The sequence below is a fragment of the Eptesicus fuscus genome, chromosome 5 (genome assembly GCF_027574615.1).
Source record: "Eptesicus fuscus isolate TK198812 chromosome 5, DD_ASM_mEF_20220401, whole genome shotgun sequence".
In the NCBI taxonomy this organism is placed as follows: Eukaryota; Metazoa; Chordata; class Mammalia; order Chiroptera; family Vespertilionidae; genus Eptesicus; species Eptesicus fuscus.
Window position 1 is genome coordinate 74,167,584 of NC_072477.1, and position 66,688 is coordinate 74,234,271.

The 66,688-nt window shown below is 39.6% G+C and overlaps 4 protein-coding genes across 5 annotated transcripts; all 4 read right to left on the reverse strand.

Moving 5' to 3' along the window:
- Positions 1–3,262: 3,262 nt before the first annotated feature.
- LOC103303492 (olfactory receptor 4N4C) lies at positions 3,263–4,189 on the reverse strand. Its single transcript, XM_008160490.3, has one exon. It carries the CDS (start codon positions 4,187–4,189, stop codon positions 3,263–3,265), a length of 927 nt encoding a protein of 308 aa, XP_008158712.2.
- Positions 4,190–17,813: 13,624 nt separating this feature from the next.
- Positions 17,814–18,754, reverse strand: LOC103303493 (olfactory receptor 4M1). The gene is given in 2 exon segments (XM_008160491.2): positions 17,814–17,845; positions 17,848–18,754. Coding segments are annotated over 2 exon segments (939 nt in total).
- Positions 18,755–31,771: 13,017 nt separating this feature from the next.
- Positions 31,772–39,479, reverse strand: LOC103303511 (olfactory receptor 4S2-like). 2 transcript variants are annotated; one of them, XM_054715578.1, is made up of 2 exons: positions 38,584–39,479; positions 31,772–31,793 (listed from the first exon to the last, which is right to left on the reverse strand). In XM_054715578.1, exons 1-2 carry the CDS (start codon positions 39,477–39,479, stop codon positions 31,772–31,774), a joined length of 918 nt encoding a protein of 305 aa, XP_054571553.1. The 2 variants fall into 2 exon arrangements, with proteins under 2 accessions (XP_054571553.1, XP_008158731.2); XM_008160509.2 differs by lacking the exon at positions 31,772–31,793 and having other exon boundaries at positions 38,541–39,479.
- Positions 39,480–57,272: 17,793 nt separating this feature from the next.
- On the reverse strand, positions 57,273–58,259 carry LOC103303512 (olfactory receptor 4Q3; the record flags this gene model as incomplete). Its single annotated transcript, XM_008160510.2, has 1 exon — positions 57,273–58,259. A coding segment is annotated over one exon (987 nt), but the record flags the coding sequence as incomplete, so codon positions are not given.
- Between the last annotated feature and the right edge of the window lie 8,429 nt (positions 58,260–66,688).

The window sequence follows — 66,688 nt, forward strand, 5'->3', positions numbered from 1 at the left end:
GCTTCTGCCTGCCTGTCTGATTGCCCCTAACTGCTTCTGCCTGCTAGCCTGATCACCCCCAAACCACGCCCCTGCCAGCCTGATCGACACCTAACTGCTCCCCTGCCAGCCCTATTTTGCCCCCAATTTCCCTCCCCTGCAGGCCTGGTCCCCTCCAAATGCACTCCCCTGTAGACCTGGTCGCCCCCAACTACCCTCCCCTGCAGGCCTGTTCCCCCCAACTGCCCTCCCCTGCAGGCCTGGACCACCATCCCAACTGCCCTCCCTTGCCAACCTGGTCCCTCCCAACTTCCCTCCCCTGCTGGCTTGATCTCCCACAACTGCTCTGCCCTGCTGGCCATCTTATGGCAACCATCTTATGTCTACATGGGGGCAGCCATCTTTGACCACATGGGGGCAGCCATCTAGTGTGTTGGAGTGATGGTCAATTTGCATATTACTCTTTTGTTAGATAGGATGAGATAGTCTTCCCTGTTTTATTTTCTTTGCATAGCTTCTAATTCTTTTTAATTATATTCTTCACACAATAATTTAGTGGAAGATGAAGAATTATATTTATTTTGCTTAGTTTTTCACATAGTTTAATACCCTTCCTCTGTCCTGAAATTAAAATGCTAATCTAATCATTAGATTTCCTTCAAAGTCTAATTGACCTGAGGCTTGGAATCATCTTAATTATATTGAATTTAGCTCATATTAGTTTTATCTTCAACATATGCCAAGTACTACCAAGGAACTAATATCTTTGATCTTGTCAATATTTGCAGCTGGGAGGGATTTCAGTCACAATTTAGATAATTTTGTTTCCCTTAGGATTCAACTCTGTAGACATCAACATTGAAGCACTACAGTAATGTCTAAGAATGTGCAAATTCCCTCTGGGTTTTATTTCTTCCTATACTACCCCTTTACTGAGAAAATCACTGATAAAGATATCAGGGGTCAGGAATTTATAAGTGAGCTATTTATTCTTGTGTTTGAAAATTTTTAAGATTCTAATCTGGCTAAATTCTATGTGTCATTAAAATTAAGCTTGTTTTTTCTCATTCCTAAAAAATATCTCAGTCTATGGCAGGATCACTTTTCCATCTGCCAATATCCAGACTAGATACTTTGCCACTGATATGGAAGCTGCCATGGATCTCTGTTCCTCTATACAGGCCTTGTCTCTCTATGGAGCTCAAGACAATAAGGCTTCCTTGCTTCATTCACTCTTTGATAGACTTATAGAAAAGTACAATTTTGATTTTGTACTTCTCTTTAAAAAAAAACACTTTTATTAAATTCAGAGAGGAAGGGAGGAGGGAGAGAGAGATAGAAAAATCAATAATGAGAATCATTGACTGGCTGCCTCCTGCACACACCCTACAGGGGATCAAGCCTGCAACCCAGGCATGTGCCCTTCACCGGGATCAAACCTGGGACCCTTCAGTCCACAGGCTGATGCTCTATCCACTGAGCCAAACCAGCTAGGGCAATTTTGTACTTTTCTTATTGTTGCTAATACATGAGCAACATTCTTCTACAGACTTACCAGAATCAGTGATCTTTATTCTCATGGTTGGTTTTTGAGAATAAAATTATTTTTATTTTTATATTTATAAACCTTTTCATTTTTTCTTCATTAATTCATTATTAGTTTTAATTGCCCATATTTCCTTCTGAGCATGTATCTACTTCATATTCACTTATGAAGCATTAAGTGAATTAACTTTTTATCATTTATTTTAATTTCCTTAGTTAATGGGGTTTTTAATTTTAATTTTTATGTATGGATGCCTCCTTGTACCATCCTGTGGTAGGAAAGGAACATTCAATTCCATTTCCATGCAAACCTCTATAATTGTGCAGATATTAATCCACACATCCATATGTGGTGGGCAGAATTTCATCACTTTTTTACCTTTGCTTACACATATGTTTTTTACCATGTCAAATGTAACTTTTTAGTTTTTATTTTCTATTTTTATATTATACTTCACTGAACTTTCTCATCTATAAGATTATAAATCTATCAATGGACACACACACCAGGGGGATGAGGGCATAAGTGGAGGGAGGGGGTGGGCAATGGGGGATAAGGACACAATATGTAATACCTTAATCAATAAAGAAAAACAAAAAAAGATTATAAATCTATAACCCTATATTTACCACTATTTTTTGCCTTGTGTAGTTTTCCAAAGAAGCTGTGAACGTATAAACACATTCTTCTAGAACTTTTGTATCTAGGGTTCATATCAAATGTTTTCATGTAAAGCTTAAATTTAGAAAAAAAATTAATTGGAAAAAGGCAATAACATGAAAGGCATATCATTCTCTTGATCCCAGACCACAGTTAAGCGATATCTTTCTTCAGACAGGAGCTACCAAAGTGGCTTCTTGTTTTCCCAGTCTCCTAACTATTGTAGGTATAGATCGCAGGGCAGCTTAGTTTTATTGGCAGTTATGTGTATTTTTTGGCAATTATGTCTGGATGCCCAGCGTAGAGCGTGATTTTCCACCTCTTAAAACAATTTCTATATACCTAATATCCTGCATTAAACTCCATTGTATTAAAAATAACTGGTTTGATTTATGTAATCTCCAATATAATCTGTAATACTAATTAACTATCACTATCATAAGCAGAGTGAAATTAAGGGCACGTTTTAACAACCAGGGAGTATTTGTAAAAACCCACTAGTAATAATCCTGAAGCTCTAAAAAATTAATGAAATCAATGTCATAATATTTTTCCATAAAATCAATAATCATTGTATCTTATTCCTCTACTAAATTTGAGCAGAGGGGAGGAAAATATATATAGAAAGAAACATATATAGGTCTGAAAATAATATTTTGCTCTTACTAATGTTTTGCAGCTTATTGATCTCTGCCCAGAATCTGATGTTGCTCAATCTAAACCATAGAAAAGACAATTGTGAATGAGTGACTTCCTTGCTTAAAACATTAAGATGAACTCTTACTGCAATTAAAACAGAATAAAACTTCTTATCTTAGCCTAAAAGACCTTTGTGACTTGATCTTTCTAGTCAGATAAAATTTAACTCCTCTATCATCCTTTATACATCTACCACTCTGGTGTTTCTTTTATAGTCTTCAAAGATATCAAGTTTTTTCTCTTGTTACACATAACTCTCCCTCATTGCCTACAATAATAGCTGACAAATGGGAGGGAATCAATGCAAAAAATATATTTATTAAATGAATAAATAATGTACACCCAACTTCCCCTGTTTTGACTTATTATACAATCCATTCAGCAGACCACATACTGACTCAATAACCTCCACATGGCAGATTTCACTTCCTGGTTGCGAAAGGTATAAATTACAGGATTCAACAAAGGAATGATCACTGTATGGAAAAAGGAAACCACCTTATCCACTGGTAAGGCCCTAAAGGGGCGAGTATAGATGAAGATGGCAGGTCCAAACATGATAAGTATAATAATGACATGAGTAGTACAAGTGGACAGGGCTTTGTTCTTCCCCTCAGAGGACGACCGATGTACACGATAGATGATGACTGCATAGGAAGACAAAAGGCCCAGGAAGCACAGGAGGGTGAGCAGGCCACTGTTGAAGACCATCAGGAGCTCCACCACAAAGGTGTCTGTGCAGGCCAGCTTGATGACCTGCGGCACATCACAGAAGAAGTTATCCAGCTGGTTTGGGCCACAGAAGGGCAAGCGGAGGATGAGGGCCACCTGAATGATGGAGTGGACAAAGCCTCCTAGCCACAGAGCCAACAGCAAGGCATAGCAGGCTCTGGGGTTCATGACAGTTGAATAGTGTAAAGGACGGCAGATGGCTATGTAGCGGTCAAAGGCCATCACAACAAGGAGTAACCCTTCCCCTCCTCCAAGGAAGTGCAAGAAAAAGAGCTGAGTGATGCAGTCCCTGTAGGAGATTACCTTCTTCTCAGAGAGGAAGTCCACCAGCATCCTGGGCGCCACAATGAAGGAGTAGGATGCATCCAGGAACGCCAAGTTGCCCAGAAAGAAGTAGAGGGGCGCTGTGAGGCCAGGGTCTGATCTGATGGTGAGAATGATGAGGAAATTTCCAGGGAGGATGATGAGGTAGAAAATTAAAACTAGCACAAAGATCAGTAGCTGAATATTTTGAGACTGGGTCAGACCAAGAAGGATGAATTCTTTCACGACTGTGCTATTTTCTATCTCCATTTCTTCTGCCTACAGAACATCAAGGAATAGAGTTTATTTCCATCTTTTTCATCTAGATCATACTTCTTCTATAACTAACATCAGTGTACGCCACATCTATATGATGTCCTCATTCTCCCACAACCTAAGACATATTTTTCTCTTTATTTTTTTTTTTTTTTACTTTATTTAACTTCAAGAGTATGGTCTTGAAGCCACACTCTTTTTCTGCTTCAGTCCTATGCTTTTGTTTATGTTCCCTTATGTGGGAGTCTGGAATGCCTCTGTCCTGGATTGATTATTTGCATTAGGCAAATGAAAATTTTTCTGATTCAGAAAAACATAACCACAATTATTAAGTTCTTTAGGTTTCTTTTATTTAAATGGTGGTGAAGTGAAGATTGACAGCAAAGAGAAATGACAAATCTTTTTAAGGTGACAGATTTGTTCTATACCTTAATTAAAATGTTACAAGTCTCTATTTGCCAAAATTTATTAAACTATACAGATATTTGAATATTTAGTCAATGTGAATTATACCTTAGAAATATTTACCTAAAATGCTAAAAAACAAACAAACTTGTATTTACCTGAAATATTTCATTTTTCTCTATAGAATATCAGCCTATCAACTTAATCTAAATAAGAAGAATCCTGGACATCTGTAATACTTTCAACAATAAAGAAAAATCTTTTAAAAAATAATCCTGATTATTCTGAAGAAATTAAAATTTGAGGCTGACCTGTACAGTGGTTTTCATATTGAGATTGTGCTGACCCAACAAACATTATGTTATTGGTATGAAAACAATAATAATAAATTTTCTGTACATATATTTTTATATTCCATTATTTAAAGTTTATTTTTAGAAAGTCCTACAGTTTATATAGAAACAATCAATATAATTGAATATAAAATATACAAATAAAATATATATCTTGCTAGTGCACACTCAAAATGGCTTATTATTGAGATAAAAATTTTAAAAGATTGACATCTCAAACTAGAGCAAAATATAAAACAATATTTCACATACTTTCAGTTAGATGGCACACTTGTTTTTAAATAGTGTTGTGGAACATGGAGTGTAGAGAGGAGGGAAAATAAGGATCCACTCACTAATTGCAAGGGGAGACAGAATGAAAGAGAAGAGATGGAAAGAAGGAAAAGAAAATAAAAAAGTCTCAAATAAAAAAATATTTACAATGACACATATTTAAAACAAAAATATCTGCTTTGTGTACATTTAAACACAAATATATTAAAAATAGAGGTTTTCTTATATAGTCAAAATTAGGAATTATGAAAAACATATTTTACATCACAAAGGCACATATATGTGAATACAAATTTGTGTGCACACACATGCATACACATACACACTAGCACACACATTGCTTCCTAAGCAAAACTGAAGCATGAAAATTTACAAATGGAACCATTTAAATTAGCTTTTCTGTTTCCTTCATCCTCCCCCCCACCCCATTTCCTTCCTTCCTTCTTTCCTTCCTTCCTTCTATTCTTAGGCATTTATTGGCTTTGATATTTATCATTCTTTCAATGTATAAAACTTGCTGTTAGATAAGTAAATTAGGAATTCCTCTGCACTTACTCCTAAGTATTGCACATCTTGAAAACTATTATACTGTTGGTTTTTTCACACTCTTGCAAACATTGAGACTGTCTTTATGACATAGAAGAAACCTTTAAGTACCTCTAAGGTTAAAAGTTGCAGGCTCTTCCACTGTGCTTTGTATTTTATTTCCTATCATGTACTTCTGTTCTATTTATTTTTCTACCTTATTTAATGGTCAAACAATTAAATAACTCACTCTTTAACAGGTGGGATTCATTACCATCTAACATCCCTCACTTCTTTCAGTTAATATATGATATATAAACTTAAGACCAAGTATTAACATCCCCAAGACAATCGGTATTTTAATAAGGGTTTTATATATCCCCAATAAAGTCATTGTCACTATTAAAAGGAACTAGAGCTATACTACTAAAAAACAGATAAAAGGTGCTATTGTATTGTTGAATTCCGATTTCATATAATGGTCTACTTCTACTGTCATTCTGGTCATTTCATTTCAAGACAGCAGATGTCCCACCCAAAGAGTTGTAATATGTTTCCAATTAATTTCTTCTCTTTGTTCCTTATAAATATGAAGAATGACAAGAGCATTTACCTCTCTAGCAATGTCACCAGATAGGGACCAAACCCAAAGCAGGTCTGCTTCAGGCCAGCTTGTAGAGTGTGGCTTCTTGACTTTGTGCAGGAAAGAGTTCATAATACGAGTCCGGGTGGTTTTGAGAGTATATTTACTAAAGCTGGGGACAGTAAAACTAAGGAAGGACTTAGGGCAGAAAAAGCAACAGGAGAGAGCCTAGGAAGTGCTCTGCTTTGGCTCCCTAGAAACCTTGTAGGAAAGAAGCCAAGGCTGGGCTGCTTTGGCTCACTGGAAAGTCAGAGAAAAGGGGGGCCTTGGAGAAAGGTTCAAGGGGATAGCCTGGGACAAGCTGTCTCTGGCTGATCCCCTGGTTGCAAGTCTCGTGGGGATCTTTAGAGCTTAGGAGAAGAAAAGTAAAAAGTTCATGCCTGAGAACAGGCATGGGCGTGCTCCAGAGCAAGCCTGTGCAGGTATCCTTTGTCTTGAGGGTTTTTATCTTTCTTCTGCAGGCAAGAATCTTAGGGGAGGGTTTCAGCAGAATATTCATTAGCCTTCCAAGATCGTTTCCAATATGTTGATGCATCCAAAGGAGCATACAGGGGAGTTCGGAATTGTTCTTTGGCGTTACTGTTTTACTTTTATCTTGGGTCTGTCTGGCTCTAATTGGGTGTTTATTATTTGTTCCCCTGACTTCATCTGTCCTTGGGTTTGGCTGGCACAAATGACATTAATTGGGTCTCTGTTATCTTTCTCCCTGACCAGGGTGATTAAAGCTATGTATTCTCTGGTTAGGGAGGACAGGTATAAACTATTTGCTCTCAAGTGTGCTTTGTTAGGGAAGATAAGGTATTGTGATTCACTAGCTGGCTGTAAATTGGTCAAATTGTTTGACCTTGTTTAATTATCTTGTCTCAGTTTCCCTATTCCACTCACCCAGGATTTTTCCTAGCTTCTGACTATTCTGCCTCAACAATCTAACACTACTCTCACACAGCAGACATCACCTTCTAATGGAAGGGACAATTGCTAGTAATTCCTACCTTTGCTCTTAAATATCTTTTTTTTCACAGAGGGGTCTCTTACCATTTGAAATACACAACCAATTTGTGATGCAACGAAGAATGTGCTTTGGGAATTTGAAGACTAACAAAGCTATAGAACACTTTCAATGGGAATTATTGGAATACCAACAAGATATAGTAAAAAAAATTAGACTAGCGATCTGTTAGGAACAAATATACAAATATATATCAGTTAAAAAGACACCATGTCACTTGGGATTCTAAAATCAAAATTCCATCAATGACTGAGATAATGGAATATCAAGCATGTTTATTAGGTCTGAGTGAGTAGACTGCTAAAGGAGGTGATTTATGTTTTACACAGCAATTAAAAAAGAGAAAAAATAGTATAATTGAAAGGAAATCATTGATATGTTAAGAACAAAAATAAAGTGGTAAAGTAGGGAGTAAATATGTTAGATTCAACATATTACTGGTGAAGAGATAGGCAAAAAGAAAATAAATGATGCTCACAAAGACTTCTTTACATAATCCTTCTTAGGAAAAAAGAACTGCGTGTTGTAAGACTGACACTTCCTGTAGGGGAGATGTCCTCCTAAATAGACCCTATTGCGGTCTCAGTATTTGTGTCTTTCATTTTAGGAATAATTGCCTCCTTTGTTCTGCTAAAACAATGATGAGGAACTACTTCTTCTTTAATTAAATCATTTTATTTATTTATTTTTTAATTTATTTATTGATTAAGGTATTACATATGTGTCCTTCTCCATCCATTGCCCTCCCTCCACTCATGCCCTCACCCCCCCATTGTCTGTGTCCATTGGTTAGGCTTATATGCATGCATACAAGTCCTTTGGTTGATCCCGCTTACCCTCACCTTTCCCTACCTTCCCTCTGAGGTTTGATGGTCTGATTGATGTTTCTCTGTCTCTGGATCTATTTTTGTTCATCAGTTTATGTTGTTCATTATATTCCATAAATGAGTGAGATCATGTGATATTTATCTTTCTCTGACTGGCTTATTTTGCTAAGCATAATGGTCTCCAGTTCCATCCATGCTGTGGCAAATGATAAGAATTCCTTCTTTTTTACCACAGCACAGTATTCCATTGTGTAGCTATACCAGTTTAGCTAAGATTTGGAAACAGCCTAAGTGCCCATCAGCAGTTGAATGGATTAATTAAATCATTTTAAATAGAAGAAAATTATTTAAGAATCATGTAGCAGGAGGAAATTTTAACTTAAATATTTTAAATTTTAGTATTTGATTTTGTTTTAAAGAGGTTTTCTAACTATTTAAAAAAGTAAATGTTTGACATAAAATTTTAAAAATACATACAATGCATAATAAAACATATTTCATTCTAATTTATGTCCAGTTCAAAGTGAAATGGGAGTAAAAAATGGAAGAAAGAGAGAAAAATATAAAGATAAATGGGAAATTAAAAAACAGGAATAACAGGCTCTATGAAGAAATTAGAAAATGAACATGAGAAGACAGGCATAGAAATACATATTCTATAAAGCATAAATACAAATAAACTCAACTGATAAAAGAAAGTTTTTTATTAAAAAAATATGGGGAGAAAAATCCAACCTTGAAGTATGTTGCAATCTTTATTGCCACCAAAGATTTTATTGCCACCAAAATGTAGTTTTTGTTCGTAACTATAGACATAATCTGGGACCTTGCTTCCTAAAGTTTGCCACAATACTTAAAATTAAATAAAAGTTTTCTTCAGAATGGAAACTTTTTATTTCTGCTGGAAAAAATGATCATCTTAGACAATCTTATAAGCTAAAAGCAGGCTGTATTGTATGTAGTACTTTCTAATGTGGTAGCCACTAACTATATGTGACTATTGAGCACCTAACATTGGTTATGAACTGAGGAAATAAATTTCATTTTTTATTTTCTTTCTTTTTTAATTGAAAGCAACATTGGTTAATAAAATTATATATGTTTCAGGTATACAATTCTATAATATACCAACTATATATTGTATTGTGTGTTCATGACCCCAAGTTAAGTCTCCTTCCATCTCCATTCATTCTCCCTATACCCTTTTACCTCCCCCCGCCCCCGCCCCCCTTTCCCTCTGGTAATCACCATGCTGTTTTCTGTCTCCATGATATGTTGTTTGTTTGTTTTTAATTCCTTCACATTTTTCACACTGTTAATTAATTAATTTTAAAAGTCACATGTAGCTACTCTATTAGTATATCTCTAGAATAATACTAGAATTCTTATTCACTTAAAATAATAGTTTTTCTAATTTATATGCTTTTTTTTTTTTGGTTAAATTTTTTCTTTTTTCTTTGTTATAGAGAGTCACCCAAACCAGCAACAGGCTTTGCATAATAAAGAAATAAACTTTTCATGTATAAACCCAATGAAATTTTATGGATTGAAAGAATCAGCATATTACCTACCCAAAACAATATACAGGTGTGTGTGTGTGTGTGTGTGTGTGTGTGTGTGTGTGTTTGTGTGTTAAAAATATTTATTGTTGAAAGTGTTACATAGGTTCTCTTTTTTCCCCTATTAATCTCTTTCATCCTGCTCCTGTCCTCCCTCCCTCCTCACCATTCCATTGTCTGTGTCCATGGGTCATGCATATATGCATACAAGTTCATTGCTTGGTCTCTTCCCACCCATCCTCCCTTGGTTTCCCTCTGAGGTTCAACAGTCTGTTCATGCTTCTATGACTCTGGGTCTATTTTTGATGATCAGTTTATTTGGTTCATTAGATTCTGCATATGAATGAGATCATGTAATACTTATCTTTCTCTCACTGGCTTATTTCCCTCAGCATAATACTCTCCAGGTCCATTCATGCTGATGCAAATGATAAGAGTTCTTTCGTTTTTAAGCACTATACAGTTGTTTTTTATAATTTTTTTGGTCTAAAGTTTATATATGTCTCCTTTTTCCCCAGTTGACCCTCCGCCCTGCAGCCATTCCCACCCCGGGAAAGCCACAACTGCCCCAGTGTCTATGTCCATTGGTTATGCTAATATGCATGCATACAAGTTCTTTGGTTGCTCTCTAACCCTCCCCTGCCATTTGTCTCTGCATCTATTCTTGTTCATCAAATTATGTTGATCATTATATCCCACTATGAGTGAGATCATGTGATACTTATCTTTCTCCGACTGGCTTATTTCGTTTAGCATAATGCTCTCCAGTACCATTCATGCTGTTGCAAATGGTAAAAGTTCCTTCTTTTTTATAGCAGCATAGTATTCCATTGTGTAGATGTACCACAGTTTATTTATTTATTTATTTTTAATTTCTTTATTGATTAAGGTGTTACATATGTGTTCTTATTTCCCCATTACCCCCTCTATCCCCCCCACTCATGCCCTCACCCCCCTGTTGTCTGTGTCCATTGGTTAGGCTTATATGCATGCATACAAGTTCTTTGGTTGATCTCTCCCCCTTACCCTCCCCCTCCCCTACCTTCCCTCTGAGGTTTGATGGTCTGATCGATCCTTCTCTGTCTCTGAATCTATTTTGTTCATCAGTTTATGTTTTTCATTATATTCCATAATGAGTGAGATCATGTGATATTTATCTTTCTCTGACTGGCTTATTTCACTTAGCATAATGCTCTCCAGTTCCATCCATGCTGTTGCAAATAGTAATAATTTCTTCTTTTTTACCACAGCATGGTATTCCATTGTATAGATGCACCACAGTTTTTTAATCCATTCATCTGCTGATGGGCACTTAGGCTGTTTCAAAATCTTAGCTATGGTGAATTGTGCCACTATGAACATAGGGGTGCATATATCCTTTCTGATTGGTGTTTCTAGTTTCTTGGGATATATTCCTAGAAGTGGGATCACTGGGTCATGGGAGTTCCATTTTTAGTTTTTTGAGGAAGCTCCATACTGTTCTCCACAGTGGCTACACCAGTCTGCATTCCCACCAGCAGTGCACGAGGGTTCCTTTTTCTCCACATCCTCGCTAGCACTTGTCATTTGTTGATTTGTTGATGATAGCCATTCTGTCAGGTGTGAGATGATATCTCATTGTTGTTTTGATTTGCATCTCTTGGATAATTAGTAACTTTGAGCATGTTTTCATATGTCTTTGGGCCTAGTGTATGTCCTCTTTCGAAAAGTGTCTATTTAGGTCCTTTGCCCATTTTTTTTATTGGATCATTTATCTTCCTCTTGTTACGTTGTATGAGTTCTCTGTAAATTTCGGAGATTACACCCTTATCTGAAATATCTTTGGCAAATATGTTCTCCCATGCAGTGGACTTTCTTGTTTTGTTGATGGTTTCTTTTGCTCTGCAGAAACTTTTATTTTTATGTAGTCCCATTTGTTTATTTTCTCCTTAGTCTCCATTGCCCTAGGAGCTGTGTCTGTAAAGATATTGCTACAACATATGTCTGCTATTTTGCTGTCTATGGAGTCTTGTAGGATTTTTATGGTTTCCCATTTTACATTCAAGTCCTTTAGCCATTTTGAGTTTGTTTTTGTGTATGGTGTAAGCTGGTGACCTCGTTTCATTTTTTTGCATGTATCTGACCAAATTTTCCAGCACCATTTATTAAAGAGACTGTTTTGACTCCATTGTATGCTCCTGCCTCCCTGTCAAATATTAATTGAGCATAATGGCTTGGGTCAATTTCTGGGTTCTCTGTTCTGTTCCATTGGTCTATATGTCTATTCTTGTGCCAGTACCAGGCTGTTTTGAGAGGTGTGGCTTGGTAATATAGCTTGATATCTGGTATTATAATCACTACAACTTTGTTCTTCTTTCTCAGGATTGTTGTGGCTATTTGGGGTCTTTTTTTATTCCAGATGAATTTTTGGAGAGTTTGTTCTAGATCTTTGAAATATGCCATTAGTATTTTAATGGAGATTGCATTGAATCTCTAGATTGCTTTGGATAGTATGGACATTTTAATGATGTTGATTCTACCAATCCATGAATATGGTATGTTCTTCCATTTGTTTATGTCTTCCTCTATCTCTTTTTTCAGTGTCCTGTAGTTTTCTGAGTACAGGTCTTTTACCTCATTAGTTAAGTTTATTCTTATGTATCTTAATTTTTTGGTGCAATGGTAAATTGTATTTTTTGTTTGTTTGTTTCTCTTCTTTGCAGTTCATTATTGGTGTATAAAAAGGCCATGGATTTCTGGGTGTTAATTTTGTATTCTGCTACATTGCCAAATTTATTTATTAGGTCTAGTCATTTCTGTATGGAGTCTTTGGGGTTTTCTATGTATAGTATCAAGCACTATACAGTTTTAATGCAACCCCCTCAAAATTTCAGTGGCATTTTTTAAAGCAAATGATGAAAAAAAAAACACCAAAAAACCAATCCTCAGATTTGTATGAAACCAGAAAATAGCCCAAACAGCCAAAACTATCCCAACAGAAAAGAATGGAGTCTGATATATCACACTCCCTTACTTCAAACTATACCACATAGTGACAATAATAAAAACAGCATGGTATTGACACATAGACCAATAGAACAGAATTGAGAGCCTAGAAAGACAACCATATGTATATGGGCAAATACTTTTCAACAAAGGAACCAAAAATATACAATGGAGAAAAGAAAGCCTCTTCAATAAATGGTGCTGGAAAAATTGGAATGTCACATGCAAACGAATGAAACCAGACTACAATTTGTCCCCATGTACAAAAATTAATTCAAGATGGATCAGAGATCTAAATACAAGATCCGAAACAATAAATTACATAGCAGAAAACATAGGTGCTATTAAACCTTGGTCTTAGAGAATATTTTTGTGAATTTGACTCCACAGGCAAGGGAATTAAAAGCAAAAAATAAATAAATGGGATTATATCAAACTAAAATGCTTCTTCACAGTAAAAGAAGCCAACAACAAAACAAAAAGGCAACTGACCAAATGGGAGAAGACATTTGTAAACAACAGCTCCAACAAGGGGTTAATATCTAAAAAATATAAAGAACTCATACAACTCAACACCAAACAATCCATTTAGAAAAATGGGCAGAATGCCTAAATAGATACTTCTCTCAAGAAAACACACAAATGTCCAGCTCATATATGAAAAAAAGCTTAACTTCACTAGCAATTTGAGATATGTATATTAAAAGTACAACATACTACCTCACACCTGTTAGAATGACTGTTATCAATAAGACAAATAATAGGTGTTAGAGGGGTTGTGGAGAAAAAGGAACTCCCATTCACTGCTGATGGGAATGTAGACTGGTATATACACTATAGAAAACAGTATGACATTTCTTCATAAAATTAAAAATAGAGTTACCATATAACCAAGCAACCCCTCTTTTGGCAATCTACCCAAAAAAATTGAAAACATTAATTTGCAAAGATACATGCACCCCTATGTTTTTTGCAGCATTATTCATGGTGACCAAGACATAGAAACAACTGAAGTTTCCTTCAACTCTGACTAAATAAAGAAGATGTGGTCCTTATACACAATATACTACTAGTCAGTCATAAAAAAAGATGAGATATTGCCATTTCCAACACCATGAATGGAACTTAATAATGTGATGCTAGGAGAAGTAAGTCAGATGGAGAAAGTTAAGAACCATATGACTTCACTCATATGAGGGATATAAAACTGAAAGCAACAAATGAACAAACAATAAAATCAAACAAAAACTCATAGACACAGACAACAGCATGGTGGTTATCATGCCCCTTCCCTCTGTTCATTGATGTTTGACTGTAAGCTCTTATTTCTTCAGAGTTTATCTGTAGAATACTTTGAGTCATGGAATAAAGGATATTTGTGTTTTCTTCTATCAGGAGGCATTATAACATTGGAACCAAAAACTGTGAACAAAATTATTAGCTAGCAGTGAATTAGAGGACTTAATAATATAGGTAAATAATGTGAGTCCACTTAGAGTTCACAATTTTTTTTTCCCTTTTCATCTTTTTGGGTGGTGAGTTTTTAAAAATCTATTTTACCCTGAGAATATGTTTTTTGAGACCTCAGCTTGCTGTGTAATACATCCTTGGGTGAGCTGAGCTTTGTCTCCTATGCATCTCTGTCTCTACCATCAATATTTGTGGCCTTTAAAACAGAGCACAAGTCCTCACAGTGAAAGCTGATTTCTATTCACCATATATTTCCCTGGATTCCCAATTTCATTTGATTTTTAGATTCTCCATATTCCATATCATCTCCTTTGGGAGGAGGCAGCTCATCAAAGTATTTCAAAAAATGTTTATCCAACATGTGAATTTGTTTCTTAGTGAAAGGTTTGGTAAAACTATCTAATGTGACAGCGGAGTGCAACTATATAGTTTCTACGTTGTTGAGGCATGTGACATTTCATACTGGTTAGTCATGCAAATCCTCACATTAGTTTCAGTCTTAGATATAGTTTACAATAATATTCAGTGCCTGCCTTTTGTCCTAGTTTATCAGTCTTCACATGGTTGAAGTTTGTTCTGGTAGTTTCTTCAAAAGGATTCTTGGAAACAACATTCACAGGTTTTTGTTTAATGTTGAAAATTATTTGCAGATCTTTAATTTAAATGCCACTTTTGCTAGAAATAAATTCTATGATTTACACTTACTGATCTGAAGAATTTTGTACCTTTTATATCACTTCACCTCCATTTACTTAAAGGTAGATAATTATATTGCATAGCAATGCAAGATAGGCAAACTGGCCTGCTTCCAATGGAGCTGGTGGGCGAGACTTCACAAACTTTGTTAAAGGGAAACCCTAATCCCTGAGGAGAAAAAATTGCCAGTAACAGTTGTGGGTTTTTTTCATATAGTTCATATATTTTTAATCTGTTATGAACATGTATTATTTTAGTAATTAAAAAATCACAGGAGAACTTTATTTTTGTTCAAATAATAAAGTTTTTTCTTTTTTACCAGATGCAATATAAAGTCCATTTTGTTAATATTGAGATTAGAAAAAAGCTATGAGATGTGTGAAACTTGAGTTCTAAAAATCTCAGGCAGGTCAGTGAGTAATTGAAAGTATAACCATTATCTGGAACTAAAGATACTAACTTACTCAATCCAGATATTGCTGATATTGAAAATAGAAGCTCAACAGTAGTTTTGGAAGGAAGAACTAGAAGAAACTGAAAGACAAAAAAATAAAAGATTAAAAGACATTTAGATGTAACAGGGAAGAAATAAGGAGGGGTTATATAGGGAGAAGGAGTCTACCCACGTAACTGAGGATATGGGGTTTTTCAGAAGCATGAAAAGATTATACATGGTATTAATACCTGTTTTCCCTACAATAGCCTGCCTTATATCCCCGTTCACTGTCTAAGGCAGTATTCAAAATCTTGGCACTATTAACATTTTGGACAGATAATTTCTGGGACATGATTAGCAGTATCTCTGGCTTCTATATACAAGATGCCAATTGTATTCCCCAGTTGTGACTGCCAAACATGTCACCAGACATGGCAAAATGTCCCCTGGAGGTTGAAATTGCCCCAGTTGAGAACTACTGACCTAAGTTTTTATAGCAATTGTATCCTCCATGAATCAAGCTAGGTCTCTGCTCACCAGCATACCAAAATCTCCCACTTCTCTACCAATATTAATTCCAGATAGTTTTCCTAATTAATCAACTCTTCATTACAGTACTATTTTTGATGTCTTTTCTTCTTATTCCTAGCTTTAATAATTTCCACAAATATGCTCTGTAGCAATATAGTAATGTTTGAAGAACATATTAAGTCAGTAGTCTTTTTCTCAAGAACATTAATCTTAGCTAAATGAAAGGTAAGTGACTACATGAATAGAAATCTGGCTTATTCAGATACAGAGAAATAACAATAAGGTAACATAAAATCTAGAAACAACTCATCATTTTTATTATATATATGTGTATTTTTATGTTCTTTTTTTCATATTCTGTTGTAAAATGATAAAGAAGTCTACTGTTTTATACATTTCCAGGCAATGGGAAATCAACTCAAAATTCAGGAATTATAATTTTAATCAATGCCTTTGGGTGCTTTGAAGGAAAGTCACTGTAATATGGAAGATGAACGAGTGTCATAATAGAGAAAAATTCCCAAAGCAAAGAACAAACTTTATACACCATCATTCCATCCTGTGTACCTGAGGTGCACTGGGTCAGGCACAAATTACTTCTTCAATTAATAAATCGAATATAAGTAAAGACTATCCTAGAACTGTTTTCAGCATTCACTTACATATCTTTATTCCTGATGCTGACAGGAATCTACTTTCCTCAAAATATAGTCCATGTTATGTTATCAAATAAAATATAAGACTAAAAGCACACCAAGTGTTCTCACTCTTAGATGGAGAGACCTCTCATTCTGAAACTGAAAAGTTAACTTAAGTAAATAAATGTGTATAAACTAAAATATTCTAATCAGTCTTTTACATTCTGAAACATAGTCAATAGGTGGAATCTGAGTGCCAGGGAGTAGCACACTGATCATTAATAAATAATTCACTGGAGGATTATGAAAACCAATATATCTAGGTTTCTTCCATGTGTACTAAAAATGGTTTCATGAACGATAACTCTGAATTATAGTGCTAATAAAAGCAGAACCATACTTATTTAATTTCAACACAAAAGGCAGAATTAGCAAAATACAGAAAACACAAAAATGGCAAAGGTGATATCAGTCTTTTTAAAATCACATAGCTAGATGTCTATCATTCCCAGTCAACCTAGAATCCCTTTCCTCAAAGTCTGCTTTCATTCTGGAGGATGTAAGTAGAGACTGGCTATAAAAACCACTAATTGGCTAGAGACTTACTATGGAAAGAGAGGGGTCTCTGGTACTATGCTCTGTTCTGAATTAATAAAATTTGTTTCTAGCAAATTTTATGTTCTGACACCAATACTATATGGCTTCCACCTGAAATATCAGGTGAAATAACTTATATAAATGAGTCCTAAATTTTGATCATTAATTCTGCCAAGGGGAAGAGATAAAGGAGAAAATCATCTGTTTTTATAGTCCCAGGAAGATGATTCACCATGCCACTAGGCTAAGATTAAGACATGACAGCAATAGATAATTTGGCCACTTAAAGCTACTTACTTCTTCATATTCATAGTGGGCATGCCTCCCAGGTCTTAAGCATTTTATTATTTCTCAACACACATTCTCCTCGCAGTCAAAGCCTCTCCAGTGTAGTCAATCAGTAAACTATTAGTAAAAATGTGTAGTCGAGAATGATTACATTGTAAATTCTAACAGTGATCTAGCAGAAATTTCAGGGATGGTGTGAGTAAATTTATTTCCATGTTAACTTCCTTGTAGGTTTTTTTTTCTTTACCAAATAGAGAAAAAAGTAGTGCTATTTTAAGAACTCAGACGAAAGGAGTTAGCAAAAGTAGCATTCTTACCACTGCAAATGCTTCCTACTTTAGAACAATGACCTCAGAAGGACTATAAAATATGACATTTATCTTTCACTTCTCTTTCCATAGAATATATCTGTTACCAACTTCCTCATGGCTGTCTTTACTTCCTTGTTTCGTAATGTGTAAATGATGGGGTTAAGTAAAGGGAATATCACAGTATGGAATACAGACACCACTTTATCTAGGGAAAAAGAGTCAAATGGGCGAGCATAAATGTAGATGGAAGGCCCAAACATTAGCACCACAATGGTGATGTGGGAATAGCAGGTGGATATGGCCCGGCTGGTACTCTCACCTGAGCCTGAATGTTTCTTGAGCATGGCCAGGAGGAAGGCATAGGATATCAGTAGAGCAATGAAACACACTACAGAGATCAGACCACTGCTAAAGATCATCACTAACTCCTCTGGGAAGGTGTTGGCACAGGCAATCCGGACAACCTGTGTGATGTCACAGAAGTAGCTGTCTAACTCATTGGGCCCACAGAAGGGAAGTCGAACAATGAGAATCACCTGTATTATAGAATGAACAAAGCCTCCCATCCAGGAGAGAGCAACCAGAATATAGCAGAGACGTCGATTCATGATGGTAGCATAGTGGAGCGGACGGCAGATAGCAGCGTAGCGGTCAAAGGCCATTACTGTGAGCAGGAACATCTCTGAGGCCCCAACAAAATGCAAGAAGAAGAGCTGTGCAATGCAACCTCCAAAGGAAATTATCTTCCTTTCCACAAAGAAATCTATGAGCATTTTAGGGGCTGTAACGGAGGAATACCAAATGTCAAGGAAGGCCAGATTAGCCAACAGGAAATACATGGGTGAGGTCAGATGGGGGTCAAGCCTGATGGTGCAAATAATAAGAATATTTCCTGGAAGAATGAACAAATAGAATAATAGAAATATAGCAAATAGAACTAGTTGTACCTCCCGAGTCTGTGATAGACCAGTGAGAACAAATTCTGTCACCCTGGTATAATTTGCAGGTTCCATTTCTTCACTTTTTTTCATAATATGGCTATAAAAAATAAAGAAATTATAATTATTCCAAATAGTATTAAACTAGAATTATATTACTGCTTTCAAAATCATTTGAGGTTTTCTGTCATTGAGAGATTACACAAGGACACATTTGTTTTATGTCTGATAAGCCAAGATATGCTACTTCTTCAATGAAGGACTAACCAACACATATATTTTCCACATGAACATGACTATGACCTGAAATGCTATAAAATCCATAACAATTTTACCCTGGCCTGAATTTGTGATTTAATGCATGTCAGAACAAAACTTCACATATGAAATTGAAATCTCTACACCAAAATGTATATCTTCTGTGTCACTTCTAAAGTTATTCATTTGTTCATTCAACAAATATTTAAGGAGTATCAATTATGTGCTAACTGCTGAGAATACAACAATGAACAAGGATGACAGTTTCTGCCTCACTGAAGTTACATTTTAGAAATACAGACAGAAAATAAATTATTAAACAAACAAGTAAATGAATGAAATGTAAGTAAGTAAAATAAATAATTACCGCTATTGACAAGAGACAAGAAGGAAATGAAAAGGGAATTATGATAGAGGATAAATGATGGTGGCATGTTGTAGTGATGCATGGTATTGGCATTTTTAGACAAGCTTCTCTGAATTGGTGACATTTCATCTAACTTTAAGGTAGGAGAGAAGCTTCCAAATCTTGGCTATTATAAATAACACTCAAATGAACATAGGAATGCATATATTATTTCAAATTAATGTTTCACATTTCTTTGGATATATTTCCAGAAGTGGAATAGCTGGGTCATGAGGCTATTCTGTTTTTTATTTTATTTTTTATTTACTTTTTTCTAGAACACTTATTTTTAAAATTAAATTTATTGGGGTGGCATTGATTAATAAAATTATATAGGTTTCAAGTATACAATTTTATATCATATCATCTGTATAATGTATTGTGTGTTTACCACCCCAAGTCAAGTCTCCTTCCATCACCATTTATCCCCTCTTTACTCTCATCTGCCTACCCCTAACCTCCTTTCCTAAGGAAACTCCATACTGTTTTCCACAGTAGCTACAGGCATAAATACAGACATAAAGATCAAAGGAACAGAATAGAGATCCCAGAAAAAAAACCACCCCTTTATGGTCAATTAATATTTGACAACGGAGGCAAGAACATACAATGGGATAAAGACAGTCTATTCAATAAATAATGTTGGGAAAATTGGACAGATACATGCAAAACAAATGAAACTAGACCACCTCCTTACAGAATACACAAGAATAAACTCAAAATGGATTAAAGACTTAAATGTAAGAATTGAAAATGTAAGACTCCTAGAAGAAAACAAAGGCAGTAAAATCTTGGACATTCTTCATAGCAATATTTTTCTGATATATCTCCTTGCTCATGGGAAACAGAAGAGAAAAATATACAAATGGGACTAAATCAAACTAAAAAGGTTTTATACAGTAAAGGAAACCATCAACAAAATGAAAAGACAACACACTAAATGGCAGAACATATTTACCAATAATACAATTGCTAAGGGGTTAATACCCAAAACAAATAAAAAAAACTTATGCAATTTAACACACACACACACACACACACACACACACACACACACACACACAATAAAACAACAACAAAACAAAAAAACACCCAGAAAAACAAAAAAAAAACAATCCAATTAAAAAGTGGGCAAATGATCTAAATAGACATTTCTCCAAAAGGACTTACAAATGGTCAATAGACATACTGAGGCAGGAGGTAGAAACATTGCTAGGCAAATAGAATGGGGAAACTGAGACAAAATAGTTTAGAAAGTCCAAACAATTTAACCAATTTATAGCCAGCTAGTGAATTGTAAGACTTTATCTTCCCCAACCAAGAACACTTGAGAACAAATAGCATATCCTTCTCCTCCCTGACCAGAGAATAAACCACACTGATGAGGGAGATAGAGAACAGAGACCAAATAAATGTCATTTATGTCAGCCAAACCAAGGATGGATGAAGTCAGTGGAACAAATAACAAAAACCCAACTAGAGTCAGACCCAAGATAAAAGTAAAACACTGAAGCTGACCAGAGAATAATCCCAAGCTTCCCTATATGCTCCTTTTGATGCATCAGCATATTAAAAATGAACCTGGAAAGCTGTTGGATATTCTGATGAAACCTAAGATTCTTGCCTGCAGAAGAAAGATAAAAGCTCCCAAAACAAAGGATACCAGCATGGGTTCACTCTGGAGCATACCCATGCCTTTTCTCTGGAATGAAATTTTACTTTCTTCTAAACTCTAAGGCTCCCCAAGAAACTTGCAACCACAGAAGCAGCAGGCAGCAACAGCTCACCCTGGGCTTACCTCCTGAACCTGTCTCCAAGGCCCCCCATTTTCTCTGACTTTCCAGTGAACTAAAAGCAGCCCCATTTTCGCTCACTTCTGTCACTGTGACTTTTACTTCCCAGTGAGCCAACAGCAGCCCCACCTTGGCTCACTTCTTTCCTATAACATTTCTAAGGAGCCAAAGCAAGGTACCGCCTAGTCTCTCTCCTGTTACTTCTTCTATCCAAGTCGTTCCTTTGTTTTACTATCCCTAGTTTAATAAACTTAACTCTCAAAATCACCTGGACTTGTGTTGTGAAATCTCTTCTGCACAAAATCAAGAATCCACACACTACAGGCCGGCCTGAGGCAGACCCGCTCCTGGCCTGGCCCTCATCCAGTAAAAATATGAAATGATACTCAGTATCACTAATCATCAGAGTAACGCAAATTGAAAACACAAGGAGATACCACCTCACACCTGTCAGAATGCCTATCATCAATCAACAAACAAGAAGTGTTAGCAATGATGTGGAGAAAAGGAAATCTTGTGAACTTTAGGTGGGAATGCAGACTGGTGTAGCAAAAGTTAGAAGCAGCCCCAAGTGCCCATTAGTAGATGAGTGGATAAAAAAGTTGTGGTACATTAACACAACGGAATACTACTTGGCTGAAGAGAGAGAGAGAGAGAGAGAGAGAGAGAGAGAGAGAGAGAGAGAGAGAAGGAAATCTTACCTTTTGAGATAGCATGGATGGACCTGGAGAGTCAAATAAGCCAGTCAGAGAAAGACAAATATAATATGATTTCACTTATATGTGGAATTGAATGAATGAAATAAATAAACGAAAAACAAATTCATAGATACAGAAAACAGACTGACAGCTATCAGAAGGGAAGGGAGTTGGGATGCTGGGTGAAATACATAAAGGAATTAAGAGAAAAAGAAAAGATGACACAGACAACAGTATAGTGAGTACCAGAGGGGAAGTAGGTAGGGGGAGATAGAAGAAGGTAAAGGGCAAATAAATGGTGATGGAAGGAGACTTGACTTTGGGTGGTGAACACACAATACAATATACAGATAATGTGTTATAGAATTGTATATTTGAAACATATGTAATTTATTAACCAATGCTACCCCAATAATTTCAATAAAAATATATCTATACTAGTAAAAGCCTAGGTGGCCCTCATGCCCTCTCGCGATGCCCTCACGTCATCATTATAAGATGGCCACCCCCACATCATCACAAGATGGCCACCACAAAATGGCTGGCAGGGGAGAGCAGTTGCGGATGATCGGGCTGGCAGGGGAGGGCAGTTGGGGTGATGGGCTGTAGGGGAGCAGTTAGGCATCAGTCAGGTCGTCAGGGGAGCAGTTAGGAGGCGATCAGGCTGGCTGGCAGAAGCATTTAGGGGCAATCAGGCAAGCAGGCAGGCGAGTGGTTAGGAGCCAGCAGTCCCGAATTGTGAGAGGGATGTCCCTGATTGGAGAGGGTGCAGGCTTGGCTGAGGGACACCCCCCCCCAGGGCACAAATTTCATGCACTAGGCCTCTAGTATTAAAAATAATAAAGTAGGAGAGTAGCATTTTGGAAATAGAGAAGAACAAATGCAAAGGCTTCGTGGCAGGGAAGAGTTTCTAGGAACTGAAGAAGACCTGTGACTGATCAAAACACAAGAAAAAAATAAAGAGATACTCAAAGGCCCAGAAATATAGTCTATAGTAAGAAAACTGGATTTTAACAGCTTCCAATATATTTTAGAAAAAAATCTAAAGAATGGCTTAACAAGATTTGCAATTTAGAAATGTCACTCTGGTTGCTACACAAATAAATTAAAGTGGGATTATGGCTGGAGGGGAGATGATATGGTTTAAATTAAAGATATAGCAACAACTATTTAGAGAAGTGAATTGTTTGTATAGAAAATATTTAGGAAATGCAATTGGCAGGATTAAATGTTGGTTGCATGTTTTTATTGTCATACTAGTAAAGTCAGCTGGAATTTGAGGACCATAAGTGCAAACTTTTAAGGAACCTTTCTTTACATATCGTGTCTAAAATGAGGTTCGCCCAGCACATTCCAGATTCTTAATAAAATTTGACTGAATCTTCCATAAATATTTAGGAATACCCTGTCACACTCTAAGAAAAGCTTGGGATTATGCCAATAAAATCCAGAGCAAGGAATTATGTTTTAAGGGATTTCTTGGGGAGATAAGCCATCCATGGAGACTGAGTTAGGGAATTTCTTTTCAAGGCTGCCATTTAGAGAAGGGTAGCTATTCCATACCAGTGTTTATTCTTTTTTTTAAAGCTTAAGTTTTGTTTATAAGATTATATAGGTTTCAAGTGTACATTTATATGATACATGATCTGTATATTGCTTTGTGTGCCCACCACCCAAAGTTAAATAATCTTTCTTTACCATATATTTAACCCCCTTTACTCTTTACTATCAACCCTCCCATCCACTTCCCTCTAGTAACTCTCTGTATCTATGAGTGCTTACTCTTAAAGCATCTGTATCAGTTAGTCAAGAGGGTTTTAGTTCATCCTACATTCACCCATCTACACCTCTTAAGTTTCTGGATGCAAGCCTACTTCTCTCTCTCTCTCTCTCTCTCTCTCTCTCTCTCTCTCTCTCTCTCTCTCTCTTTCTCTCTCTCTCTCTCTCTTTTTTTTGCTGTTTTTTTTTAATTAAAAATTGTATATATTTCAGGTGTATAGCACCCTGATTCGATATACAAATACATTATGCAATGAGTACTACCTAATGAATATAAGTTAATTAATATCTTTTCACATAGTTCCCACTTTTTTCTGTGATGAAAACATCTGAAATCCATTCTCATAGCAAATGTTCAGTACTTAATATGGTATTGTTAACTTAGTCATAATTCTGTACATTAAATCTCATCATACATAACTGCAATTTGTACCTTTGACCAACATACCCTTATTTCCCTTACCTTTCCAGTAAACACCATTCTACTCTTAAATTTATAAAAATATGAGGTAGATGATAAAAATAGATAGATGATAGATAGATGATAGATAGAAGATACTGCCTTTTGAAACAACCTGGTTGAACCTGGTGTTATGCTAAGTGAAATAAGCCAGACATTGAATGATTTTACTTACATGTGGAATCTTAAAAAACCTGTTCCTCCTTTCACAACATCTAGTGAATTCCCATTCTGTACTTAATCTGCAGGGATGTAGTATCTAGAGGATGACTATGGAGATACCTAGGATTGCAGAGGCCATTCCCATAGGTGAATGAACTATGAACTCTCCTCAAGGGAACAAAAGCTTTGGTGGAGAAACAAGAATCTGTGTAGAAATTCTTCCTTACTAACAAGGCGATGTTCATCCATGCATCTAGTCAAGCTCTTGGTAATCACATGGAGAATAGTCACTTGGCTAATTCAAGAAATTTAGGGAGGCTATTATATAGATCTTGAACTAGTAAAAGATTAAGTGACTCAAGAGATACTGGGTTACATTCATGCAAGAAGCTTATTTAAAAAAAAAATAGCTATCATTTGTAACCATTGTCCACTCTTTTTTCTTAGATGATGTGACTGGAGAAGCCCATATCTCCCTGAGAAAAAGGCACTAATCCTAACCCCTCTTGAAAAATCCCAAAATACCTCATAACTGAAAGAAATGCTTTTAGACATTACCTCAATAACTTCAGGTAGGAGGATTAAGCTAAAACTGGAAAAGCAAGAAATGGAAGAAAAGAAAAAGTTTGTATTGATGAAGAGAAAGAATGCTATAAAAGAAAAAGGAAGTTATTAGTCCTGTATTTCTTCTGAAGATGAAAACAGCCCATCTTTATGGGTTACATTGCCATTTTGTTATTTAAATAAAAAAGTAAAAAATCCTACATAATAAAAGGGTGATATGCAAATTAACCATCACTCCTCTACACCCATGATTGGCCAGCAGGAGGCACGGGGGCAGGACTCGGGGTGGCCAATCGTGCTGGTAGGAGGAGGTGGGAGCAGGGACTCTCAAGTGATCCCTGGCAAGCCACACAGGCTTGGGCTAGGGAGTCTCAGGTCGCCAGGACCATGCCCCCAAGCCGAGCCACTTGGGCTGGGGTCTCAGACCTGCAGGGCCTGGAACCCAAACCGCATGATCCCCTGGCCGAGGCGACTGCCTGGGCTGGGGTCTCATGCCTGCAGGGCCGGGCACCCCCACTGCATGATCACCCAGCCAGCAGCAGCAGCCTGAAGCGGCAGGGCGGTGCACCCCCACCAAGCTATTTTCAGGCCAGTGAAGGCAGCCTGGGCTGGAGCCGCACACCCCACTGGGCTATCCACAGCCAGGCTGAGATGGCAGCCTGGGCTGGGGTCTCAGCCTGGCCAGGGCCCCATCCCCTGCCAGCGGTGGCAGCCTGGGGTCTCAACCATTGAGTCACACCAGCCAGGCAGATATGGAGGAATCTTAAATGTTTCTTTTTTTATAATATATATTTTATTGATTTTTTACAGAGAGGAAGGGAAAGAGATAGAGAGCTAGAAACATCTATGAGGGAGGAACATCGATCAGCTGCCTCCTGCACACTCCCCACTGGGTATGTGCCCCCAACCAAGGTACATGCCCTTGACCAGAATCGAACCTGGGACCCTTGATGCTGCAGGCCAATGTTCCATCCATCCACTGAGCCAAAACAGTTAGGACTGTCCAATATGCTAAAGAAAAAACCCTATCTAATAAAGAGGGAATATGCAAGAGAGGGCATTTGGGGGTGACCGGGGTATCAGGGGCTGGCAGGGAAGTGGTTAGGGGGTGATCAGGCTGGCAGGCAGAGCGGTTAGGGGCAATTAGGAAAGCAGGCAGGTGAGTAGTTGGGAGCCAGCAGTCCTAGATTGTGAAAGGGATGTCGGACATCCCCCAAGGGGTCCCAGATTGGAGAGGGTGCAGGTTGGGCTGAGACACACACACACACACAACACACACACACACACACACACACACACACACGCACACGCACACGCACATGCACACGCACACACCCATGCATGAATTTCATGCACCGGGCCTCTAGTAGTTTTATAAAATAAAAAAGGAAACTGTTTATAAATATATTCAAGTGATGATTTATTGAAAACCCTTTCCCAGAGAAAATACTTAGTCTTTCAAAACTGCTGATCATGGGAATATGGTGAAGGCAGTAGAGCTTTAGCTCACCTGAACTATGGCAAGGAGCAAAGGAAACACAGAAATTTGGAGTGAGTCCAGGCAAGGGAGGGAGTGTGAAGGTAAGTACAATAGGAAGGTACTAAATTTTTAGAAAATAAATATATGTGAAGTTTTATTTTTTTAGAGAGTATTCTACTTCCATAAGATCCATGTTAGGGAAAATCATTCAAAAAAAAAAAAAATATATATATATATACATACATATATAAAAGCCTAAGTGACCGTTAGACCAGGTTGTGCACTGGTGGGGTCCCTCAGCCTGGCCTGTGGCCATCGGGCTGAAACTGGTCTGGTGCACAGATTCTTGCACCGGTGAGGTCCCTTGGCTTGGCCTGTGGGGATTAGGCCAAAACCCACAGTCTGACATCCCCCGAGGGGTCCTGGATTGCAAGAGGGCACAGGCCAGGCCAAGGGACCCCACCGGTGCACAAATTCGTGTACTGAGCCTCTAGCATTTTTATAACTAGCTAAGAAATCACATAAACAAAGTTGTTATTTGAAGGCTTTTGTTTTATCTTTACAACTATATAAATGTTGCATATATGCACACACATAATAATATTTAAATTTCTCCAAAATCTTCATATAGAATTTAATTTCAGGAAGTGCAGTATACTTATCTGATTTTTACTCCATATTGAGAAATGGCTATAAAGAGCATTGAGCAAAAATTGAGAGACTGGGATTCTCATCATAGCTCAGCCACCAGTCTGTGTCATGTTGGGAAGATCATTCAACCTTCCTCTATTGCAGTTTTTTCCTAACAACATAAGAGATTTTTTTAGAATAAAAAAATATTCTTTAAAGAATATTCTAGTTACATAGTACTAGGATTCTATGAATAGAAGTCCCAGAAATATAAATTAAAAATAATATGGCCTGGCCGAAACCGGTTTGGCTCAGTGGATAGAGCGTCGGCCTGCAGACTCAAGGGTCCCAGGTTCGATTCCGGTCAAGGGCATGTACCTTGGTTGCGGGCACATCCCCAGTGGGGAGTGTGCAGGAGGCAGCTGGTCGATGTTTCTCTCTCATCGATGTTTCTAACTCTCTATCCCTCTCTCTTCCTCTCTGTGAAAAATGATCATGACTGCTTCTCTGGCTGACCAATCACCATTCTTCCCAGACCATTCTCCCCAGATCACTGTCTACCCCAACCATTTTCCTTAAAAAAAAAAAAAATAAAATAATAATAATAATAATAATATGGCCTGGCTGGAGTAGCTCAGTGGTTGAGCACCAACCTATGAACCAGGAGGTCACAGTTTGATTCCTGGTCAGGGCATATGCCCAGGTTGCAGGCTTGATCCCCAGTACAGGGTGTGCAAGAGGCACTGATCCATGATTCTCTCTCATCATTGATGTTTCTCTCTCTCTCTCTCTCTCTCTCTCTCTCTCTCTCTCTCTCTCTCTCTCTCTCTCTCTCTTCCTCTCTGAAATCAATAAAAATATTTTTAAAAGTAATAAAGTAAAATAAAAAATAATTTTATTATTTGGTGATGATGTGGAGAGACAGTGTTATAATCACCATTGTGGATCTGCCCAGCACATAAAAAATAATTTGAATCAATTTTTTCTATTCTTAACTTTTCAAACTCACCTATCTTATCCTGTAAGATAGTGAAGAGATAGTGTACAAAAATATCTTCACCATATAAATGGGTATATGGAGACCAGAAACCTTGAGTCTCATAAATAAATCAGTAGCAGAAAATACCAAGATGTAGTCATTTTCTTGATTTGCTATATACTTTGCTGCCCACAGTATAGTAGGCAAGAAGAAAGCATTAGGATCACTCAAGGGCTGATCTCAATATTAGAGTTTTGAGGATCATTTACTGGTTGAACATTTCTCTCATAATATACTTAAATATGAAGCATGAGTGCCTTCATTTTAACAGAGCTGACCACTTACTAGCTGTCAGATCTTGAGCAACTCACTTCTCTCTGACTTAATGTGCCCTATCAATCCACAGGATATGATAATAGTACAATAATAGTATTATTGTAAGGATTAATGAACTAATGCATGTAAAGCTAAGTGGTACATAGCTTACACTTTTATTATTGTTGTTGTTAATGTTATGTTCTCTTGGAAAGTAGCAAGTTTAAGAGAGAAACTATCATGCTAATTAATATATGATTTCCAAAATATTACCCTTTAATTTTCTATTCACACTTCTTTATCCTTACTCTATCCTCAAATACTACCCTTAGAGAAGAGGGCAAGAACATCTGACTTCTAAACACTGGCATCTCCTCTCATTTTCTCTAGACAACAGTCCTATGTGAGTGTTGATAAATCATTATTATTAAATCTTCCAGCTATTCTCAAGAGGATTTTTTTCCAAAATGCCTGAAATTTTAAATGAATAACCTTTAGCACCATAAAAATTTGGGCTCCCATAGTAGTACTTTGTTCACATCCCCTATAAAAACTTTACTGATTGCATTGTAATTTTTCAGTTTATATATTGGCCAACATATAACAGAAACGCTAAGCCCCTCAAGGTCATGAAGCATGCCTTACTTGTATGTCCATCTAGTGCCTAGGATAGCTTCTGGCACACTAGGATCCTTAATATGCATTTATTGAATGAATGGGTGAACGAATGAATGAATGAATGAACGAATGAATGAATGAATGAATGATAAAACAGATTTTCAAGTAAAAAATACATTAATTAATGACTTAGTAGAAAAAATTGTCAAATACATTAATTGATGACTTAGTAGAAAAAATTGTCAAATCCTTCCAAATAAAATTATTTTATATCCCTTTGGTGTTTTCTGCTTCATTGTTTCTAATTTTATTTCCTGGAACCTCTTTTTAAAATACCTATTCTATCCATATTAATTTCAAATAAGAGGCTCTTTGCTTTTAAGTTTCTTTTTTTCTAATTTACTTCCAAAGTAATTGCTACTACCAACTCTAATCCCTTCAAAATGAAACATCTCAGTCTCTATATCCCCCACCTTCTTCACAGTGGGAATCTTGAAAAACCATCATAAGTTTGTTTTTTCCTAATTTCATTTCAGGAGTGACAGGATTGAAATTTTTGGAAAGTTATTTTAATTATTTGGCACTGAAGACCCATAAACCAAAACAACCTTCTCTGTTTGAGGTTATTTAAGAAGGTTTATTCTTAATTATGAGATGACCACGGTGTCTTCTCAATGCTCTTTTCAGCCTTGAGTTTAAATAGGTTAGTTGTGGGTATCAAGCAAGAAAAGAAAGTTTGTTAATTAACTCTATGTTTAAGATCTGCTGCTCTACATTTTTCTAACACCTTTCCTTACTGAAGGTTTTCTGACTTCTTAACATTATTACATGAAGATTTTATATAGTTATTCCAATCATTATATTCATCACATTGTCCCCAAAATAGAGTGGTTGATGTAAATATTATTACACCATTTTTCCACCTACCAATTATTGGTGCTAGTCTTGGTGCAGTCAGGAACAATAGAGGAGGTAGAAGATGCCTTTCTCCCCATCCACAGAGAAAGCTTTGTCTTCTATATTGGTATATATCAGTTTCTTCCCTGATGTAACAATGAGTTAACTAGCACCATGGATTGTGACTAGGAAAATCATTTCTCAGGAGGCCAAATCAAAACCCTGAGGGAATAATTTAAAAGTTGACTTGTGCTTCATCCAAGGACCATAGAAACACAACATTTGCATTGCCCAGAACAAGATAAATGGCTCATTTCCTTGGATGAGGAGAGAAAAATATTATGATGTGTGATGTGCCCTCTACAATATGATGTGCATTTCCCATTCTACTGTCCCAAAGGACTGTATTGCTTAAAGATGTTGTATACTTAGGAAAACATAAATCTTTTCAAATCTAATATAAATACTACATAAATCGCTTGAACAGTTTAAACATGGCTGTAATAAAAGCCTTAAGTAATAATTCATTATTTCTTTTATCCAATGTCTTATCCAATGTGCTTACTCATTATCTACTACATGTCAGACACAGCATGAGGCAAGGCATATAATAATGAACAAAAAATAGTCCTTATTTCCCTAAATCAACCTATAATTAATTCTCCCACCTATGAATCTACAAATACTTGTCTGTATCCCTGATCTAGAAATATTCTATGAGAAATAAAATTAGGTTTTATCCCAATTTTCTATCAATATGATCTCCACCTCAAATCTTTCAGAAATTTGTCCCAAAGTATCTCCAAATTATGCTCTCAATGACCATACTTGACATTTATAAAATGAGGATGAGAATTACCTTGTGATTTTAAAAAATTGTATTCTCAGTTATCCACTAAAGTCTATCAGGTATTTTCCCATAAATTCTGATGCCTTGTGAGATGGAAAGAAAGAGTCAGAGAGAGTTTAAATGTAATTTTTTTAATTACTTTATTGATTAAGGTATAACATATTTGTCATCAACCTCCCCCAAATTCCCATCCCAAACCCCCCCACACGCATGCCCCCATCCCCCTGTTGTCCATGATCACTGGTTAGGCTCATATGCAAGCACACAAGTCCTTTTGTTGATCTATCTCCCTTGTCCCCACCTTCCCCTACCTTCCCTCTGAGGTCTGACAGTCTGATCAATGCTGTTCTTATTCTTCAGTCTATGTTGTTCATCATTTTCCCTAGATGAGTGAGCTCATGTGATACTAGGAATACACTTATAGGAACCGAAAATGAGATAAGCAATAATGGTTATGCTGAGAGGCAAATGAATCAGTCTATAGTGAGTTTCTTTCTGGGCCAACAGTTCTTTTGAGTCCCAATTTCTATGTCCAATAGTTGTTCATGTGTACATAACAGCAATGATATTTCAGTTCTGGATGGTGGACAAATGGTGGTAATGTAGGTCCGACCCTCTCTGGTTTGGTCCTGGGCAATCTGTAGTGATGCATATCTGCTGACTGCTAGTATGGCAAGGCATCGTCAGCATCTTCCATCTCTGGACTGTGTCTCTTCTGTCTTCATGGCTGGAGCACTCCTGTCATTTCTCTCTGTTGTAGGAATCCACATGGTCTTGGAGTTGTTTTCTGAAAATATACAAACATATTCTCAACCAAAAGTTAATAAAGGAATATTTTCTATAAATTTGACTTGCGATCCTTTTTCATTTTTTTGCCCAAACGATTTCCCTTTGGCTTGTTTTGACACCATGTATGTTTTACCTGGGTGTCTTGCTGTTAGCATTACAAATGAAAGTTAATTTTCTAAAGTAAAAATTTTCTAGATGTAATCTATTTACAAGATATTTTTCCTTACATGATATTCTTCTACTATCCCCCCTTTTTTGGTTTAAATATTGGGAGGCTTTTGGAAATTTGATGCTGTAATCTTGATAGCTTTTAAATTTTACTTTTTTGCACTAAAATGTGACTGCTTTAGGTTCGTTATATGTTATGCAATTTTACCATGAGATGAACTACCAATAAAAATTTTAGTTAACACTTTAGGAACAGCTTTTTTGTCTAGTACAATTGATTTTTCTAGAGTATTTGCTTATTTTGATTGGCCAATTTAAATTAGTCTGAAAACTTGACTACTATTTTACTGTCAAATTTAATACTCTAACAACCATCTTGTTTTACCCTGTAAATATTAGTGGAGAGGATTATTTGCCTTCTTGAGTAGGACCTGAGCATTCCTGGTACTAGGCTGGATTTAGATATCATAGACCCCAGTTCCCCGGATGATGGGTGAAAGACATCTCCATCAAGTCTTGTTGCAGTGAGAGGGCATCTGCTGTCGGACAAGTCTCTGTTACCTGGGTCCCGATTTGAGTTGGGCATGTGAAGCTGAGCAGCCATGGGGGCAGGAGATCTCCCTTAGCAGGGGTGAGGCTTCAGGCCCCTGCAAACTTGGGGGGAATGTAATTTCTTTTGAATGACCTCAACAGGACAAATCTGAACAAATGTGTATTTTTATTATTTTTTTTAATAAGTCTTTATTGTTCAGATTATTACAGTTGTTCCTCTTTTTTCTCCCCATAGCTCCCCTCCACCTGGTTCTTACCCCACCCCATGCCCTTACAACTCCCCCCCCCCATTGTCCTCGTCCATAGGTGTTCGATTTTTGTCCAGTCTCTTCCCGCGTCCCCCACACCCCTTCCCCCCCGAGAATTGTCAGTCCACTCCCTTTCTATGCCCTTGATTCTATTATATTCACCAGTTTATTCTGTTCCTCAGATTTTTAATTCACTTGATTTTTAGATTCACTTGTTGATAGATATGTATTTGTTGTTCATAATTTTTATCTTTCTTCTTCTTTTTCTTCTTTTTAAAGAATACCTTTCAGCATTTCATATAATACTGGTTTGGTGGTGGTGAACTCCTTTAGCTTTTTCTTATCTGTGAAGCTCTTTATCTGACCTTCCATTCTGAATGATAACTTTGCTGGGTAGAGTAGTCTTGGTTGTAGGTTCCTGCTATTCATCACTTTGAATATTTCTTGCCACTCCCTTTCGGCCTGCATGGTTTCTGTTGAGAAATTAGCTGATAATCGTATGGGAGCTCCCTTGTAGGTAACTAATTGTTTTTCTCTTGCTGCTTTTAATATTCTCTCTTTGTCTTTTGCCCTTGGCATTTTAATTATGATGTGTCTTGGTGTGGTCCTCTTTGGATTCCTTTTGTTTGGGGTTCTGTGTGCTTCCTGGACTTGTAAGTCTATTTCTTTCACCAGGTGGGGGAAGTTTTTGGACATTATTTCTTCAAATAGGTTTTCAATATCTTGCTCTCTCTCTTCTTCTGGCACCCCCATAATTTGTATGTTGGTATGCTTGAAGTTGTCCCAGAGGCTCCTTACACTATTTCATATTTTTGCATTATTTTTTCTTTTTGCTTTTCCAGTTGGGCATTTTTTGCTTTTTCGTATTTCAAATCTTTGACTTGATTCTTGGGATTCTCTAATCTGCTGTTGGATCTCTGTATATTATTCTTTATTTCAGTCAGTGTATGCTTAATTTCTAATTGGTCCTTTTTCATATCCTTGAGGGTTTCACTAAATTTCTCAGAGGTTTCTAGAAGATTATTGAGTAACCTTATAACCATGGTTTTGAACTCTATATCCAGTAGTTTGCTTTCCTCCATGTCTTTCATTTTTGACATGTTTCTTTGTCTCCGCATTTTGGCTACTTCCCTGTGTTGATACAGTGGCTTTGTGTGCTAGGTATCCTATAGGGCCCAGTGGCTCAGCCTCCCCAGTCACCTGAGGTGGACGCTCTTGGTGCACCCCTTTGTGGGCTGTGTGCACAGTCTTGTTGTATTTAAGCCTTGATTGCTGTTGATATCACTGGGCGGAATTGACCTCCAGACCAATTGACTGTGAGGACCAGTTGTGTCTACAATGGGATAACTGCTGTGCAGGAGATACCCTTATGGGGCAGGACTTGCTTCAGTGGGCCTTGGTGCTCACTGAGTCTGCCCCCTGAGTGTGTCTCTTATGGATCTGAAGAGTTGTAATCTGGTGTGGTCTCACTTTGACCACTCGGTGCACTGGCTCTTGGATCTCCAGGGAGGTGCAAAGTCAACCCCTGCCTGAGGCCACCCAGCAGGAGCTACAGAGAGATCTGCAGATTCCTCCTCTTAGTTTGGGGTTTGGAGGTGCCCAGATGAGGTCCAGCTGTGAAGCAAGGCAGGCTGCTGAGGAGCCTTAGGCTTTCTTTTGGAAGCTTTGAGGTTCTTTGACCCAACTGCAGTTTGTTAGGTTAGGTTGCAAAAGGCCATGCCATTCATATGCAAAGGCCTCTGCGCACAGCTTGGGTAGGGTTGTAAATTGGGTGGGACGTGGTCTGCACAGGGTGGTGCAAACAGCAATGGTTGTCCGTTGGCCCTGCCCCAGATAGGTCCCTGAATCTCTGTGTCCCGTGGCCCCGCGCAAGAACAATGAACGCTGTGACCACCTCTGAGAGAAAGCCGCCCTCGTGTCCCGGCCCGATGCCAAACAGTCCAGTTTCTCCTTGTATGAGTCTGGGTCCCCAGAGTCTCGCCCAGTACTGGAATTCAGAGCAGTCGGAAGTTTGCTTCTCCCTCCCAATTTAAAAAGACCACAGCATACCCAGTTGCCAGCCCATGTCCACGCCTACGTACCTTCGCTCTTCTGCACCTCTGCATCTCCTACCAGTTTAGATGTGCTTTTCTATTTCCTTCTTATTATTGAACTTCCACTCAGCCAGCCTTCCCGTGGTTCTGGATGATATCTGTTTTTTCTTTTAGTTGTAGTTTTGATGTGGTTGTGCAAGACAGCAAGTTCAGGTGTTTACCTATGCTGCCATCTTGGTTCTTCCCACAAATGTGTATTTTTAAAGAATTTGGTTAAACAAAATATTTTCAAAAAGTTTAGCTTATATTCAATTTTAAATGATTGAAAACTTTAATTAATTTTCCTTCAACTTTTTTATTAAATGCAAATAAATGTACACAAACAATGAAAGTGTGAGATTACCTACAAATCTACCAGATTATCACAAAAATAATAGAAAATTTTGAGTTTCTTTCCAACTGATTTTTCATTTAGAAGGCTTTCTAACTCAATTTCCTTGGGCAAGTTCCTACCTCTTGGAAAATCATTTTTCTTATTTGTAAACTGAGATGCTAAAAGCATATAAAAGTATGAAATAAAATCAAGAAAACATATGTCAAATACCCAGAACAGATTCTGGCACATATTAATGCCATAAGTTATAATCATGATAATGAAAAAAAATGAAAGTGTTATTAAGACTAATAAATAATGTATTCCAAATTCTAGTGAGAATAAGTGTTAATTAATAAGAAAATAATGGCCGAAACCGGTTTGGCTCAGTGGATAGAGTGTCGGCCTGCGGACTGAAAGGTCCCAGGTTCGATTCCGGTCAAGGGCATGTACCTTGGTTGTGGGCACATCCCCAGTAGGGGTTGTGCAAGAGGCAGCTGATCGATGTTTCTCTATCATCAATGTTTCTAACTCTCTATCCCCCTCTCTTCCTCTCTGTGAAAAATCAATAAAATATATTTTAAAAAAAGAAAAAGAAAATAATGCTGAATTCATTATTTAATCTAACTAGATTTTAACATGTAAACTGCCCTAGAACTACTTCATGAAACAGAGACCAATTGAAGAATGCATGGCAGTTGCTCTAGGTCAGAGAACCTAAGTAATCATCCTGTTGCCCTTCCAAATGTTCTCTGAAAGAGAAACCTTCTGGTGAGGGTTCCAGAGAGAGGCAGCCATTTCATTTGTGATCTCCGAAGGTAGAATGTGAAAGACTTTTCTCTAATATCATTCAATTTCTATACTGCAAATATGTCAACACTCTGTTTGGGAAGCATATGACTGTGTGAGCATCTGGGAGTGATGGGTAGAAAGAGAGAATGGGAGATTGAACCATTAATTTCTCTTACTCTCTCTATTACTAGCCATGAATGCCACCATCTTCCTTCCCCGGAGTCTTGACATCCCAAAGATGCCAGAGATTCTGGTATAGAAATCTGTATTTCTCCTGAGTATTCCTTTTGGTTGCTACTTTACAGTCTTCCCTACTCTGTCAAATCAGTAACCATACTTTTGTCTACTCTTTTCCAAACATTTGTTGGCATCTTTTGCCTGCATCTAACTTCTGTCTTGTTTTCTCTGTTCTTGTGAGTCTAGATTTTTTTCCCCCTTTTATTGTTGTTTGTATTATTATTACTATTATCATTATTTGTTTGGCTCTTAGAAATAAAAACTAAAGAGGTGGGGAGGGGTATTAAAGGATAAAGGTGGTCAAATATAAGGTAACAGAAGATTTGACTTTGGGTGGTGAACATACAATGAAATATATAGATGATGTATCATGAATCACACACTTGCAACCTATAAAATTTTATTAACCAATGTCACCCCAATAAATATAATTTAAAAAACATAAATACAGTGAGATAAGTGAGGGGAATATGGGGGGAAAATTAGATATTTACTTGCCCTGGACAGTTTAGTTCAATGGTTAGAGAGTGGGACTGCTGACTGAAAGGTCGCAGCAATCCGATTGGCAGTCAAGGACACATACCTCAGTTACAGGTTGGATTCCCTGCCCAGGTTGGGGTGTTGGGGGGAGGCAACCAATCTGATGTGTCTCTCTCATGTGGATGTGATGTTGTTTTTCTCTCTCTCTCCCACCTCCTCCCTCCCTTCTACTCTCTCAAAAAATCAATGGGGAAAAATATCCTTGAGTGAAGATTTTTTTAAAAAGATAGGTATTTATAAAGAGGATAGAATGTTCATTTTTTGTAGAGGAAAGGCAATATGAAAAATAACTATAGGGAAATGCAACAAAGTGGTGATCATGTATGGAAGGGCTGAAGGTGCAGAAGTTTTAAAGAGTTTTCAAAAGTCCCACTCACCAGCTACTATTAACATCATATTTTCCACCCCATAGCTGCAAAGGGGATACTGGTAAATGCAATATTTTAGTGGGGTAACCATGAATAATGTTAAGTCTCTGTTACTAGGGGGGAAAAAAGGAACAATGAGTATTGTGTGACAACCAGCAGACTCTGTCACAAGTATCCGCTGTGCATGCCATTCTCGGGGAATAACAAAGAAGATACATTATTTATACCCTCAATATATGGAAGTGAGATTTAAAAAATATTAAAAAATAAACAAGAAACAGAAAAAATAAGCATGTAATACCATTTTACAAAATATATACAGAATGCTTAAGAAGTACAAAAAATAAATGTTAGGTTAAAAAATCAGGCAGGCCGAGGCCGGTTTGGCTCAGTGGATAGAGCGTCGGCCTGCGGACTCAAGGGTCCCAGGTTTGATTCCGGTCAAGGGCATGTACCTTGGTTGCGGGCACATCCCCAGTGGGGGGTGTGCAAGAGACAGCTGGTCGATGTTTCTCTCTCATCGATGTTTCTAACTCTCTATCCCTCTCTCTTCCTCTCTGTAAAAAAAATCAATAAAATATATTTTTTAAAAAATCAGGCAGAATTCTTGAAGGATATGAGCAATGAAATAATATCTAGAAAGTTCCTCAGGACAAAAATGTCTGTTCTGAAGAATTTAGAATATCCAGATGTTTTCCAACTTTACTAAGAACACAAGGAAAAAAATGTGCTTAATCCATTTTGTCTTTTAATTTTAATAATATATGTAATTATTCTATTCTAATATAAATGATTAGTAAATATTTTTAAAGAAAATATTTTAACTAAAATTTTATAATAGAAATATATCTTCTTGACTTAGTAACTTTAATTGTTCAAATGTCAATTCTTTTTAGTTCTCATAGTCTTTTCCATGTATTGAAAAATATAAAATAAGACTACTTTTAATAAAATAACATGATACTGGGATGATATAGAGTATTTGAATTCTCCAATAGGATCTTTTAAAAAATGCTCAAGACCAAAATATGTAAAATGCTCCTTTCTTCACCTTCCACTCATGCAGAAACCATCCATTGTGCAGTTTGTCAGTTAATATTAACCTCTTCCATGCCTGCAGTGTATACTTCTATGTCTGCATGTTCTGCATTTGTTATACTGTGTTATAATTCTCTCTTTATGAATCTATTTCCTCTACTTTATTATAGAATATTTCTGGAGGAAGTCTAGAGAAGAAAGAGTGAGAGAGGATAGACAAGTTGGACTTTTGATTTTAGGAGAAATTATTAGATTCCTCAGAGATATATTTCTCTTATATCCCCATTCTAAATCATTAAATGATAGCTTAAGAGAGCTTGATTTTGAATTGAAGGGACTAAATGAAATACCAAGTAGGTGTGTTTACTCTCCCACTCTAGAAGTAAGAGAGGATAAACCTTGCCAATATGGAAAGATTTAAGGTTAAACCCACCTAAATGCCCACACCCCCCTGGTGTCTGTGCCCATTGGTTAGGCTTATATGCATGCATACGAGTCCTTTGGTTGATCTCTCCCCTTTACCCCCACCCTCCCCTACCTTCCCTCAGGTTTGACGGTCTGATCGATGCTTCTCTGTCTCTTGATCTGTTTTTGTTCATCAGTTTATTAGGGCATGAATGGGGGGGGGGGGAGAGCAATGGGGGGATAAGGACACATATGTAATAACTTAATCAATAATGGGAAAAAAAAACACCTAAATGCAGAGAAATGAAATATTCCCTGTTAAATTAAAAGTATGAGATAATTGAATTTTAGAGACAATTCCTTAAAATTATTAATGTTAGGGATGACTGAATGTATCAGCTAGTTCTCTGATTTTGCAATTCTGACAATCTACCCATGCTGCTTTTCTCTCAAGGAGACCATGCGACTCCATAGCCGTTTCATGGCATTCTTTACATCCTCATTCCTCAGAGTATAGATGAGTGGGTTTAGCATTGGGGTGATGGTTGTATAAAACACAGAGACAGCCTTATCCAGTGGGAAAGTAGTAGATGGACGAAGATAGATAAAGATACAAGGGACAAAGAAGAAAGTTACCACAGTAAAATGAGACCCACAGGTAGAGAGAGCCTTGCGCCGGCTTTCTGCAGACCGCTTCCGAAGACTCAATAGAATGACTATGTAGGAGGCTAGAAGAATGAGGAAACATCCCAGGGAAATGAGACCACTATTGGCAATCACCAACATATTTACCAGGGTTGTATCAGCACAGGCAAGTTTTAGAACTGGGTGGACATCACAAAAGTAGTGGTCAATGACCTGAGCATTGCAGAAGGGCAGCTGAAAGGTCAGGAAGGTCTGAACAAAGGAATGACCCAGGGCTCCCAACCAGGACAGTGATGCAAGCACAATACAAGCATTGGCACTCATAATAGTAGTATAACGGAGAGGTTGGCAGATGGCAGCATAACGATCAAAAGCCATGACAGTCAAAACGAAAATCTCTGCACAACCAAAAAAGTGGAAGGTAAACATCTGAGCTACACAGCCCCAGTAGGGTATAGTCTTTTCGTCAGAAACAAAGTCTGCAATCATCTTGGGTGCCGTGGCTGAGGAATAGGCAATATCCACAAAAGACAGGTTACTGAGGAAAAAATACATAGGTGTGTGGAGCCGGGAAACAGAGAAGACTGTAAGCAAAATGAGTAGATTTCCCACCATGATCACGATGTAGACGAGGAGGAAGAGGGCAAAGAACATCAGCTGCATCCCAGGATCTTGGGAAAGTCCTAGGAATATGAACTCAGTGACATTGTTGGCCACGTCCATGGGGACCCAGGTAAGACTGGTAGAGTGGCTCTGGTTCTCTGCAAAAATAAATGTTTATGAACCATTGTAAGTGTGGTAAAGCCTAAAACGAACAGTCTTGTAAAATATTTAGGTGATGCTAAATATAGTAGAAAAAGTTATTCATATTTCTTGAATTTAGTTAATGGACATTTTTTCTCATTAATTTTCTGACTACATTATTGACATACATTTGATTTTTCAGTTACATTTAGACTGACAGTTTCTTTTTCCCAAACAAGAATCTAGAGAATATGAATTCTTTTCTATTGAATTTAATGGCTTTTTTTTTCCTAATCATCTCTCTCTTTTCTTCCCTCCCTCTTTCTCATAGAAATTCTCATTGAGATGAAAAACTTAAATTAATTATTAAATGGGAAAATTAATTTTTGAAGCTGGAGATAAAAGCAAGAAGTTGGAATCTGAGATATGATTTCTAAAATTCCTAGCTCAATCTTTTTTATATAATATATACAGGTGAACTTTAAAATAATAACATTGTACTTAATCAAGTGAGAAATACTCCATTTCCAGTTTCTAAATTAGGTTGGAATTATCAATACAATTAGAAATTAAGTCATTTTTAGTGACTGAAAATAGCATATACAATGGCCTCCTGCTTATCAACAACCTATGCTTATTAATCAACATTGGAGCAGTTTGAGTCCTAAGATTTGAACTGCATGTAAAAATTCAATTTTGCTTGCCAGGAAGGAATACATGAGGAGTGGTCAAACTATACAGAGAAATACTTTTTCCTATGTTGCTCTAAAGACTTGAAAAGTTTAAAAATTATCGAAGTCCCTATCATCCTCAATCCTTTTGCCTTGAAAAAGCCCCAGATAATTCTCCATCCTTGCAATCTTAGGTAAGAATTTGTATTAGTAATAAAAATTTTTATACAGATGATGTTATAAATGGCATTTACAAAATAAGTGTCTAATGCTGTTTTACAAACTATATACAAAAATACCTAAGGCATACAAAAAAACCTATTGGATAAAAACAATCAGGAAAGAATTCTTAAAAAGATGAATTATGAGACAAGATCTAAAGAAATTCCTTACAGGGGGAAAAGGACATCTGTAATACTTTCAACAATAAATATAAAATTTTAAAAAATAAAAATAAATAAAGAATTGATCAGAATAAAGATAACACTTCTGAATCATGCAAAGTATTAACTATTCTTCATCTTTAGTAGGAACATCTCATTGATGCATGGACAATGGAAAGAGCACTGCCCAGGAGTTGAGTGAATCCAAGTTTGAGCACCCTCACCAACTGGTACCTTTGGCTAAATCCATTTTTGGCTTTTTGGGTTTTTTTTCTGAATCTTGGTTTTCTCATCTATAGAGCTAGTTATTGGCAGAGTTAGCATTTGAACTTAGGCTATGGGACTTCAAATTTTAATTTTTAATGAATATGCATACTCCTGAGTTTGATGGTATTAAAGTCACCTATCTCCTGCTAATTATGAAAGTTGGGTGTCTTTTTTTAACTACATCCTATATTTAGAGACAAAGACTATAGTTGCAACTGGCAAAATCATCACAACATACAGTTTTCCCCATGTTAGCTCAAATTAAGCTTACAATAAGAATGCAGTAACAAGTATGTGAATTAACTGTTAATCTAGACATTATTTTATTTGACCTGTGTTGATTATCAAATAGAGGAGGCTGTGTGTAAACTCACAATCACAGTTACCTGAGAAAAAGGTAAAAAAGCCAGATGAGTCAGGGACACCTTTCCAGAGAAGGTCTTCATTGAGTAGAACTTGAAGAGACTGCAGGGTGTGGGCACAGAATAGTGGACAGGGCAGGAAGGACATTCCAGGACTAGTGAATATGAAGATAAAGAGTACAAATCATCATAGCATTCTCTATGAAGAATGCCAAATTATTTTATATAACTCATCACAGAATCCATGAAGAGATGTGTCAAGAAATGAGGCTAAAAAAGACGAGTGCTCAGATCATAAAGTCTAGTTTAACAAGTTGAGGAGCTGAAATGTATTTTGAATGATTTGAGGGATCATAAAGAAAGATCTCTCACATGGCAGGGGGCAACAGCAATAGAGGTAGTAGAGAGTATTTGCTAAAGAATAAAAAATAAAAAAGAAGAAGCTTGAAACCAAGTTTGCCTAGGTTCAAATTCTCTATTACTTGCTAACATTATGACATCAGGTAAATTACTTAACTTTCTTTGGCCTCAGTTTCTTCAAGTGTAAAATATAGGTAAGAATATCACATACCACATAATTTCTATAGTTTAACAGTGTGCTACATATAAAGCACTTATGCACACAGCACACTGTAGGTAAATATATAATTATCATTACCTATTTTAGTAACTAGGAAACATGCCAACTGCAAGAAGGGAGAGAAGCCTGGATAGGACTCATCTTAAGACACTAAACTCCTTACCACGTTCATCTCCTAATTCCCATTATGTATATTTCTATGCTTGTCAAAATTATAGAAAATTTTAATCTGCTTCTGAAATCCACTCTCTCAAATATATTCCATATCCTTGCATGGCTGTCTTTAACAGGGATACCCAAAAATGCTTATGCAGCTGCTCTATTCTTCCAGAATGGTGATAATCGTGACTTTATCTGGGATATCCTTTAGAGACCCAAAAAATTAATCCAAGTCTAAGACCCAAGAATTTTCTACTTGCTTCACTGAGAAAAAGAGCACAGGATTTAAAGATAGAGTAACTGGGCTTACTCACAGCTCTTCCTCTTACCGACTGTGTGTTCTTAACACAATTTTCCTCACTTCTGTTAACCTCAGAGTCCTCCGCTGTTAGACAATAGTTACAATAACAGACATAAAGCAATAAGTGACCTGCGCATCTAGATCATGATCACTTTAGTGGTGGAATTTCAAAAGCATCAGAATCAGACATCTGAACTCTGTAGACCAGAGTCTCCATGGGACTGATTATCCCAGGTTCTTAGGTCAAATTTGACCTTTCTAGGATGATGCCAAGGAACATATACTAGTTATAATAGTATCTATACTGCTAAAGAAACAAGGTTGCTCTTTTATTTACCACCATGAGCCCATCTAAATTATTTCAATTAGAACAAATAGCAAGACTGCAGCTCCCTGAAATCCTCTGTAAAGAGATTGAGTCACAATTTCTCCTATGAGCAATTTGCAAAGGGCAGAGATCAAATATTCTGGATCTCTTCCCTAACAGCAAGCTTCACAGTAAGCTCTTTGTGCAATAATGTCTGAGCAAGTGAAGTCTTGAGACACCTGCAAATAAGTTAATGCAACACAATATAGACCAATATATACATATTTATACATTTCACACAGCAGCAATATTTATTCATCTTTTCACTTAATAAATATTTATTGCACACATTCTCTGTGTTTGGTACTGTGCTGTAAATATAAAAGGATAAATAAAACCCTATTCCTGACATAAGTCATTCATTTTAGAGTAATACCTTTAAATAACCTCCTCAAGTCATCTTAGATTTATGTAAAGATCAATATTCATATATGTTAAAGGGATCTTAAAGGTCACTTGGCTTTATTCCAATCATTTAGGAGTAGAGAAGAAATTGAATTATCTAGCTTTCACTGTTAGTGTTACAGCAAGGGCTAAATTCCAATTGAAATAATATTATACAAACTTAAAACTACTTTCTGCACTATTTAATAGAATTACTAGAACATATGTTGTAAAGTAGGTAAAATTTTTGAAAATTCCTCTTTATCCTTGAATATGATTTGAATCAATGAAAATTTCACTTGCCTCTTTCACTGGCTAACTTGCCATTCCAGTTGGAAAACTTACTTCAGCTGTCTTCTTGAGCGTGGTCCCACCACTTGGATCTAGACAATCTAAGATATGGGATCAATAAAGTTTTCTGAGATAGAAATGTGATCTGTTTCCAGATATTCATACTAAAAAAAATGAAGTACATCTAGTGATGATTCTTTTACATCTGTGCCACATTTCACAAAAAAGATTATGCCTGCAGCCTAACAAGCGGTCCTGACCCCTCCCCCGCCTTGATTTTATAAGTTTACTAGTATCATCATACCATGGCTTCTGATCTTGGTCTGCAAGAACTGCTTTTTATGTTCCTGATTTCAACAGAGAAAAACCATAAGCAAGCTTTATGCCTCATCACAACCTTGAGGGAATTGTTGGGCCAGTGATTGGGTAACAGCTGGAAAGTATTGTTAAGCAGAGAAAGTGCAAGTGTAATTACCACTAAATGACTCCTAATTAAAGTATATAAAAGGCTACTTGGTAAGTAGTTGATAAATAGTGAGGCTATTTCTACAGTTTGGCACCATACTGAACCACTAACTGAACAACAAAATATTGGTTTATTAGAACTACTAAAATATTTTACTTTATTTTAAAACTAGGGGCCCAGTGCACTAATTCATGCACCTTGAAAGGAACTGTGGGCCGTGAGGCTGCCGTGGGCACAAGGGTAGATCTCGGCCCATCTTCCGTGCTCCCCGCCTGGCCCCTCGGGGTGACCCCTGGTCTCCTGTCTGCCAGCAGCCCCCACCACTGCCTCTGCTCCCACGTGCTGATGGCGCTGAGTGATTGGGGCTGGAGCCAGCAGCGGGTGTGAGCAGTGGCTGCCAGCCCCAATCACTCCTCAGGAGCAGGAAGAGTGGAGAAGCCCTCAGGGGTGATCAGGGTCAGCAGCTGCTGCTCGCACCCACTGATAGCGTTAAGCCATTGGGACCAGCGCCGGACGCCAGCGGTGGGTGAGAGTGGTAGCTCCGGCACCGGCTATAGTTGCGAGTGGGGCCAGTGCTGGCAGTGGGTGCAAACAGCAGGTGTGGCGCACGGGACCGTGGCGCACGGGAGCAAAGAATTTCCTGTAACCATGAGAGGCTAGCCTGGTTGACAGCGACCCCCTCCCCCCTGCCTTGGTCTGGCAGCCCCGCTCACCTGCTCCACCATCCCGCTGCGCTGACACCCTCCCTGTTCTGCACATGCCCTATGGTGGTCAGCGCACATCATAGTGACCGGGTGTTTGGTTGTTTGATTGTTCTGCAGTTCGGTCTATTTGCATATTAAGGTTTTAAATATACAGATTTGCTAAAGCTCAAGTAGGCAAACACTATGTTTAATTTCAAGGCACTGTGAAGATACTGCCTCAGTCCTATTACATGAGTGAGTTTCTAAAGTATGTAGGTCAAGGGAGCTTGTTGGAGATGAGGATTATACTTCTGGAATCAATTATAAAATATATCACTAAATTATAGCATAAACTTTCAATTCAAGCCTAAAATTCCATGTGTTTGAATAGCACAACCATACAATAGAAAATATGTAGTAATACAAATAACATTCACCTAGTTAGGACTTTTTAAGACAAAAAGGATTGTCATGTTGCAGCATAAAGTGCTTTTTTGTTGTTGGCAACAGTTTATTATCCTATGCCTCTGCTTTATAAGTAAAAGGGCTGTTTATACAAGGAAATGGCTAACTGTGGGAGTCCTGGTTTTACTGGGTTCTCTATTCAATTCTTTTTGAGATGAAGGAATTTATCTTGTTCTATGTTTTCCTTCCTTCCTATCTTCCTTTCTTTCTATGTTCCTTCTTTTTTTATTCCCTTCCTTTCTTCACTCAAAAAGAATTTATCAAGACAAAGATGAATAATGTATAATATCACTTATATGTGGAATCTGAAAAAGCCAAATTTGTAGAATCAGAGAGAATGTTGGTTACTAGGGATTAAGGGAAGGAGAATTGGGGCAATACTAAAAGGGTACTAACTTGCAGCTAGAATATGAATAAATTCTGGAGATCTAATGAACAGCATAGTGATAACAATTAACAATACTGTACCATGTATTTCTTTTTTGTTGTTGTCATTTTTGTTTTTTTGTTTTTGTTTTGTTTTGTTTAATCTTTTTTTTTTTAATTTCTTTATTGATTAAGGTGTCACATATTTGTCCTCATCCCCCCCTTCCCATCCCCCCCCCCCCCACGCATGCCCCAACCCCCTGTTGAACTTAACCGTTGGATAGGCTCATATGCATGCACACAAGTCCTTTGGTTTAACTCTCCCCCTCCCCCCCCCCTCCCCTATCCTCCCCCTGAGGCCCGATAGTCCGATCGATGCCTCCTTGCTTCTGGTTCTGTTCTTGTTCTTCAGTCTATGTTGTTCATCATTTCCCCTAGATGAGCGAGATCATATGTCACTAGATATATACTTATGAGAACTGAATGTGAGACGAGCAATAATAGTTATGCTGACAGGCAGATGGATCAGTCTATAGTGAGTTTCTTTCTGGACTAACAGTTCTTTTGAGACCCAATTTCAATGTCCACCAGTTCCTTATGTGTACATGTCAGCACTGACCCCTCAGCTCTGGATGGTGGACAAATGGTGGTAACGGAGGTCCGACTCCCTCTGGTTTGGTCTCGGCGAACCCAGGGGCACGGCTTCACCCGGACTAAGGGGCACGTGGCCTCACCCGGATCTAGGGACACAAGGTCTCACCCGGACCCAGTGACGCTTGGGCTCTCCCTGACACAGGGGCACGTGGCCTCACCCGGGCGTAGGTGCACGAGGCCTCACCCAGATCCAGGGACACATGGTCTCACCCGGACCCAGGGACGCTTGGCCTCTCCCAGACCCAGGGGCACGTGGCCTCACCCGGGCCTAGGTGTACGAGGCCTGACCCGGATCCAGGGACACATGGTCACGCCCGGACCCAGGGGTGCGTGGCCTCTCTCAGACCCAGGGGCACGTGGCCTCACCTGGACCTAGGTTCACGAGGCTTCACCCGGATCCAGGGACACATGGTCTCACCCGGACCCAGGGACGCTTGGCCTCTCCCAGCCCCAGGGGCACGTGTCCTCACCCGGGCCTAGGTGCACGAGGCCTCACCCGGATCCAGGGACACATGGTCTCACCCGGACCCAGGAACACTTGGCCTCCCCCAGACCCAGGGGCACGTGGCCTCACCCGGGCCTAGGTGTACAAGGCCTCACCCGGATCCAGGGACACATGGTCTCGCCCGGACCCAGGGGTGCGTGGCCTCTCTCAGTCCCAGGGGCACGTGGCCTCACCTGGACCTAGGTGCATGAGGCCTCACCCGGATCCAGGGACACATGGTCTCACCCGGACACAGGGACGCTTGGCCTCCCCCAGACCCAGGGGCACGTGTCCTCACCCGGGCCTAGGTGCATGAGGCCTCACCCGGATCCAGGGACATATGGTCTCACCCGGACCCAGGGACGCTTGGCCTCTCCCAGCCCCAGGGGCACTTGGCCTCACCTGGACCTAGGTGCACGAGGCCTCACCCGGATCCAGGGACACATGGTCTCACCCGGACCCAGGTGCGCGTGGCCTCTCTCACTCCCAAGGGTACGTGGCCTCACCTGGACCTAGGTGCACGAGGCCTCACCCGGATCCAGGGACACATGGTCTCACCCGGACCCAGGGATGCTTAGCCTCCCCCAGACCCAGGGGCACGTGGCCTCACCCGGGCATAGGTGCACGAGGCCTCACCCGGATCCAGGGACACATGGTCTCACCCGGACCTAGGGATGCTTGGCCTTTCCCAGCCCCAGGGGCACGTGGCCTCACCCGGGCCTAGGTGCACGAGGCCTCACCCGGATCCAGGGACACATGGTCTCACCTGGACCCAGGGACGCTTGGCCTCCCCCAGGCCCAGGGGCACGTGCCCTCACCCGGGCCTAGGTGCATGAGGCCTCACCCGGATCCAGGGACATATGGTCTCACCCGGACCCAGGGACGCTTGGCCTCTCCCAGCCCCAGGGGCACGTGGCCTCACCCGGGCCTAGGTGCACGAGGCCTCACCCGGATCCAGGGACTAATGGTCTCACCCGGACCCAGGGACGCTTGTCCTCTCCCAGACCCAGGGGCACGTGGCCTCACCCGGGCCTAGGTGCACGAGGCCTCACTCGGATCCAGGGACACATGGTCTCGCCCGGACCCAGGGACGCCTGGCCTCTCCCAGACCCAGGGGCACGTGGCCTCACCCGGGCCTAGGTGCACGAGGCCTCACCCGGATCCAGGGACACATGGTCTGACCCAGACCCAGGGACGCCTGGCCTCCCCCAGACCCAGGGGTACGCGGCCCCACCCGGGCCTAGGTACACGAGGCCCCACCCGGATCCAGGGACACATGGTCTCGCCCGGACCCAGGGGTACGTGGGCTCTCCCAGGCCCAGGGGCACGTGGCCTCACCTGGACCTAGGTGCACGAGGCCTCCCCCGGATCCAGGGACACATGGTCTCACCCGGACCCAGGGGCGCTTGTCCTCTCCCAGACCCAGGGGCACTTGGCCTCACCCGGGCACGGGACCCAGCGTCATCCGGGTCCAGGGGCACTTGGCCTCACCCGGACCCGGAATCCGGCCTCACCTGGACCCAGGGGCACGTGGCCCCACCCAGACCCAGGGACGCGAGGTCCCACCCATACCAGGAGGCGCGCGACCACTCCCGAACCCAGAGGCGCGCAACCCCGCCCGCACCCGTGTCCCAGCGGGGCCCCGTCCTCCCGATACCAATTCCCGCCGGTCAACCCCCCCCCACCAATCCCCCTGGCCATCCTGCCAGAGCTCCAGGACAGCCGCCGCAGAACTCGTCGGGCGGCTGCTCGGCGAAGTTCCGGTGCGCCCGGTGCGTGGCGGCGGGCCGGCCCGGCGTCACTGCGCCGGCTCCTGGGTCCGCAGCTGCGGCCGGTCGCCGAGCATGCGCACCCGACCGCCCCCGGGGCACCGAGATTCCTGAAGGACTCGGAGGCCAGCAAGCGCGGAGTCCCCCACCCCACGTCTCACAGGGGCCCGTCTGTCCGTGCTCGGCAGCAAGTGGAGCCGCCCCCTCAGCCAGAGACCGCCGGGGGGACCGCGCCGAGCACGCTCCAGGTCGCCCCTGCGTCGCCCAAGCCGCAGTTCCCAAAGTGTGGTCCTTGGGTCATCTGCATCAGCATCATCCCGCATACCCCTCTTATTCTAGCTGCAGAGCATCCACTCAGCCAGCCCTATGGTGGTTTTGGGTGGTGTCTGCTCCGCTCTCCCGTCGCAGCCTCAAAGTTGTTGTGGCAGGCAACATCCAGGCCTCCGCCCTATGCCTCCATCCCGGTCCTCCCTTGTATAGTTAAGTCTTGATTGTTGCTGGTGCCACCGGGAGGGCTCTCTTTGTCTATAAAGGAAGAGTTGCTGTGCAGGAGACTCTTCTATGGGCCGGGTCTTGGTGCAGCAAGGCTTTGGCGCTCACTGAATCTGCCTGTTGGATTTGTCCCTTATGTGCGTGGTTGAAGTCTGGTGTCATTTCCCACAGACCACCAGATGCCCTCGTTTCTGGGTCCCCAATGGGGCGTAGATCAGCCACTGCCTTAGGCACTCAGCAGGGATTACAGCAAGAACTGTAGTTTCCTCCTTCTGTCTGAGTGGCCCTGGAGCAGTCCGACTAGAACAGCAGTTTATCTGGTCCGCTGCCAGAGGGCAGGCCACCCACATGCATAAGCCCTTGCTTGGAGCGTAGGTGTGCCTGCAAGACTTGCGGGGCGGGTCTTCAAAATGTGCGGGGCGGGTCCCAGGGCAGGGCGGGTCTCAGGGCGGGACGGGTCCCAGGGTGGGGCGGGGTCTCAGGGCGCCAACAGGCCATGGTGCAGCGAGCCACAATGGCTGCGAATCTGCTCCTTCTGCCTTCCAAGTTTCTAAGTCCCCTCGTTCCACGCTCTAGCGCAGCAAACACTGATTGCTGGGCGCACCTCCGCAAGAGTCCCGCTTCTCCCCGCAGGCATCTGGGTCTCCCGCGGGTCCCCAGAAGCTGGAATTCAGGGTGATGGAGAGCTAATCTCCCCTAGGTTTGGAACAAAAGCCCCTTTCCCCCGCCACCAGCCCGAGCCACGCGCCTCCGCACCTTGTCCCCTCCGATTTCGCTGGTTTCCTCTTCCCTCTTAGCTGTAAATCTCTCCTGTAGTTCTGGGCTGCAGACGCTCCGACCTCCAGTCGCGCCCCTGAAACCGCTGCGCGCGGCCCAGCCGTCCTCTTGATTCTCCTCCATCAAAATGGCTAGAGGACTTGAAAGTAAGATGAGATCTCTTAAGAATCCTCCAAATCGGTGTTGGCGGCGTCCGGGGCCCCGAGGATCTCAGTGCGCAGCTCGGCCAGGTCGGTGGCGCGGGTGAGCCCCTCCTGCAGCAAGATGGTCTCTTTCTTCACCGAGAACCGCTGCGCAGAGTCCGCGGCCGCCGCCACAGCAGCCGCGGCCCCCACGAGCCCATGGCCCCGGCTGCGGTAATGACTGAGGGGAGCAGCTGCCCGGTCTGGGGAGACGCGAGCAGCAGTCGCCACCCTCAGCAGTCCATGTTTCAGTTGTATTTCCGAAACTGCCATGCGAGGCAACAGATCAGCCTTTCACCTCCGCCGCCATCTTTTCGTCCTTTTTTTTCCTGTTTAATCTTTATTGTTGCGAGTATTATAGATGTCCCTCTTTTTTCCCCTTATAAACCCCCTCCACCTGGTTCCTGCCCCACCCCAGGCCTTCACCACCCTGTTGTCTGTGTCCATAGGTAATACATATATGCATATAAGATCTTTGTTTAATCTCTTCCTGGCCCCCACTCCCCTCCCCTCTGAGAATCGTCAGTCTGTTCCATTTCCATGCCTCTGATTCTATTTTATTCACCAGTTTACTCTGTTCATTAGATTTTTTATTCATTTATTTGGATTTTTAGATTCAATTGTTGATAGGTATTTATTTGTTGCCATTTTGTTGTCCATATTTCTATCTTTTTCTTTTTCTTCTTCCTCTTCTTAAAGAATACCCTTTGACATTTCATGGAATACAGGTTTAGTTGTAATGAACTCCTTTAGCTTGTTCTTGTCTGTGAAGCTCTTTATCTGACCTTCAATTCTAAATGGTAGTTTTGCTGGGTAGAGTAATCTTGCTTGTAGGTCCTTATTATCCATCACTTTGAATATTTCTTGCTACTCCCTTTTGCTCTGCATAGTTTCTGTTGAGAAATCAGCTGACAGTCATATGGGCATTCCCTAGTAGGTAACTAACTGCTTTTCTCTTACTGCTTTTAATATTCTCTCTTTGTCTTTTGCTCTTGGCATTTTAACTATGATGTGTCTTGGTGTGGTTCTCTTTGAGTTCCTCTTGTTTGGGACTCTGTGCTTCCTGGACTTGTAAGTCTCTTTCTTTCACCTGGTAGGGTAAGTTTTCTGTAATTGTTTCTTCAAATATCTTGCTCTCTCTCTTTTTCTGGCACCCCCATAATGCAAATGTTGGTATGCTTGAAGTTGTCCCAGAGGCTCCTTACACTATCTTCATATTTTTTTATTCTTTTTTCTTTTTGCTCTTCTAGTTGGGTGTTTTTTGCTTCCTCATATTTCAAATCATTGATTTGATTCTCAGGATCCTCTAGTCTACTGTTGAATCCCTGTATATTATTCTTTATTTCACTCAGTGTATGCTTAATTTCTGACTGGTCCTTTTCCATTTTTTTCTTTTTCTTGGCATTCTAGCTAAGATCCTCGAAAGTCTCACTAAGACCTTTGGAGGTTTCTAGCAGATTCTTGAGTAACCTTATAACCGTGGTTTTGAACTCTATATCATGTAGTTTGCTTTCTTCTACTTCTTTCATTTGTGACATGTTTCTTTGTCTCCTCATTTTGGCTACTTCCCTGTATCTCTTTCTATGTATTTGGTAGAGCTGCTATGTCTCCTTGAGTCGGTAGAGTAGCCTTGTGTAGTAGGTGTCCTATAGAGCCCAGTGGCTCAGCCTCCCCAGTCACCTGAGCTGGGCCCTCTAGGTGCGCCCTTTTGTTGGCTGTGAACACAGTCTTGTTGTTGTTGAGACTTGATTACTGTTGGTGTCACTGGGAGGAATTGACCTCCAGACCAACTGGCTATGAGGACCAGCTGTGTCTATAATGGAAGAGCTGCTATGCAGGAGACACCCCTATGAACAGGACTTGCTTCAGTGGGGCTTTGGTGCTCACTGATTCTGCCCCTTGAGTGTGTCACTTATGGATGTGTAGAGTTGTAATCTGGCATGGTCTGACACTGACCACTGGGTACACTGGTTCTTGGGTCTCTAGGAAGGTACAAAGTCAGCCACTGCCTGGGGCCACCCAGCAGGAGCTACAGAAAGATCTACAGATTTCTCTTCTTTGTATTGGGTTTAGAAGTGCCCCAATGAGGCCCAGCTATGAAGCAAGGCAGGCTGGTGCTGGTGCCAGGTCTTGGGCCTTTTATTGATAGGTTTGGGGCTCCCCAACCCAGCTGCAGCTAGTTTGATTTTAGCCTGAGCAAGGACTGCACTGTACCAGTATATACCAGTATTCACTTAAGAGATAGAAACTGACTGCACTGTATTTACATTATATATTTTGCCATTTCCTTTAAGTAAGAGAAACTCACCACATGTCTGTGTTTGTTCATGGAATAATTGCAAAATGCTTCTTAGGAACATAAAGATCATAAAGACAATAAATCAATAACTATCACGAAAATAAAGCTAGATAATTTGGGTAAGCCTATTCAGTAAGTAAAAACTATTGAAATATAAATAAAATATGGAGTTTAGTTGATAATAATGTTATCAGCATTGGCTCATTAATTGTGACAATTATACCAGAGTAATATAAGATGTCAACAAAAGGAAAAATGGACTTAGGTATGCAGAAACTCTATGTACTTATCTTTGCAACTTTTCTGTAAATTTAAAATTATTCTAAAAATGTTTTTAATTATTTAAATTTAAAAATGATGGTCTTTTTGTTCTCTATTACATTCAATTCTGCTATAATTTTTATTATTTCATTTCTTCTGCTGACTTTGGGCTGCTTTTGTTCTTCTTTTTCTAGTTCTTTAGGATGTAATGCTTTAATTTTTATTTGGGGTTTTTCTTGTTTCTTGAAATAGGCCTGAAATTATATAAACTTCCCTCTTATTACTGCTTTGCATACCAAAAATTTTTATATGTTGTATTGTCATTCTCATTTGTCTCTCTATATATTTTGATCTCATCTTTTATTTCTTCTTTGACACAGTCATTTTTTAATAGCATGTTGCTTAATCTCCACATATTTGTGGGGGACTTTTGCTTCCTTTTTGCAGTTGATTTCTAATTTTAAAGCCTTGTGGTTGGCAAATATGCTTGGTATGATTTCAATCTCATTAAAATTTTTGAGGCTAATTTTGTGTAGCAACAAAGCAAAATATAAATGAATGGGACTATATCAAACTAAAAAGTTCTTCATAGTAAAGGAAACCGAAAACAAAACAAAAAGGCAAACAATCGGATGGGAGAAGATATTTGCAAACAACAGCTCCAACAAGAGGTTAATATCCAAAATATATAAAGAACTCATACAACTCAACACCAAACAAACAAACAATCCAAATAAAAAAAAATGGGTAGAGGACCTGAGCAGATACTTATCCCAAGAACACAGAACATTTAATTTTAAAAAAGGACTTATAAATGTGACTTTTGACATAATTTTGTGGAAGCATATACTATCACCTAACACGAAATGTCTTGTTTTGGGGCTGATTTTAATATGGATGGGGGAGTTAGGGCTTTTACTGTCACATGGCAGGGTTCTGGAGTCAAAAGCTCTAGTTCATCATTTTGTCCGGTGGTTCTCTAAGATCAAACAATTGTGCAGTCTTCTTTCAGTCTCTATTTCCCTTTTAATGTCACAGAACAATTAGCAATAATAATAATATAAGCAGTCAATTGAGTTCTGAGTTATTGAGTTCTGACCATATGCAGATACGATTATGAGAGCTTAACAATTATTATTTTGTTTAGTTTTGCTGAGAATCCTGTGAAGCAGATACTATTGTTTATTTTACAGTCAAAGGGGTGCTCAGAGATTAAGTCACTTGCCATCTGGGAAGTGATAGAATTGGATCATGATGAGGCTACCTGACTCCAGAATTCATGCTTCTGATCTCTCTGCTCTACTCCCCCAGCCATCTGGGCTCACATATTGTCTTGGAGTGCTATTTACCTTCCTCTGGTGAATACTGAGAGATCTTTAAGTAGATATTTCAGTGGTCTATTGATGCATGGAGGAACACCCAAATGAAAAGATGTCTTCCACATTTCCAGGAACATAAAAGATACTCAGCAAACAGTTGTTAGATTAATAAATGGATAATAAATTTAAATGAATATTAAAACATCCAAAAAACCCTTATGAGTTATCTATTAGAGGAACATCTCGCAGGAAATGTTGTTGTTTTTTTAATTTGAGGTAAATGTGATGGCATGCTGATTTCTTTCCAATAATACTTCCTAGTTTCTAAGAATTTTAGAGAGAAAAACTTCTCCTTCTAAAAATCTCCACTAAATTGTTCCTTATAAAACTATATTAAAGGGTAATTGGTAAATAACTATTTAGTAAATATTTAGGTTATTTTCATATAATTTTGCACAATTTACTCAAAGTTGGGGCAAGGAAAGTGGTATAGTGTTGCTATATTGGACCACTAAGTATTGCTGTATTGGACCGCTAACCCAACACAACAACAATAACAAATAAAACACTACTTTTTCTTATTATTATTGGCCTCTTTACTATTATTTCCCTCACTATTATTGGCTCATTGACAATGTGTAGTTTGAAGGTAGGCTATAAATATTCATTCTTCATTCCCATGTGTTCTGAAAATATGAAGTCAATAATCTTCCAATGATCACATAAAGCAGGCTTCTCTTTGTCTCCTTTCAGTTATTTCAGTAGCCCAAGGACCACAAGAGCTGGAAGAAGGAGAATACCCACCCCAAATATCTGTGGGACTCAGAGCAAGAATACAAATGGAACCCAGGAACATATATCTAAAAACTATAAATCAAAGTAATAAACTTTAAATGTCCTGTCTCTAACAAAGCCTGAAAACATACTGAGAGAATAGTGTTCTCATACTCTTGTAATCACTGGAAGTCCAGTTTCAAATTTAAAATCTTTAGACTCCTTGAAATATACAATAGGCATGGCAGTGTGGGTAGAGCAAGTGTTGGTTCTCAGTTCCCAGCCCGCCTCTTCTCCTGGTTCCAAATCCAACACAAGAAGTCCCCATGTATGAATGTGGACTCTGCATCCCAGATGGCTCTACCCACACTCTTTACATATAGTGCCCTTCAGCTACAGGTGCATACACATCAGTATGATCCAACCTCAGAAGGACAGGCCCAAGGAAGAGACTCGGGCAGACCCTGGAAGTGCGCTCAGAGCATTTGAGCAGGGAACTCTATAGATAATATCAATCATGTACAGTCTAAAGAACAGAAGTGTTATCAGCTTATTAAGATAATTAATATTGGCCATTGATCAAGTAAGTATTGGAGGATTGAAAATGCCAAGAGGAATATACAAAGTTCTTGTTTTTCTGAATATTATACTACCAATCCCAGCTATCAACAAGACATTTAAAATCATTCCCTAAGAACTTAAGTTTTGCTGTGAAAGAAGGACATTAGAAAAATGAGGTTTTGCAGTCAGCTGATACAAAAAGAAAGCCTGTTCCCGCAATGTGCCTGGCTGGCTCACAGCATCACTTAAGCCTTCCTGCCAGCCCATGTGCTCCTTTCTGTCTGGCAGCTTCCTCCTGTCTGCTCTTCTAGATATTAACTGTGGGCAATGGATCTCTATGGAAATGCTGTGGAGTGAACAAGAAAGAGGAGAGTGTGATCCATACCAGGGATGCCACTCTCACCCTCACTCATTCTCTAAAGAAATCATCCAAGAGGTAGCCTTGTTCCTGGTCTGTTAAGAGTCCTTCTGTAGCAATACATACAAACAAATATACATACAGATATACATGTTTTCTTAAACATAAAGTCACTAACTTTCAGCACAAAAATGAAAGTCCATTCTTTATTTCTGTGTAAAGAAAGCTCTTATGTGTTGAAGGGCATTACAAATTGCATAGTAAAATCCTAGTATTAGGATTTTAGAAAAATTTTTTCTGAGGTATGTTTTTCAGCTAAGCAATCAGAGAAGTCTCTCTATAGCAATTGATTAGGAAATAAAGCAAATATAAAAATACTCCTAAAAGTGCATCATTATGTTATTATCCTATATAATAAAAGCCCAGTGGCTGAAAAGGCAGAACGACCAGAACGACCAGAGACCAGAACGACCACGGCCCCTCACCCCAGCTGGCCCTAGCCCCAAGCAAGGACCCGCACCCTGATCCTGGGCCCCCATCAGGGCAGGCCAGCTGGCCCCCACCCATGTACCAGGCCTCTATTCTATATAATAAAAGGATAATATGCAAATTGACCCTGACGGAGTAACGACCAGAAGGACTGCTGGACCAGTCACTATGAAGTGCACTGACCATCTCTTGGGCCCTTCCCTCAGCTGGCAGGCTCCAATTGCCTGATTGTGAATGGGGAACTGAGGATGGGTGGTGGGGGACGTGGGCAATGCCAAGCCAAGGCCCTTGCCCTGCCGGTCACCCCACACACAGAGGGCAACCTACAGTGGGAGCAGGGGTGGGGGCAGGGCTGGCTGCAGGCAGCTGGGGAAGATGGCCCTGATCACAGGCCAAGCCTAGAGACCGTACCCACACGTGAATTTTGTGCGCCGGGCCTCTAGTTTAGTAAATAAATGCCTTTCACTAGCCATAAAGTTGCAAAGAGCCTTATATCAGAAATAGATAAACTTAAATATAAATGTTTAAGGGAAAGTTTTTAGGGACATCCTAGTTCTGGAGCTCCTATACAGATATAATCAAAATTAAGCAATTAGTCCATGTACTTGGGATAAATATTCTTTCTGTGGAGAAAAAAATTAGCTTAATCTTAACTATAATACAATTACTAGCTTTTCTGGTTGACTACATATTTTCTAAGTGATCTTGTGCAAGACACTTAACAAATCTGAGTTTATTTATAAAAATGAAGTTGAATAATATTATCTATTCCTCAAAGCACTTTTGAGATTGAGAGGTAATAACTATGATAACCTCAAGGGCAGGGTCAGCTCATTTCTTTATTTTTTTTCTTTAGACTGTGTAGCTCTTAAATATTATAATCAGTTAAAGAGTCAGGTTATCAACTTTCCCTCACCGTAATTCCACTCAAAGAAAACCTCGAGATGAAATGGGATGCCTCTTCTAGAGCAGAATACTAAAAAGCTGCCATCACCCAATACTCCCCAGATTCCCTTTTCCACACATAAACTTTGTGAGTTGTTCAACTTCATTTCTAAAACTTGGTACAATACAGAACACAATTCCTGGGTGATCACTCCTATACAGGGAATCAGTGATGTTTTCAGGCTTCATTAGAGACAAGACAAAAGGAAGTCACACTGCTTCTGAAAAGACTCTGATGAGACATCAGAAGGAACTTCCTGACACCAAACCCTGGATTCTGAAACCCTGGAGAGCAGGACACCAAAGGAGATGTGATATCTTCTTTCACTTGGATAGAATTTAAAAGTAAAGTGAATTAAATAAAGTAAGACTACTAATAGGCAAAGGATAGAAGAGTTGATCTTTTAAGGCATCCTCTTACCTCTAGTATTTGATTAATTACTGCTATTATTTGTGGGGCAGTAAGCACTCCTCTATTCCCTGCTTAATATTCAACACCTGAGACAGTAATATACCTCCAACTATAATCAAGAGCGATAATTTTATGCTGGTTTCTCTTTTCTACCAAAGTCACCAAATTGATTTTCATGCATGTACTCAGGTAACAGGATGAGTTAAGAGTGTCCCAAGAAAGAGTATGGTTTCTAAATCACCGCTTCCTGCTCATCCTTCAACATGGCAGCAGCAGGATGCCACATGCTTTTTGCTCAGTTTCTTCATGGCTGTCTTCATTTCAGCGTTTCTGAGTGTGTAGATGAGGGGGTTCAGCATAGGTGTGATCACCGTGTAGAAGACGGAGAACACCTTATCCACAGAGAGGCTGCAGAAAGGCCTCAGGTAGATGAATACACATGGCACGAAGATCAGGCTGACCACTGTTAAGTGGGAGGCACAGGTAGAGAGTGCCTTTCTCTGGCTCTGGCGGAAGCGAGTTCTCAGGGTGATGAGGATGACAGCATAAGAGAAGAGCAAGACTAAGAAGCAGACAAGAGACAGCAGACCACTGTTTGAGACCATCAGTACCTCTACCACATATGTGTCCATGCAGGCTAGCTTGATGACCTGTGGGACATCACAGTAGAAGTTGTCCAGTTCATTGGGGCCACAGAAGGGGAGCTGGATGACCAGTATGACCTGTGTGATAGAGTGGATAAAGCCCCCACACCAGCAGGCAAAAACCAACTGAAAGCAGAGTTGGCAGTTCATGACTGTTAGGTAGTGCAAAGGATTACATATGGCAACATACCTATCATAGGCCATGACTGTCAGCAGAAACATCTCCGTGGCTCCCAGAAAGTGCAGGAAGTAGATTTGAGCTAGGCATCCTGGAAAAGAGATGATCTTGCCCTGCCGTAGAAAATCCCCTAACATCTTGGGCACAGTAACACAGCCCAGGCATAGGTCAATGAAGGACAGATGACCCAAAAAATAGTACATAGGATATTGGAGTAAGCGGGCATCAGCTCGCACTGTTACCACTATCAAGAGATTTCCCAGGACAATAGCCATGTAAAACAACAAAAATAAGAAGAAGAGAAATAGCTGCAGCTCCCATGAGGATGATAGGCCCAGAAGAACAAATTCTGTCACCTTTGAATTGTTTTCTTTTTTCACTAAGTCAAGAATACCAAGTGACCTAGAAGAATTAAATTGGAACAAGAGAGGTTTAAGTTAGACAAAAGGGGAAAAAGTCATCAGATTTTTAATCTGGTGTTTATAAATCATATTCTAAGACTGAAAACTTAAGCAACTTCTGTGAGGTAGGAAATGTACATTTCTATATAAATAGAACAAGGAATATTTTGTATCTCTTCCAACTTTTTATTCCTGCAATGCCTCTAAATTGTATTTACAACAAACTAGGAAGATAGACAATGACCTGGGCATGAGATGATGAGAGCATAAAAATAATTTCATTTTTTAAATAGATAGAATCATATTCTTTAAGGACAAGAGTTCTGGAATGAAGTATCTGGATCCAATGCCCAATTCTAATGCACCAATGGAGTAATCTCAGGCAAGGTATTAAACCTGAGTTTTATTCTTTGTTTATTCAGTCTAACACAGGGATAATATCTCCCAAAGTTGCTTTGAGAATCAAATGTAATCTGTCTTTGAGCAACAAACACTTTCCCCCAAAAATGACTGAGTCCCTCAAAGTGAGGAAATATTTCTTATTTGCCTTTGTACTGGTACTATAGTGCTTACTGCATCATAATTTGTCAAATTGATGGAAGAACATGTTATGCTGTGAATTGTAATGTACAAAGGTTAGTAGTTATTAAAAATTAGCATGTTAAGAAACAAATTATTTAGGAAGGAAAAATTGGGAAGTTTGTAGAGATTAGGTTAGAAGAAATAAATCTTTACCTTTAAAGTTTAGAAAAACAACAAATTCAGGATGAGTAGGATAGTTGCTGGGACACACTAATTACCAAAATAAAAAACATTGAGGCATGTACAAAGAGGCTCACCATGACCCATTTTGTAGGGAAGGATAATAAGAGAAATGAGAATTATGCTGCTTTTGGACTTTTCAACACCCATAAATCCACTTAAGAGAAATAACGGACATACTAAGATATTGTATATCCATTACTCCTGCTCTACACCTACATTCACCCCCAACATGGGGTGGGAATATCTTGGATTACAAATGAAAAATCAGGAAACATTGATACATTTTTTCCATTGAAGCACTTAAGAACTAGTAGATGCTGTCTGTCCAGATTAGGATACTTTCCATCTAGACCTAGCTCTAGGCAAAATGTTAAGTGAGACAGAATTTGTATTTTTCTGTCCTCAGTACTAGTTACCTATTCAATGTTGCACTTTGTTCTTTCAAATCATTCAGGGAAAGTTATCTGATAGTCATTCAAACTAGGTGTCAAGGATTTACATAGACAATGCAGAAAAGTACCTGAATTTCAAAAAGAAAAATTCTTAATATCAAGAAATTTCTCTGTATACATTATTTCAAGATAAGAAGGCAGAAGACAGATTTGGAGGCCTAAACAACTTTTGTATGTCTCTTTCACACCAAATATGGGACCATCCTCTTTACCTGCTTTAGAGCAAGGAAATGAAAACTTTCTCTGTGGAAAGACCCAAATGTGGCATGAAGGGGAGAGAACAAAAATCAAGCTCTTTACCCAGTCGAGGACTATTTGTGGATAGCTGAGCAGCTATTCTCTAGTTTTTCTAATCAGGGAACCAGGGAGATCTGTGCAGAAAATACTAAAAATGGAAGTAAAGTTTTCCTCCTGAAAGTTGTTAGGGATTTTTTCAAATAGAGCACATGTTTTGTTAGTTTGCCTGTTTATTTTTGCCTATTGTGAACTAAAACATTCTCAGGAAAAAAAACTTCAAAACAATGGTGGAAAGTGATCTTCTAGTTGGAGTTTAAGTGCCATGTGAACTCCTTTTGAAGATATCTGATGAGATTTCTAATTTCTTCTGAAACACCAAGAAATAGACATCATTCATTGAAGATAGGCATCATCTTTCTGCTCTAAATATTTTTGGCTTTGAATTATTGCATTTTAAATTGTGGAAAGTGAAGAAAAAAATTTTTTAAAAAGCAACAAAAAGGATTTAAGAAATAGAAAAATAGAATCTAGGAGGAACTATTGCAGAATTAGGTAGTCTTATCACAATATTGCATCAATCCATTGCCTTGTTATATACAGTTGATCCTATTGAATCCAAACCTTGTAACCACCTTCGAAGACACCACCAGTCCTAGAACTCCCTGCTGCTATAGGAATTTCACTATTATGTGAATGCGCCTAAGAGTATAACCTAGAAGAAGAAATCTCCAATGATTTCTTAAATGTAAAAATAATGAATGACAGAGTGTATACAGAAAAAAATACAGACAACAGGGGGTATAAAAATGGTTTCAGAGACAAAAAGAAGAGCAAGGGGCAGTGAGTGGATCTTTTAGTGAATATATCTAAGAAACTTACATCATTGCTTGTCAGGAGCTATGCGGGTTTAAGGGAGGGATATGTTACCCTGTTATTCATCTCCCAGCCCCTTCTTCATAGTTCCAAGCCAGCAAAATGAGAAATTCTGAGATAACCATCACAGTTGCCCAGTCTGTGCCTAACTGCTTTCTTATACTAGTAAGTCAAGCCCTAATGGAGAGCTGGCTGTACAGATTGGAAAGATCTGTCATCCTAGGGCTCTGGGTATGTCTGAGGATTTTATAGTCCTTACGCCACTGCTCAGCTTAATGAGCCCTGGGATTCCCAAGGCTGCTGCTGTTTGAATTGTCTGCATCTCAGTTCTTGCTGGAAAGGTGACCTTAGGCCCTGCAGGTTCTGAAACAGTCAGACCTCATTGCATAACACAACTCACCCCTTTTACCTACCTTGGATTGACTAATTTGACACAAGGTATGCTACCAATTTTCCACATGTCAATCTGTACCTGAGTTAAATGTTTCTCACTGGTTTCTATCTCAACCATACATCCTGGAGTGGGCTAGGCTGGATGATATATTCCGAGTTATCACTGGAAACTGTAGAAGCAGAAATACCCTTCAAGGTGCTACAGAGCCTTAAAACAATACCCAAGTCTCCTGGTAACACCTCAATATTTTACCTAATTGGTGCCTGGATCTTATACAGAAAATACAGCTGTTGTCATTAGCAATTTAATATTTTTATAAATTGCTGCTGTCGAAGTACAATTTTTAATTGTTACAAAATGTAATTCTCAAGCAAATAGGTGATGAATACATGTCAAACACTGCACTTGAGCCCTAGCGTGGCTCAGTTGGTTGGAGCATCGCCCTGTGCACTGAAAGTTCGCTGGTTTAATTCCCGGTCAGGACACATGTTCAGTTTGCAGGCTCGACTCCCTGTTGGCAGCTGATAGACGTTTTCCTCTCACAGCTATGTTTCTCTTTCTCCCCCTTCCTTCCTCTCTCTCTAAAAAAATTTTAAAAATCAATAAAATTGTTTTTAAAAACTGCATCTTTCTCTTTAAGAGGGATGGTAAGATGAGAAAGCCAATTCAAAAGACTTGTGTGACTTTATATGACAGAGTATAAAAAAGAACACTGAAGTAAGTTATATGTAAATCAGTTAATGTCCTAATGGGCAATACGGCAATACAACCTTAACCTTTGGGATTATCTTTTCTGCCATATTGAAAAGGAAATTAACATAATTTAGCAATTTTCTATTCCCTCTAACTATGTAATTGTATGACATCAGAGATCCCAGCCCTAGGAAGGACTAAATTAAACAAAATTACATCCCCTAGAGTTAGATGACCTTTAGTAAGCTTGTTAAACAATATTTTAATGTGACAATATAAATAAAAAGTCACATTTATACTTGGATTTCACTTAGGACAAAGACAGGAAGTACAGCATACTAACAGAATAGTATCAGACATTTCTCTTTTGCAGAGTTGTCACAGCGTTCCAGTTGTAAGACTTTTCCTTTTTCCTGCAACGTGACAGCTCAGGGGGGAAAAGATGAGATATACACAGGTGAGTGTGTAGAATCCACCTTGATTAGAAGATTCAGGCCCATAGGAGTCAATAGCTCCTATCCCAACACTGTCAGATTAGCTTCCAAAATCCCTGAAAGAGACATGTTCAGTCACTGGAGTCATTGCTCTCAGGAAAACCCAAATCTTGGACTTTTCACCAAGAATTAATAAGTCATTCATCATCTTACTACAGATAAAAAATTTACCAATTAACTCATTTTTACCTAAGAAATATTTCCTAGTAGACTAGTTAACATTCTACCATTATTAGGTTTCCAATGAACAGAGCTAGGAAATTAACCTGAAGTAAAATTTCTTCTAAGAAAAAGTTCTTTGTGGGTACTTTAAGGTAAATAAAATGTAATTTCCTTCAAACTTCTATCTTTTACCATTTTATCATTTACCACTTTATTTCACATCCTGGCACAACCAGACACTTACACTTTAAAACAAATAAGTCTTCTTTGCTCTTAAAACTTACACATAAAACAAAAACATATTCATTATTTTGCATATACATTTGTGTTTCCTTGCCACTGATGTATTTAGCAGTTTCAACCACTCATAAATAACTTTTAAGCAAAATAATTGCTATAGATTGAATGCTTATGTTTCTTCAAAATTCATATATTGAAACCTAACCTCCAGTGTGATGGTATTTGGAGGTGAAGGCTTTGGGAGAGGATTAGGGCATAAGGGTGGAGCCTTTATAATAGGATTAGTGCCATGATTAGAAGAGACCTCCAAAGAGCTCCCTCACTTTTTCTCCATGGGAAGACACGTCTATTAAACAGGAAGCAAGTTTTCACAAGACACCAATATGTGGGCACCTTGATCTTGGACTTACCAGCCTCCAGAAATATAGAAACTGAATGTCTGTTGTGTATATGCCACCCCATCTATGGTATCTTTGTATAGCAGCTCAAACAAGCTAACACAGTAACTCACTTTTATTTCCTCACCAGCATCAAGAAAAACAGGAGTTGATACTTATTTCTGTCACACACAAGCATCTCAGCAAATCAGCAATAAGCACATATTTTATGAATGCCTATAGTCACACACATCCCTTTTTATGTTTTGTAAAGATACCAAAATAAATATGTGCTTTAACATTCTCTAAAGATAGTTAATCACTCCATCAGTGGTAACCATTCTATAATATGTTAAAATAGAAAGAAAATTTAAACTATGCCTGATAATCAATGTTTTTGCATTCTATCTTACTAAAAATTGTCTAGGTATCTAATATTCAGAAAGAATATTGGAAATTATGTATCAGATAACACATTGCAGACCAACACAGTTGATAACAGAAACATTTGTCAAAAATAAAATTCAATTTAGTTGAACACATAATTTTACATCTATACTAATAAAAGCGTAATATGCTGATTAGACTAAATAGACCTGACATCTTCCGGACATTATTCGGGACATCCTAACTAACAAAGCTGGGGCATAGCGGGTGTTCAAACCACCCACAACCCCTCACCCAGGCTGGGCCTGCCCCCTAGCGGGGAGCCCCAACCCTGACCAGGGTTGCGGCCAGCCTGCAAACCCACGGTGGCCCCTCACCCAGGCCAGCCCCGCCCCCAGCGAGTACCCCCACCCTGATCTGGGGCGGGGCCAGCCTACAAACCCCTTGGCCCCTCCCCCAGCTGGTCCCACCCCTCAGCGGGGACTCCTCACCCTGATCCAGGGCCCCCTTCAGGGTAGGCCAGCTGTCCCCCACCCATGCACCAGGCCTCTATCCTATATAATAAAAGGGGTAATATGCAAATTGACCTTAATGGCAGAACAACACTAGATCAGTCACTGTGAGGTGCACTGACCACCTCTTGGTCCTTTTCCCCTGCCAGCAGGCTCTGATCACCCGATGGGGAATCAGGAGTAGGTGGCAGCGGGGAGTGGGGCCAGCTGTGGGCAGCTGGGGAAGATGGCCCTGATTGTAGGCCAGGCCTAGGGACCATACCCACATTCAAACTTTGTATGCTAGGCCTCTAGTTTATATATATAAAAGCCTAAGTGACCATCGCAACTGAACTGACAACCAAACAGGCTGCGAGGGGTGACAAGGCCAGCAGGGGGCTTAGTGAGGGCTGACCAAACCACTGAACGAGCAAACTGCATGGGGTGACCAGGCTGACAGGGGGGTTAGTGAGGGACGACCAAAGGACTGAACAGCAGGCTGTGTGGGGCAACCAGGCCAGCACGGAGAGCAGTTGGGGGCCACCAAGCCAGCAGGGGTGGGGCAATGAGGGGCAATCAGCCAGCAAAGGGGAGCAGTGAGGGGCAACCAGGCTGGTGAGGGGGGCAGTTGGGGGTGACCAGGTTGACAGGGGGGATAGTAAGGGGCAACCAGGTCAGCAGGGGTGGGGGGCAGTTAGGGGTGACTAGGCCAGCAGGGGGGGGGGACAGTTAGGGGTGATCAGGCAGGCAGGCAGGTAAGCAGTTAGGAGCCAGTGGTCCCAGATTGTGAGAGGGATGTCCATCTGCTGGTTTAGGCCCAATCCGGCAGTCGGACATCCCCTGAGGAGTCCCTGATTGGAGAGAGTGCAGGCTTGGCTGGGGGGACCTTCCCACCCCCATGCACAAATTTCATGCACCGAGCCTCTAGTTTACATATATAAAAGCCTAAGTGACCATTATGACCAGTCGACCAGTCGCTATGACACACACTGACCACCAAGGGGCAGACACTCAATGCAGGAGCTGCCCCCTGGTGATCAGTGAGCTCCCACAGCCAACCTCCCGCGGTCCCTGCCCCTGGCCAGCCAGCCTCAATTGGCCCCGATTGGCCCCGATCGCTGACCAGGCCGAGGGACCCCACCCATGCATGAATTCACGCACCAGGCCTCTAGTTTTTGATAATGTTAGATATGCAGAAGGAATGCTAGCTCATCTGATAAGTGAAACTAGTAGAGGAAGTTTATGAAGATCATATTAACCAGTATTTCTATTTGAAAACAAAGCAAAATCACACAAAAAATAAAATGCATGTTTGTTATATTCCAACCTAGTATAAGATGATGGAGAAAAATATATAGCTCTTTCTAAACCAAAATGACCAAACCAAACTGATTTATCCAAGTGTTCATTATGAATACCTCTATCTCCTGGAAACTGGCTCAAATGAAAATATATTTTTATTCAACAAATATTACTGAGCTGAAAATATATGCCAGGCACTGACCTAATGTCTGAAGTGATTAAGGTTTTAAATAGGATAGAAGAGGCACTCGAAGAGTAAGTGTTCTAATATGGAAGACAAGCAACACACAAAATAATTACAGATTTTTATAATTGCATGAATTAATTTGATAAGAGGCAAGTTAGATAACATAGTGACTAAAATACAGTGAACAAGAGAGAGCATGAGTTTGAAAAGGTAACCAGAAGTCAGAACCTGCAGAGTTTTCTAAGTCATAGTGAGGAATTTTTTGCTTTGTTCTAAGAGGAGTTGAAAGAAATTGGAAAGGTTTTTAAAAGATAACTGCAGTTATTTCATAAATGTTTTTGTAATATCACTGGAAAATCCAGATAGGGGAAAACAGGAAAGCAGGTAACTGGCTGCCTCCCCTCTCCAAAAAAAGAACCAATAATAGCTTACAGTAGGGTACTGGCAAAGAAAATAGGCATAAATGGATAGATTAGATATTTTAAAGCGATTAGACATTCTTAGGTATGGATTAATAAGAAAACAGAAGTAAAGAGAAATTGCCAAACTAAGATTTTTTTTTTAGAAGTAGAAATGACAGAAGTAATGAAGAACTAGATTATTTAGACCTACTACCAACAGAAAAAAAAATGTATCAGAAAGTTAACAGATAGAAGGGAATAACAATGTTGGACTCGTTGGGTAATTCAGAGTCAGAGAGATGAGCAAAAAACTGGAGTATCAAACCTTCATTTTCCCTGAGAGCATTCCCAACCATGACAAATTTGGGATTCGTTTCAGAAGCTTTGTAAACAAGATCAAAGTTAAGGCCCACGATCTCCCCTAGATGAGGAGCCTTACAGGAGATACTCGGCACCTTAAGCTGACATACAAAGAGCTAAGCATAGTTTACATCCCAATTCTAGAGAACTTTAGGGAAGGTTGCTTTGACAATGAGTACAGGGGGAGAGAAAAAGGGAGAGAAAATAATCCTTGAGAAATTAGGGCCACAGAGAAGCCCTCACAGATGTGGCAGCCTTGGTGTACATAGTGGGAATCTCAGGCTTTGCCTTGGCTTAAGGATGTCCCTAACAAATAGTGTCTTCACATGTCTGACAGTCACAAACCCAAATCCTCTGAGGAGGAAGGCGTGTTCCTCCTAGGCCTCAGAGAATCCCACAATGACTTTTTGAGAACAATGAGCAGGAAAGACAAAAACAACTGCATTACTTTTCTGTTGCCACGGGACTGTAACAAATTACCACAAATTGGTGGCTTAAACAAATAAATTTATCATCTTACGGTTCTGTACGTTGGAAGTTTGACAAGGTCTCACTGGGCTAAAAATCAAGGTGTAGGAGGGGTGCAATCATCTAGGGAGAACCCACATCCTTGCCTTTTCCAGTTTTTA

Excerpts from the sequence above, each read along its gene's own strand:
- LOC103303511 (XM_008160509.2), bottom strand. The coding sequence starts at position 39,479 with ATGGACGTGGCCAACAATGTCACTGAGTTCATATTCCTAGGACTTTCC.
- LOC103303492 (XM_008160490.3), bottom strand. The coding sequence starts at position 4,189 with ATGGAGATAGAAAATAGCACAGTCGTGAAAGAATTCATCCTTCTTGGT.